This window comes from Sesamum indicum, linkage group LG3, assembly GCF_026168435.1.
Source record: "Sesamum indicum cultivar Baizhima isolate 11 linkage group LG3, ASM2616843v1, whole genome shotgun sequence".
Taxonomy (NCBI): domain Eukaryota; kingdom Viridiplantae; phylum Streptophyta; class Magnoliopsida; order Lamiales; family Pedaliaceae; genus Sesamum; species Sesamum indicum.
Genome location: NC_142659.1, coordinates 8,481,266 through 8,553,354, shown reverse-complemented (window position 1 = coordinate 8,553,354; position 72,089 = coordinate 8,481,266). Strand labels below are relative to the sequence as shown.

Below are 72,089 nucleotides of genomic sequence, written 5' to 3'. Positions count from 1 at the left end.
TAGTTACAAGATATATGTTTCACATGCCATATTTCATTCTTATGTTGATCGTGTTGGTGGATTGTGGGAAAATCTTTTCCTAAAGTATCAAACATAATCCATATTGGTCTAACTTGGATAACTCATTAATGCTTTTCGAAATAGCCTCTTTCACAACGAGCAGTTCTTCATATTTGAGCTTTTCTTTAATGTAAACACATCACTAAGAAAATGTCCAATCCTTTTCTTCTGTTCCCCCTGGTTGCTTGTTTTCTAGGAATATTTTAAATATGTTGGGTGTTTCCCAGTTATTCTCCGACCTTGAAACAAAAAATATTTTGAAGGAGGTTTCATATGATGAGACTGAAAACCATGTATAAATTTTAACTTTCTTGCAATTTTTTGGTTATTCGAATTTAGAGAAATAAGGAATCTCTCATACAAGCTCACTTTTTTCTCACCTTCATCCCTCCAAACATAGATGCAGATGAGCATGCACGTCGCACTTACTCCATGTATTCCTCCCTCCAAACCTAGATGCGGAATAGCAATTTTGACAAGCTCAGGTTCCTCCCTCCAGACCTAAATGCGGATGAGCATTCACGTCAAGCTCACTTCATGTCTTCCTCTCTCTTGACGTAGATGCGGATGCTCATTTATGTGAAAACTCACTTTATACATTCCTTCATCCGGACCTAGGTACAGATGAGCATGCACGTGCGTACTTCCTTCTAACCTTAAACTTTTAGTTATTTTTAATGAGGGTATATCTCTACTATATGTTGTCCTTGTTATTCTTCCAAATAGTTCCTTCTCACTCAAATTCTCTTCTATAGGTTCCCTTTGTAGAGTAATATCAATAGTTATTTATAATTTTAGACTTCATATAGTAGCTTTGCATTTGACTGAAAACCATATCTTTAGCTGTCTTGAATTTACTCTTATCCAATATCTCGTGCCTAGAAAATGAATCTTTATATTTTTACTTGAATTTTATACTTAAAAATAGCAATAAGAGGGCTAATATAGATGAGGCTCGTATTTGCCACATTGGAGCTTGCTATTGCAAGCACCCTATGCTGCAAATCTCTTACGATCAACAACCTATTTATATTGGACATTTGCGTTCTTGCTTGCTCTCGAACTTATCTTTTATTTTTGCCTACGTGTTTCTCCTTATTGACATAGTCAGTGATGTGCTACATATTGACTATTGTATAAGCTACCTAAAGATAGCGTAGTTAAATTACTTTCCTAGCACATATTATTTGTTTCATAAAAAAGTTTTGCCTATTGAAGTATTTGGATATCTGATGCAATTATTTGGTTAAAATTATAGAAAATATAAAACATGTACATTGTCTCTCCAAAAAAGCATGAATCATTGTGGAGTATAATGTTATATTATTCAATGATGTTGTTGGATTTTTTGGCCCATGCCGCCCCCGCACCCACTTGGATGGCAGCCCACTTGTTGCCTGGTCCATTACCCGACCCTTCTTCTACTTAACCCTAAATCACTACTTAACCCTATTCTTCACCTATTCAGCCGATGCCTCTTCCTCTTCCTCCTTTCTTTCTCTGGTTTTGTTCCTCTGAAGTTTCCAATGCTCTTGGAAATCTCTCATCATCTTACCTCTTTCTATCTCTGTTCTCTATGTTCTATCTATCTATATATTAGTCTTCTTTGATTATAAAGAGATAGAACAATAACAAAACTAAAACCCCTCTTCGTACAATACTTTGTGTTGAATATTTGTTGAGTGTGGAAGAAACTTCTTAGTGGAATTCTGAGTGATTCTAAACGAAGCCTAACTGGTCTCTTTGTGGGTCTTTGTGGATTTTTTGCAACCATGAGGGTTGCCGGCCGGTGGTGGCGCTTGGGCATTCAATTGCCGGATTTGACTCCTGAGCCAGTTACTTTACTACTTTTCGTATTACTATTTTTCTATTATTCTTTCTTTATTCATTGATCTAAAATTATTGTATAAGGGTTTTCAAATCCACCATTGTCTCTGTAGTTATTGTTTCATTTGAGTTCATCACTTAGTGGATAAATTTCCAACAGTTCTCATCATATTATCTTCCACGATTCTTTGAAATTCCTCGCTCTTTCTATTTCTCCCTCTCTTGCTCCTTGTTCCTCGTTATCTTAGTGTGATGCCTATATTTGTGTGCTTTATTGCTCTTCGAATTCTCTTTTATTTTCTCTCTTTGCATTTCTCCTCCTTGAAATGGTCCCTTTTATCACATAATCGATGTTGTGCCTCATATTGACTATTGTATACGTTAATTGCCTGAACAAATAATTAACTTTCCTAGCCCGTATTATTTGTTTCACTATTGAAGTATTTTGGTATTTGATGCTATTATTTGCTTAAAAATATACAAAATATAAAATTTGTACTTTGTCACCTCCGAGAAACAATGAATCATATAATAGTATAATATTATCGAGTGATCTCGTCATATTATCAGCCACGATTCTTTAAAATTTTTGCTCTTTCTCTTGCACCTGGTCTTAATTCCCATTATCTTGGTGTGCATGTGCGTGTGCATATCTGGACACTATTAGTTACTCAATGTACCCCATCTATTTCCGTTCAGTGACCACAAATAATGGTTCTAAGTCTAAAAGTATCCTTTTTCCCCATAATTTCCTTCTTGTTAAAGCAATGATGTGATGCTTCTAACTTCATCTAATATATTCTGACCTTTTTGGTTTATTGTTCTGCAGGTTATCCACTTTCACTCCTTAGATACAACTGTGAGTTCAATAGAAGACAGACTTTTAATTCTAGAGTGTAATTTCCTATGTTATGATTGGTAATATTGATCCACTTAACGCTGCAATTCAAACTCCACTAATGGTGAAGGTCAAAGCTTGACTCATACGATGAAGTTGATATAAAAGTACCGAACCAACTCGGAGTCGATGATCCATCCAAACTACGGCTTACATCACACAATATCTACTCTCAGCGACCAAAAGCTCAACCTATAAGATATCAAGGAGTAGAAAGCTTGTTAGAGATGCTGTTGCATTACGACCAAGTATGCATTCATACAACTCTAAGTCGGGGTTCATTTGATGAGGGTGTGAAAGTAACAAAGCATTACTTTCTTGTTCAGCTTTTTAGTATTCTGTACTTTAAAGTAGTGGATATATCTCTGCCAGAATTGCAATAGTTGAGAATCCTCAAACTAGCTTTCAGCTATGCGGCAAACTCTGAAGTGAGTATTCATTCATAATTGGACTTTATGCTCCTATACAAGTGCATACATATGCAAGACTTGCAAATTAATTATATATTTAACAAACATTATATATCTTATTTGTTTTCCATATATAGCTGGAAACTCACAGTATTAGGCTGCCAAAAGAAAGCATTGTTGGTGATGTGCTTGAGCATCTCAAGGAGAAGGTAATATAGCTGACAAGTTATTACCGGGAGTGTGCGTGTGTGTATTCCATAATGAGAAGGTAATATAGCTGGAAATTCTAAGATTTGTCGCATAACATATCGTTATATGATTTTTAAATGTTGCAATGTTTATGTTAAATAGGTGAAACTCTCTCGTTCAAATGCAGAGCTCAAGTTGCTGGAAGTATTCTCTCACAAGATCTATAAAGTCCTGAATTATTGCATCTTCTTTTTGTTTCATTCATTGGTTTCTTAATATTAATATCAAAATAATATTCTTCTAAACTTTTACTTAATAATCCAGCTTAAATAGTTAAATTCAATTTATTTTACGCTGAAAAATCTTGTATGGGTGACTACACACAAATAGCACGTGTCAGAGATATGCACTCTGACTTGGAAGTTGAGTCTCTGTACTTCCTAGGTTTCTGTATTTTGCCCATGTGGTCTTCACTTAGTAAATTGTATATTGTGTTTCCAAATGGATGTTAGAAATTCCTTATGTCTAGCCTTCTATGCTTATTTTTTTAAGTTGCTGAAACTCCAAGTTGCTACAGATATATCCTAATAGTGATAAGATCGCAGCAATAAATGACAATCGCTGGACTTTACGAGCAAAGGAGGTCTATTTCTATCTCTATACATATGTGTGTCTATGTATATAAATGCTTGCATTTTTCAGGAGATACACATAACAAAAATATCTTGCTAATTGCTTTCCATGTCAGTACTGTGTCATTGATAGGCTACGACACTTTTTCCTTTAAAATTGGCTCCCCATATGTTCATCTTTAATATCAACAAATTCTTCACTTTTATAATTTCTCATTGCAGATTCCAAAGGGAGAGAAATTTCTTGGCCTACGTAAATGTTTGATTCATGTGTGTCAATTCATGCATGAGGATGCTCAAAATCAGATGGTAATATTTTCCGTTCGTTACTTCATAGTTTTCCTCATATATTTGTACTCGTTCTACCTCTCTAATTCAACTGCAAGTGCATCTCTTTCTTAGTTCTTATATATTCATTTTGCATCTGACAGAGAATTAAAAATATTGGCGAGCCATTTTTATTGATGATCAATGATGGTAAAACTTTGTCTCGTATCAAGGTTTGTGTGCAGAACAAGTTGCAAGTAAGAGATGAGGAATTTTTCAAGGTATTACATTTTTGGTCCCATAAGTGGACATATTTTCAATTTTGGTCCTACACGTAAATGTGCGAATTGGCCTGAGTTGGGACCAAAATGTGAAACAGGTCTACTTATGGGACCAAAAATGTAATTTACCCTTATTTTTTATTGTATTGACTAACAGAAAGAGCTACTGTCATTATCAATTGGACGGAAATTTCTAAATGGTCCTCAAATTGAAAAAAAACAAAAACCACATATGGGATTAAATGTGCGAATTGACCTGAGTGTGGAACCAAAATTGAAAAGAGGTCCAGTTATGGGACCAAAAACATAATTTACCCTAATTGTTACAATCACTTTAAATGCAAATGATGGTATGATGCTTATGTGGTTAAGCATGCAACAACTTCTACTTTCTGCTTGAATCTTCTCGATTTTATGCAGTGGGGATTTGCTTTTGTGTCGCATAGTCGAGCAGAATATTTGGAGGACTCAGATACTTTCTCACACTCTGTGACAATATTTAAAACAGATGCGCTTAAATTTCATAATATGTTTTGACTCTATAGAGAAGCAGTATTTGTGTTTCTTGGGAGCAATGTCTTTGACTGGAACACATTAACAATACCCCTAGAAGGCCTCCTACAGCAAATCAGGTAATCCATACGTTGTTTTATTTTCATTTTTTTAATAAATTTGATTTTGTTGCTCAATGTTGATAATCTTGCGGAAAGTTTTGCAGAAAACCTACTATGTTTGGATTCATGTTTTCGGATTTTTCGAGACAAGATAAAACCATCATTGTTTGTTTTTTATTTTTACACCTTATCTGTGTGTTTTCTTATTTTTCAACTTTCTATATATATAATATACATATATATACACTTATCTATATAATATAAAAGTGACATGATTTGACAATAAACAGTGATTTTTGTCTCCTAAAAATATAATATTAAACATACAATATTTATATATAAAAAAATATATAAAAGAGAAATATGATTTGACAATGAACAGTAATCATTTCATTTGATGCTACATGTCCTTTTAGTTATCTACTGCACAAATAAGTTGATTGCTATATTATGAGCCCTGGCCCTTACATGCAAAAAGAAAACTTAATATGTCATGCTATAGAATGCAAGATGTACCTTATTTGCTCCAAAACCAAAAATAAGGCATGCAACATACTGAGTTTACGAATTCATGACATATATTTGTTTTATATCTGTAACTGTAGTGATATGTCTTTGTTTTCTATAAGAATAGTTCTAACTAAGATCTACAATGACCTCTTCTTTTCAGTATCGCGACTCATATAACAAGCCTTTGAGGATATACAATTAGGAGTGTGACCGCGAGTGGGGTCCTTACATAGCCAGATCTTGGAAAACCATAAGTAAAATATTTGTCAAAGTTGAGAGTGTAATATACATATTTGTGCATATATTGGAGAGCTTCTCTTGTTGTAGGGTTTCATGTCGATTCACATGTAATCCAAAATTTGCCTGAGTGTGGGACCAAAATTGAAAACAGGTCCATTGGATCAAAATTGAAAACAAGTCTACTTATGGGACCAAAAATGTAATTTACACTTATTTTGATTGTATTGACTAATAGAGAGAGTAGTTGTCGTTATCCATTGGACGAAAATCCCTCAATGGTTCTCAAATTAAAAAAAAACCACATATAGAACTCAATATGCAAATTGACCAAAGTGTGGGACCGAAATTAGAACAGGTCCACTTATTGGACCGAAAATATAATTTACCCTCTTGCATTCCTTTAATTTCATCTTTAAATCGAGTTATTGCCGAATAAACTAATGACGTGACCAAAAACTAAGGACAACCAGTAGAGCAATTGAAGGTGTTTAGTATTCTCATTACTCTTCTCCTTGTGCTAAATCTTGTTGTTATGTTGCCCACTACCACCAGCTTCGATAAATCATAGTAACTTTTAAAAATTATGGTGCAGTAGAATTGTCTTATTTCTTATTTATTCTCATGAGGTTATTGTATTTTTTCGTTTTTGTCCTTGTTCTTGGGATTTCGAAATTGATCATATTTTAAGGTTAGTAGGACTAAAATTTTCTTATGTGCAAGAACATGTGAACGGACAAAGTAACAAATGAAAGTGGATAATTACCTTATACCCTGAGATTTAATGTCAATATAAATGTTCATTTAGCTTTTGTGATATATGTGTGTTTTTATTAAAATGTTAAGTCTGAGGAATTAGATTTATTGAAAGAGATATGTATAGTAGGGGGTTTTGTGTAAGGTTTTTTCTTTTTATTCTTGAGTGGGTGTTTATATAAATACGATTACAATATCAAAACACTTTTATTCATTTTCGGCCCATCTCCGAGATAAACCAAAACAGGCCACATGTTTTGGTGGATTTAATTCACCTGAACTGTGTGTATTTTATTTTTTATTTTGGGTTTTGCCTTGTTTCTGAACATCATATACAAAATTCAATTAAGTGCATTCTCGCGTATTTCTTCCTTCATCACTCCTCCCACCGTCCATCATCTTTCGCCGCCAGTTTTCAAACCGCCATTGCCCACATTCTGTGCAACAACCCGCTCTGCCAGAGATGGTGGGGGAACACGTTCAACCGAAAATATATTACCTTGAGCATCTTATCTTGTGCAGAAGCTGATTCTGGAGCTTCAAATCATAGTGATAAGCACCACAACTACAGCAAAAATTGATGGTAGAGATCAAGTAGTGGTGGTTGATTTGTTGGGTTTTCTTGTGGTTATGGTGGCAGTTTCACCCGTCTTCAACGTATTTCCGGTTACTGAGCGGTTTCTTAGCTCTCCTGCAGTCCAATTTGGGTTAGAAATCGGAGTTCTTCTCACTCTCTGCATTCTTTGATGGAACTCTCTAATCTAGCAAACAAACACAGAGAGAAATGTATTTGTTAAATTCTATAGTATGGTACAATTTATTGACTCTATTCTATTTAAATCTATACATATTTATAGATATGGTGTAATTAATTTAAATCCATTCTATTTATGAACATGCTACAATTAATTTTAATATATACTATTTATTAAAAATGAGGTCTTAAAATAACTAACGTTGGTTGTGTGTTTTTACTAATTCATAATAACTTTATAATCTTAAATTATGTAAATAAATTCATCAAATATATTACTGAAGTAGTCTATTTGAATTTAGTAATTCGAATAGAACATCAAAATAAATTCTTAGTCCGTTGCCAATGTGCATAAAATTATTTATTAAATATATATTTATTATTTATGAAATAAAACATAAATCGAGTATGATTTTTCATACAAAAAATATATATACAATATTATATATAGTTTCAATCCACCTACAAGTAAACCAATATATATACTTATAAGGGTAAATTATATTTTACCATATGAACTATGTCTAATTTTACACTTTGCCGCCGAAACTTATTTTTTGTGTCAACTTACCATCTCAACTTTGCGAAATTTGCACTTTGCCATATATGACGTCATTGTATTGATCTTTCTGTAGAAAAAATATTACAGACTGTTCATTTGTAAAAAATATGACATTACATAACCTTTAAGTATCACATGTGCATTTCATGTGATTTTGTTTTTTACAAAACAAATGGTTGAAAAATAGTTATAAATTACAATGTGCAAAATTTCATAAAGTTGAGTTGACAGAAAAAAAAGTTTATATGTCAAAGTGTAAAATAACCATAGTTCTGATATTAAAATGTAACTAAACCTAATTATAAATTCATATAAAAGAGACATGATTAAACAATAAACAGTAAATTTTTTCTTCCAAGAGACAAAACCAAACTTACCACACCTATTTTACACTATTTAAGTTATATTTAAATATAAGTCCAAACTTACATACTATTTCTGACACATACTTAATTGTCTTTATTTTTTTTTTCTCTCTCCCGAAACAAAACAAAACAAAACACTCTATATATATAACCGAACATAATGCACATATTTTGTAGCTCTACACACCTTTTTCCTACTGCTTCCCCGCCTCCTCTCGGCCATATCCTCTACTTACACCATAAATTCTACAGCGATGCCACTGCAATTATCATAATTTCCCACTTCTACAGGACAGTCTTGAAGAAGCCAAAACAAGAAAATTCCAAGAGAAATATGGTTCAAGATTCGCATCCACTTCTAGAAAGTTCCAACACAATGATTGGTCAGGAATTTATCTAGCATGCATAAAAGTTCCAATGTAAACATTATTCAAAAATCACATCCACCTCCAGATGCAGTGCCAGCTATCCACAGCACAATTTCTTATTGCAATCGTCAGGAGACGACCGGCGGCGGTGTTCCGCCATATTTTAAGGTATCCCACGTGAAGGAGTTGAAGAAGATTGCGAACTTAAAAATTACAGCACCGGCACAGTCTAAGTTGATTTCCAAAATCTTCACTTAATGTACAATTCTCATGTTTGATTTTTCGTTCCCTAATTTTTTAATATATTTATGAGGCATCTCTCTATTAACGTGTATATGTTAGATTGTTTTATTTGAAACTTATTATGTTCCATAATATTATTTATTGGCATAGTCAGTCATTTTATTTTTAAATAAGTCCTATATTTTGTTTTACATGTATTTCAGAATATTTGAGTATTTTAAGGTTAGCTTCAGCATGTACATTTAAATTAGTAACATTCTTGTTGTTCATTGCATGTATCTATACCTTTATATAATTAGTAAGCACCCTATTGGTGTCTTCAATTTATTGATATGTCAATTTTTTTTTTAAATATTTTACTAATTTTTCCTCTTTTCTCAACTTTCTATTTTCTATCTGTTCTTAACTTCCCATTTTCACTTGTGAACTTCTACATCTGTTTTTCTTCTCTCATTCTTCTCAGTATTATTTCTCATTTTGTTTCATATTTAATTAATCTAATTGATATATTTTTAATATAATCATTATTTTTTTAAAAATATTAAATTAATTGTTCATATATAGTGAGTGTGCCCCATATGCTCGTTTTAATGAATCTAGTAACCTGCTTTTTTGTATCAGTTTACGTCAATTTTCTATTCGGTGTTATGGTGTATGAAGAATTTGAAATACATACTGAACATCCTCCACAAGAAGCTGGTTGGGGTGAGCAGAAGTGCGGGTGCCTAGTTCTCTATTTGAAGTGTTGTTGTAGCAACAGATATCGGATTTTTCTTTTTGGTAGAAATTGCTTCTACAAATTGACCTAAACCCAGCAAAAGTAGATAAGCTTTGAAATAAGGACATTCACTGTCCAGTCTTTCATGCAATCGTTCTTTGAAGGTTATGTTTGCTCTTATTCTATTGCTTGAAACTGAGTGTTGAGTAATTAAAGAGTTGGGCTAATTTCGTTTCCATCTTGATCATAGTTGAAATTCAACTATGCTATGATGGAATGTTTTAGTCTCTCCTTTCTTGAAATACAAAATAGTGCATGCCCAAATTACAGTTTTAGTTCCATACGATAGGACTTCAACGCTTTTAATCCTCTATTTTATGGAATTTTTTAAAATGCTTATAAAATTTGAAAAACCCAACAAATTTAGTCATATGCTTTACGAAATTTTCAAAATGGTCCAAAAATTGACAAAACATGACACATTTATTCCCATAAATCTCATAAACTAGAAACTAAATGTATCGAATTTTTCCTATTTTGAGACTATTTTTGAAAGTTCCGTAAAGCAGTGGACTGAATATGCCTAACCTTTTGAAATTTGGGATCATTTTGATATTTATTTAAAGTAGAGGACTAAAAGTATTGAATTTTCTATGTTATGTAACTAAAAATACAATTTTGCCAACAGTGTATATATAGAAAAAAAATGCATATGTATGTGTGCTTGATTGGATTGCCTCAATATACATAAGGTGTTTGCAAGAGGTTAAAATATATTTTTAATAGTATATTGCTGAAAATCTGTTCAAAAAATGCTTTAGAAAATTTGATTTTGAACTATTTAAAAAAATTAAGTTCATTTGCGTCCGAATGTATAAATAGCGATCCCTTCCAACTTCTGCAATGTATTTGAAAAAAATATAAGCGTAGAGTTATTTATCCAAAAAATACAATTTCAACCGGGTTTTTTTTCTTCACTTTTAAATTTTGCTTCAAATACTTTCAACTTTGAACAGCTTAACTTACAACCTTTTTACAACTATTATTCCCACCAAAACGGTAGAAGCTATATACTTGCTTTTGGGAAACAATTCAAGCAAATCTCTTGTGATATCGCAAATGAGTAAATTACCCCCTTATGAAAAAATAAATAGCGATTTACCTTCTTATATTTTTTAAAATACAACAATTTACCCCCTATTATTTTAAAATCAAACAATTTACCTCCTTGTATAAGGAGGTGAATTGCTCCATTTTAAGAAATACAGGAGGATTAATTACTATATTTTTTTCATAGGGGATAATATGCTCATTTTTAATATCGCAGGGGGTAAATTGCTATACACCCCTTGCTTTTGAACTATAAGTAATGTTTCTTTAACTGAGTACCATATTTCTTTAAATGCATGTCCAACCAGCCTAATTTAGCATTAAAAGATCTCAAATTGAACACTCTAAAAGAAATATTTTGTGTTTCCTTCAAGTGTTTTTGTTGATTCGTCAAATGTTTACTATGTGAATTAATTTGTTACATCAAGAAGAAACATGAAAATTTCTAGTTTATTATAAAAACATAAACGTTCTTTTATTTTTTTTTTATGTCACTAAAGTGTATACTAATATTACTTATTATGTACATAAATTAATTAATTGTGTCATATAAATTTAAAATTTTGATGTTTGATATATTACTTTGAGTTAATAAAATTACTCTGAGATCAAATTACCTAAATTTTATTATCCAGTAATATGGATTGGCATACTTGTAATCCATTCTGATAATAATTGGATTCTACGTAATGCTTTTCAGTGAATAAAATAAGTATTCTCTATTGGCATTTCATTTATTATGTTCATTACATATATGTTTGCATTTCTTTTGAGTGTCAAATTCATTTTGACCCCCTGTGATATATGAAAATATAAAAAACCCCCTATAAAAATTTTAATATAAAAAACCACCCCTGTGTTATGAATAAATTATCACACTGCCCCCTGGTCAATGATTTTCGTCCCATGGATTTTATAAAATTTTGCACATTTAGTCTTTTTTCACCTCTAATTGGGTGCTAATCCCTAGCCGTGAAAAATGGTATCAGAGCCTAGGTTTATTACATTTTGATATTCTTTATCCACTAATGGAGGAGGCTCTTCAAGAGAAAATGAAACCGAAAGAAAGTTCGAGTTATTCTGAAAATAGGGAATATTTCTAGATTCTGGAAATACAAAGAAGAGAATTTCTCATGGAAATTCTTGACAAGAGTGACAACGGTCCCAAGAGGATTGATCTAAAACTTCTCACACTGGAAGAAGAACAAGAATGGCTGAGAAATTTTGAGGTTCGATAAGTACTACTAGGGAATGCAGTAAGACGTTTACACTCTACTGAAGTCCATGGTAGAATCCCAGCCAAGAGAAGCAGAATGGGTAAATTCCTACATAATTTCAGTTCTAAAAATTATGACTGATTGGAAGGAACTCGAGCCGGATACATCGAAAATCTCCCAAGATCTGAGGGAGATACAATAGACAGTTCAAGACTATAGACATATGTTAATCCATATACCTATGAAAATAGAATTTTTGAGCCAAAAGGTTGAGGAGATCCTTAAGGTCCTTGCCGATCTACCTAAGGATCTTACAGACTTGAAAGCAGAAATTACAGATCTAAAAATAAATCAAGGGCAGAGCCCTAAGACATCCAGATCCAGACAAGAGCGAATTCGGGACGCCCTTGGAACAGTACCTCTTCTACACCAGAAGGGAAAGGCCACGGGGGTTCCGAAGCCAAAGACGAGAGAAGATCTGATCATCACATCTATCAGATCTATAAAATAATGGAGGTAACGAAGCAGATCTTTCAGATTTACAAGAATTGACGGAATCCTTTTCCCAACTCGAGATCGTGGATTTAGTCAATATCCAAACAAATGAGATCACTCCAGCACTACTACTGCCGGACGGAAGTACATGTTCTAATGATCCTCCCAGGATCAACCGATGAGAGAAAGTGCAGATTTCCACACTAATGCCACTCCAACATTTGTGGGAACCAGATTAAAGGAAAATCTAGGGAGAAATCCGAGAAGTGTGCCGAAGACTACACCATGGGCAAGAACCATGCTCAAGCCCTTACATCCATATGGCGCTATACTGAACCTGGATATTATCGATTTCTGAAATACCAAGGAATTGATAGACGAATGGGTTGCAGCAATTAAGATAGCAGCAACTACCCTACAGCTCGACAAATAAAACTTCATAAAGCTTGCGGAGTTGAGCTTGGAGGAATCTGTGAAGATCGGATGGGATAATAACCAAGAAGCCAGCATCCACGCCGGAGATTCGAAAGGCGCGATACGAGACCGGCTAGGAAGGCTTATCAAGATGCACTTCATCGGAGATGGATACTTCAAAGGAAGTAGAGCAGAAAAGGATAGAGAATATGCACAAGCTCTCTTCAGCCTTGAACATAGGAGTATTTGCGCAGTAGATGAATACATCTATTAGTTTTGTAAGTATTTCTTCCAGAGTGGAGTAGCAACGGAAGTAGCAGCTCCAATGTTCTTCGCAAAGATATGAAGTCCATGGAGGAAAATGCTGATTCACTTATACAAAGTATCTCAAGGACAACTAGATTCAGTGGCGTGAAAAATGTCTTTTCTTAAAGACAAACCGAAGGATTGGTGTTATCAAGCATCCATCTAGAAGAATATGAAAAGACTGAGAGGTAAAATCCAAATAACTCCTATCCGTTGTGAAATAATAATTTTGCGACTATTATAGGAGAATCAAGCAAGCCGAGGAAAAGAAAGAAGCGAAATAGTGACTCCTACCCCAAGAGTTCCAAAAGAAGTCCAAAGCCAGAACATACAAATCTGGACAGAGAACAGGACTAACAAGGGCTTCATCCCAAGGATCTAGACGAACAGATGCAAGATCCACCGGAAGAACCCCTACAAGAAGAGCTTTCAGACGGGCCCATACCCGAACCAATGAAATTTTCAAATACTGCAATTGCTGGACTTGCGGAGCAAAAGGACATATATCTCTTGACTACTCGCAGAAATGTGGAATTGAGAAAATTTGAAGCCGCATATGATATCCTGGATGCAGTTTACTATGACGAATTGGTACCCATCTACCAATTCGAAGATCTTCCTTCAGATGAAAGCGTCTATGAGGAGGAAATAGAGACTGATTCGGATGAATCTTCAACAAGTCAGAATCATGGAAGATCAGCTACAAACTTCCGAAAGCCTATTAGGATTCTTTTCCCGGATGACGGTGTCAAACAAAACCATGGAAAGAATCATGCGACAGGATTCCAACCTCAGCCCATACAATGAATTTAGGATTGGAGGCATTGGGAAAGTCCTGAACCAGATAGGACTAAACCAAAGGAAGCATCACATAATCTGCAAAGTAAGTTCAGGTGAGTTCGCTATACCTATGGAACTTACTACTAATGTGATGGAAATACAATTAACTCCTAAAGAAGAAATTCTTGAAGAATTAAGTATGCTTAGAGAAGAACTAGATGTTACTATCAAGTGGATCCACATAGAAAATATTGAAGTAGTAATAAAAGCAACTTTTAAGGAAGGAATGGATTCAAAAATGCATTTATCGATAATGGATAGAATAATCATTAACTTAAGAGATGGTTGTCTTGGAACAATGATAGGTAATTTGTATGCAGGAAAATTGATGTTTGATATTCATCCTAGGATTGCATACATCTTAGCAAACTAAGATTTCAATAGAGTCTTAACCCTTCATCAAGATTTTAATAGAAAAGATCTAATGAAAGAAGGTAACAGACCATATTCTATAACTTATAGAATAGCTTATGCCCTTTCCAATACTCATCATTCAGATTTGTTCCTTAGGAAGTAGTATATTGAGATTCCTAAAATTTTCAAGGAATTAGCCAAGATAATGACACCAAATCCTATTAGGATACCTAAAATAGGTGGTGTCGATATTATCAAAAAAGATCACCCAGTTTTAGATCGAACATTAAACTCTAGAACTGAGTTTAGTAGTCAGTTGTCCTTTTCGGAAGATAGGATTACAGGCTACAGAGGTAAGGAGAAAGAATTATTAAAAGTTTTAACTGCTCAAGAGATTAGGGTAGATAACGTAAAACTTAGATGCCCTAAAGGATGGAAAGAAATACAAGTTATATTTGACATCACTAAGAAAGAAATTTTTTTCCCCTGTGATGACTTATATCATTTGCAGCAACTTATTGTTGGAAAATATGAAGGCATGCTAGAAATAGCAGGCCATGAAATTTTAGCCACAGGTGTTGCAGGACGAGAAAATGGGAGTATGACTTTGGGGTTAAGTTTCCTCGAATATCATAAACCATGGGGAAGAAAAGGTAACGGAATGGAATTCAGTCTTGATGGTGTTACCATAAGGATTAAATGACGAGTCCCTTTTCTATATACATATCTGTAGGTATGTTGTATGATCAATATAAGACAAAGTATTTTGCAGCTTATATTGATTCAGGATCAGGAATTTGCACGGCAAAATCTAAAGCAAGGAAAATCTTACCCGTTATTGCAGGAAGTGATTTTTCACAAAAAATCCTAATACTCAATAAAGGAATACGAAAAGCCAAGATTATGATCGGAGGAGCATTCGAATCACCCTGGTTTAGGATAAAAACACCTCTTATTTACTTTCATGATACAGGTGCTGATATCTTGCTAGGTAATAATTTTATTCAAATATTTCCAAGATATATGCAAGATAACCAGAGGAATCTGCTAATCTTTACTACTAACTGTGGTAATGAGATACAGGTGTTGCAAAGAGAAAAGGCACTTAACAGGATAATGCCAATAAATTGTTGCAGCAAACGTGGTGATTTTGATGCCAGATTAACTCATCCACAAATGCTGGATAAGAAGAAATTTGGTAAGGTCCTTTTGTCTTTCAGGCAGCAGGGACTCATAGACAATGATAACTTCTATAAGGAATCCGACAAGAAAATTCTCAACCTTAAAGAAGCAGTACTGAAATAAAATCGCTAGACATCCGCGAAGAAAACAGGCTTTCTTTTGAGAATGTTAAGAGGCTCATCTAGAGGAACTTCAGTGAAAATCCTCTGGCTTGGTGGGATAGGAATAAGATCGAAGCTACTCTGAAAGTTAAAGATGAATGCAAATACGAGTATGTTCAATACAACCTATCCAGATGAACATGGAGGATAAGAAGGGTATGCAGATAATAATCAAAGAGCATATCAGTCTTGGACTCATTGAACTTGGAGTGTCTACCTACAGTAGCTCTGGATTTCTAGTGAGAAACCATGGTGAGATTAAGAGAGGTAAACCCAGGTTGGTTATTAACTATCAAGGCATTAATAAGATATTCGAGTTTGATAGTTATTACATTCGTAGTAGAGAACACTTAATTTATTGCATTAAAGGGGCAAAAGTGTTTTCTAAATTCGATTGCAAATCTGGTTTTTATCAGATTAAGATGGAGAATGAATCAAAGAGATTTACTGCATTCTCCACACTACAGGGACAATATATCTGGAATGTGCTTCTAATGGGTTTAGCTAATGCACCCCATATATTTTAAAGAAAAATGGATAATCTTTTTAATGATTATTTTGAGTTCATGTTTGTTTATATTGACGACATACTAATTGCATCCAAAAATATGAAAGAACATATTAAACATCTTGAAATATTTTTCGATTCATGTCAAAAAGAAGGTTTAGTACTTTCTGAAAAAAAAAGCCACTATAGCTGTCAATAAAATTGAATTTTTAGGAATTCTTATTGATGAAACAAGGATTGAGTTACAGGAGCATAATGTGTAGAAAATCCATAATTTTCCAGACGTGCTCAAAAACAAGAAGCATTTGCAAAGCTTCTTGGGAGTTGTTAATTTTGCAGGTATCTTCATTAAGGATATTGCAAGATACAGAAAGGATTTTCGACCACTTTTGAATGAAACAGAGAGTTCAAAGTGGAAATGGAAAGAAATCCACACAAAAGTGGTTTGTGAGCTGAAACAGGTTTGCAGTAACCTGCCAAAGCTTGCAATACCGCAGGACGAGGATGAACTGGTAGTCTATAAGACACCAATGATTACAGATGGGCAGCAGTGCTCATGGGGGTTTCCCCAACGAGTCAAGTCCTCTACACCATGAGGCTAAACAATTGTCTCCTCCAACGGAGGAATAATATCTATATAATATTTTTTATATTTCTTCAATAAAGTAAGGCTCTGTTTTACTTGTTTGTCCAAGATTCTATTAAGTGCGTACATTGGAGTCATTTTACTCCCTAAGCTAGGAAATGAAATAGGTGTGCTGTTTTGTTACTAAAGGAGCCAAGTACCTATGAATCATCTACTACGGTAGTCTGAGGGGAAAAAGTCCATAAAATCGAGGACTTGGAATACCCGGAAGCAAGGTGGTCAATCTAAGGTATGAATTCATGGGGTCTTAATTTATTTCGGAAGAATGTTGGGCCAAGTTTTTAGCATTAGCGGTTGATTATTTGAGATAAGCAAGAAGATATGAATAACAAACCAAATACTGCTGAAATTCTGGAAAACTTTTGGGACCATAGGTCTACTTTCATAGTCTTAGAGGTTTGGCCAGTATGACTCGAATTTTGGCTCCGATAGTGCAGGAGTAGTCCTCAAACTTGTGGAATCACGGCAGTCACGTGCATAGGATGACTATATCTTGGGTCTGTGCGATAGGTGACTATGTCACAGACACGATCATCAGACGCGATCATCATAAGTCTTAACCAGTGCAGTTGGAGTATGTAGCGAGGACGGCGAATTCTAAGAAAAGGATCTGTCCTTTGTTAGTATATGACAGAGATATCGTCTATGCACTTGGAGATGTGTTCACGCTCTATAAACCTGTGGCCACACTCATTGGTCGAATAGTAAAAAGGGTTCCTATGTTGAGCAATTTCGCTCAACACGATCTCAAGTATTAAGTATAAACACATAGTCAAGAATGGGAGCATACATCTAATTCCATGTCCTAGACTAATGATGGGAGAGGGTAGACAGAAGGACCACACCCATGTGGACTCGAGAGTATAGAAGTTACACATGGATATTCGCCTAATCTCTAATGCCATGGACTGTTGCTAGACGGCCACCCATGGTGACGGGCTTTCTTGATCAATGGTTGATCGAGAATTATTAATTAAATTATATGTAATTAATAATAGTGTTTGACACTAGCCAAGCTTAGCTGAAAGATGAACCTAAAGAGTTACACACAAATCACCGAGAAGGAACGAGGAATTAATTAAGAATTAATTCAATAACTAATTGGATTACTTACAAATAAGAGAGATCCATTAGATGTAGCCAAAGAATAAATTAATAGGATTCATTTATATTAGGCTTGCCCTTATTATTTAATAAGTTAGACTTTTTAATTAATAAAGGCTTATTGGGCTTATGTATTTAATTGGGTTGAATATATGATGAACTTAATTAGGTAGATTTTAATTAAATTGGATTTAAATAAAATTAGTTGGGCCTTGTATTTTTATCTTAATAAAATCGGACTAATAATTATCACTTTTGGAAACTGCTATGTTAGCCATTCTTTATTTGGAATAAAAAATATAATACCTTTTGGATTGTAGAATGAACCTTGACACATTTTGGTACATTCATACAAGGTATATATATTAGTTATTTTGAATAACTAATAAGCTAACACAACACAAAGATTAATTTCCTACCCTAGATCTCCAAATCGGCCCCTCCCTTCTTCTACACACTTGGTGTGATCTTTTCTCCCTTATTCTTTTCTAGCAAATTGAATTAGGGAATCTCATATTCCGGTGTGGTGTGGAGCTTTAGAAGATAATGAAACTTGGAGTGTCACTGAACTCCCTAAAGGAAAAAGGGCCGTAGGCAGCAAGTGGATTTACAAATTGAAACTGAAATCTGATGGTAGTACACAGAGGTATAAGGCAAGACTTGTTGCCAAGTGGTACAATCAAATTGAAGGAGTACATTACATGGACATTTTCTCTCTAGTAGCAAAGGCTGTCACTATTAGTATCTTATTGGCAGTTGCTTGTAAACAGCATTGGTTTTTGCATCAGTTAGATATTAACAATGCTTTTTTGCATGCTTATATAGAGGAGGAAATTTATATGCATCCTCCTCAGGGATACAAGGTTCCTAAGGGACATCTATGCAAGCTTAAGAGGTCCTGTTATGGCCTCAAATAGGCACCCAGGGAATGGAACCTGGAATTCACTAAAAGTTGATCACTGTTTGTTTACTATAACTACAGAAATTGGATTTTTTTGTCTACTTGTATACGTGGATGGTGTTCGTCTTGCAGGGCCATGTGAGAAAACAATTACACAGTTTAAAACTAAATTACATAACCTGTTCACTATTAAGAATTTGGGAAAAGCCAGATTCTTCCTTGGTCTTGAAATTTGCAGGTCTGAAACAGGGATGATCATTACACAAAGTAAGTATGTCAAGGACATCCTAACTGATACAGGTATGACACAATCCAAAGCCACTAACACAACACTTCCAGTTGAACTGGACTCAAGAGCAGGATCAAGAGAACAACTTCAAAAACCGAAACCTGCAGAAGACTGTTGGTTAGTGTTGTATCTGGGCTTTACAAGACCAGATATATGTCATGCTACTCAACAGTTAAGTCAATATATGCAACAACCTTGCAAGGATCATTGGGATGCAGCATTGCATTTAGTGAGATACTTGAAGGGGACAGTCAACAGAGGTTTGCATTTCAACTCTACAGACAGTTTTGACTTGGAAGCCTTCTGTGATTCAGATTGGGCCACCTGCAAAGAGACTAGAAGATCACTAACAGGTACTGCATATTCTTGGGAAGAAGCTTAGTGTCTTGGAAAACAAAGAAGCATACGACAGTGTCAAGATCCTCAGCAAAAGTTGAGTATAGAAGCATGGCTTCAACTACTTGTGAATTGGTGTGGATTCACAGTCTCCTTAAGGACCTAAGGATCAATATCCCTACACCTATTCCATTTTGTTGTGATAATCAAGCCGCTCTCTATATAACGACAAATCCAGTCTTCCATGAGAGAACAAAACATATAGAAATTGATTTCCATTTGGTGTGTGACAAATACAAGGAAGGATTCATTAATACTAAACACAGTGCTTCCAAAGATGAACGAGCAGACATCTTTACCAAGATACTGCTAGGTCCAAAACTTATGTTATTAGTCTCCAAGTTGAACCTCATCAACGTTCAAACAAATTCAACTTGAGGAGGGAGTGTAAAAGTAGCAGATTGATCATTGTTGTTGCTGTAACAAGTTCATCAGTTTGAACAGGGAAGAAGAGGGAACTCGTAATCGATGGCAATAGGAACGCGTCTTCATTATTCAAAATGCGAGTTTATTAGTTCTGGTTTTGCTCTTTTATCGCGTTTATATAAACGTTGAGTTATTTTCTTATTTCACGCTTCTTTTAGTGAAGAACGACTTTGTTGACGGTTGTAAGAGGAAGGCTATTAAAGACACCTTAGCCTTTGTCTTCGTAACAGCAGAAATAACAGAAATACAAATTTCTTGCTTCAGATAAAGAGAAACAGCTCTGCTCCTCTGTTTACAAGTTTTGATTCAAGAAACTCTCTTATTACTATGTGCTTCCGCTCTGAAAATTTGCAATTTATTAATAATTATGCGAATTACAATTTACTATGACATTTTAAATCGATATTGTTAATGTTCTTCATTAACTTCTCAAAATGTAAAATATAGCATATTTTTAATTTGATTTCTTAATTTATTAAGTTATTTGTAATGTTAAATTATTATTTTTTGAACATTTTTAGGAACTTCGATAGCCAAAATCCTTGTATTATTCAAAAATTGTAATTTAATATCCTAAATTACCATCTTTGAAATTGGATTTCCTTATAATGCAATCCCCCTAAATTACTTAAAGGCATATATATAAATATATATATATATATATAAACCAAGCATTATATTTATGAAATCACCATACACACATATATATCCCAATATTTACACAAACACACACATTATCTCCGAAAGACGAGACTAAGGTAAGAAATTTAATTTTAATTTATTGATTAATATATATTATTATATTATTTTATTAATTAATACATTTATTAAATGAAATTCATACTATTCGATTTAATTATTCATACATTTATTAGCCAACTATACAAATTTCAGTGTATTTCATAAAGGAGACGAGGACTCCTTTTATATTATATTGGACAGAGATAAGAGGGGAAGTTTTGGGTGGCTTTACAAAAGCCATTGGCTTGGCTTTGGAAAGCCACCATAATTCCCGGTGGCTAAAAGGAGAAGAGATAGCCATTAGAGATATCAGTGAGTGAAAGAGAGAGAGCAGATGGCAGAAGATAGAAGAAGAGAGGGAGAGAAATGATAGATTTAGGTTAGGGTTGGGTATAAAAATGAGGTAACCTGGGTCGGGTTAGAGTAGTGGGTCGGACCGGGTCAAAGGGCCTCCATGTGGGATTTGTTTCGGTTGATTGGGCAACCGAGTGGGTTTGGGTTTTGGGCCACAAAATTCCAACATACCCCACCTTGGGCCAAATATCCAAGGGGTAGGTCCGGAGTTTAATTTTGGATCTGGTCATTTCGTCATCGCCATAAAATACTCTGTTGATGTACCTACAGACAGAAAAATTTTGAAAAAGGAATTTGGTTAGTTAGAAAATATACTGAGAATCTTTAAACACTTACTGAATTTTCTTATGGGCAAAGACTTAGTGCCCATATCTGCAGGATTCTCGTCAGAACTGATCTTTTCCAGTTTTATCACATCCTTTCCCATGATGTCTGGAATGAAATGGTACCTAACGTCTATATGCTTCGTTCTATCATGAAAAACGGGGTTCTTGCATAATTGAATGGAGGATTGGTTATCAGAATTACCACAAGTTTTTCTTTTGAAAAATCAATATCTTTTATAAAACCATCTAGCCATATGGCTTCTTTGAAAGCTTCAGTGGTAGCAACGTTCAGTTGTATATAACGCAACAATTTGTTGGAGTTGAGATTTTCAACTAATGCATGAGCCACAAAGAGTAAACACATAAGATGTGGTGGATTTACGACTATCTCTATTGTTTGCATAATTGGAGTCGACGTAACCAACAAGTTGAGTGTGTTCAGAATATTTAGAGAAAGTAATGCCAATATTATTAAAGCAACGCAAATATCTAAGCAACCATTTCAAAGCTTCTCAGTGAGGGGGACCGGGGTTAGACATCAGGTCTTGTGCATACCATAAGAAGCATAATAGACCCAATCACATTTGAATAAGGAACCTTTTCTATCTTTTGTTTATCATTTTTCATTTTAGGACATTGATCTTTACATAACTGAAAGTGAGCAGACAAGGGCACAGAAGTGGGTTTTGCATTTTCCATGGAAAACTTTTTAAGAATAGAGAAAATATACGATTTTTTGATTTAGAAGAATGGAAGAGTTTTTCCTATCCCTAAAAATATATATTCCAAGAATTTGTTTGGCATTGCCAAGATCTTTCATTTCATAAGCTTTGCATAAATCCTTTTGTAAAACTTTTATATGTTGTGAATTAGAACTAGCAATCAACATGTCATCAACATATAATACAAGAAAAATAGGAGAGTTATCCACATTCTTGAAATAAAGACAATGAGCATAATGACTCCTTATGAAATTTAAGGACTGCATAAATAAGTCGAATTTTTTGTTCCATTGTCGAGAAGATTGTTTCAGTCCATAAAAGGATTTTTTCAATAAACACACATAGTCAGGTTTAGACATATTAGTAACACCAATGGGTTGACACAGATAAATGTTCTCATCCAAATCACGATGACAAAATGCAGTTTTAACATCCATTTGCTTCAATTCCCAGTCGTAGTGTGCAGTGAGAGCAAGTATGATGCGAACAGTAGTGTACTTAACAACTGGAGAGAAAATTTTATTGTAGTTTATGCCTTCTTTTTGTGTGAATCCCTTAGCCACTAATCTTGCCTTAAATTTTATAGGATTTTCCTATTTTATCTTGAAAATCCACTTGCAATCAACGATTGAGGCATTTTTTGGCTTAGGAAATAGGACCCAAGTTTTGTTATCTTTAGGGATTTCATTTTCTCTTTCATAGCACTTAGCCATTTTTCAGATTGCATAGCCTCATTAACACTATAGTGTTCAACTAATTCAGTATTAAGGCTTGTGTGAAAATCCCTAAGCTTAGAAGGTATCCTAGTTTGTCTTCTATTCCTATCTCTGCCAAGTTGGTAGTTTTCTAAGGGATTTGTTGTTTCTATATTTTCAATATTTTCTGCTTTTTGTTCCACTAATTCCTCCGCTTCTTCGTTATCCTCTAGATCTACTTTGTTCAAGGTGGATTCTATGGGCCGAGTCTTTTCTAAACAAGGCATCTCATTCTCATTAAATGTAACGTCTCTGCTAATTAGGACTTTGAACCCCGGTTGACTCCTACCCACAACCTATAACCTTTTACCCCTTCAGGATAAACAATTAAAACACATTTTAGGGAACTAGGTTCAAGTTTATCAGAGTTTTGGTGAACAAAAATAGAACATCCAAACACACGTAATGAAGATAAATTAGGTAATTTTTCATTCCACAAAGATACAGGAGTTTACCAGATAATTTGTTTTATGTCTTTTTATCCCAAACTTATCACACATATTAGAAAGTTTTGGTTGTAGAACTCAAGACCATTATCGGTTCTAAGGGATTTCAACTTCTTACCAGTTTGGTTTTCAACAAGGATTTTCCACTTTTCAAACTTTTCAAAAACTTCTGACTTATGCTTTATTAAGAAAACAAACACTTTACCAAAAAAGTTATCAATGATTGATAGAAAATAATGATTTCCACCATGAGTAGGCACATTTGATGGAGCCCAAACATCAGCATGAACATAATCTAAAATACATGTAGATATAGATGGATTTGGGGATGGGGATGCAGGAAATTGTACTCTGTGATGCTTACCCATAACACATTCGTCACAAAATTCCAATTTATCAATCTTGTCATTCAATATCCCATCTTTATTTAAAAACTCAAGTCCTTTTAGACTAATATGTCCAAGCCTTTTATGCCATAAAGTAGTTTTATCACATTTAGAGACAGAGGCAGCAATATTATCATACATAACAGTGCACATGTAAAGGTTTCATTTTCGTTTAGCTTTAAAAACAATCAAAGAGCCTTTCATAATTTTCATAATGCCCTTACCCCACCTTCCTTCTAACCTTTCTTCTTCCACACCTTGCTTCTAACCTTTCTTCTTCCAATACAGCACATGAAATCAAGTTATGGCTTAAATCAGGAACATATCTTACGTTTTTCAGGGTTAACCGATAACCTTCATTAAAACAATGTGAAATGTCACCAAGACCTTTGATTTCACATTTTTTCTCATTAGCCATAGATACATAACCAGAATGTTCATTTCTAAAATTTGAAAAAATTTCTTTAAAAGGACTCATGTGAAAGGTACACCCAGAATCAATCAACCATTCATGCTTATTAAAGGAATGCACAGAGTTTGCTTCAGAAACAATAAAGACTTCACCATTGGATTCATCAGAAACATTATTGGCTTTTTCTTTTTCTTCATAGTATCTATCTCTATTTTCACATCTAGGTTTTCTGCAATCTTTTATATAGTGACCTTTTATACCGCAATTATAACAACGTCTCTCTTTTGTTTTATCCTCTTTATAAGTGTTCTCCCTAGGTCTAGATTTGCTTATGCTTTTTTTACTCCTACTTCTGCTTCTGCTGTTATATCCAGAGTTTAAATTTCTAAACTTAGTCCTTCCTCTGACAGAATTAACCTCATGTTGGTTTTGGTTAGGTTTATAGCCTTAAGGTCCATTTCCTTACTCTTTAATCCATTAACAACAGTTTCAATGTTAACACTATCCTTACCGTATTTAATAGCAGCTTTCACATCAGAGTATGTTTCAAGTATAGCATTAAGCAAAAAAATGGGAGAATACTCATCAATATTTTTATCACCTGTGAGTTTAATGTCCTGGATCAGTTTAGTAAAATCATCAAGGTTTTCATCAATGTTTTTAGACAAATCTAGTTTATACCTAAAAACTTTTTCTAACAAAAACAACTTACTAGGTAGAGAGGTTTCGGTATAAAGCTCTTCCAGTTTATACCATAAATCTTTTGAAGAATGTTGTTTACCAACTTTTCATAAAACAGTGTGAGACAAGTTTAGAATAACAGAGGAATAGGCAAATTCACCATTTTCTTGTTTCTTTTCTTCTGAAATATTTTCCAAATATTTGCCATCAATGGCTTTAAAGACGTTTTGTTGAATAAGGATTCCTTTCAACTTTTCTTGCCTATATAGAAAAATCACTTTAGGATAACCGACCATAGTGGTTTAAAAGAAAAACTTTCGGGTTTCAAGAAAAAATTAAAAAAAACTGATTTTAAGGTTTTTAATCACAAAATGAGTGCTTCAGAAAGTCCACAAAATATCACACAGATTTAAAAAACAGATTTACAGAAACAGATCAGGTTTTAGAAAATATCACACGATCAAGAAATCAACAAGAACAATAGATAGATTATAAAGATATATCACAAAGATATTAACAGATTTCAGAATATCACGAAACATGAACAGATCAGGCAAAATGAGAACAGAGATAAAATACCAATCACACAGATTTATCGCAATAGAGTATAAGAATAAGAGATAATGAGTCCGAGGCTTATCCAGCCTTAGTCCCTTCCAAATACCCGACAACCTTAATGCTCCAGCCAAGAGGGATATAATGGGGATTATAACTGCGAGAAAAAGTTGCAGAAATAATAAATCAACAGATGATAACAGTGGTAAATTCCAGTACAAAAATTTCAGAGATAATAAGAGAGGAGAGGATTAAGGATTAGCACCACCAAGGTGCAGCATGGATCATAACGCAAGCTTTGATACCACTGTAATGTATAATCCCTCACTGATATCTCTTTCCACAAAGGACCTAATAAACTATTAAAGAGGATTTGGAGTACGAAATTCTTTATAAAATATAGACCAAGAATAAATTATTGATCTAATGAATATTAACAGGAAAAATAAAGAGCAAAACAAATAAAAGAACTTTGTTTGAAAATGGCTCAGGATAATGCCAGATCCAAATATATAGGGACACGGTCACAAAGATATCAAACCCAAAAATCAACCGAAACCACATAGCCCACGGTTGCACGTCAACTCACAACAGAGCCTCAAATCACAGAGATCACTTTAGTCACGCACTACTCACGTTCACTTAGAACTCAGGGATTAGGAGAAGAAAACAAATGTCACTGTATTTCACAAAGCAAACGAGGACTCCTTTTATAGTATATTGGACAGAGATAAGAGGGGAAGTTTTGGGTGGCTTTCCAAAAGCCATTGGCTTGGCTTTGGAAAGCCACCATAATCACCGGTGGCTAAAAGGAGAAGAGATAGCCATTAGAGATATCAGTGAGTGAAAGAGAGAGCAGACGGTGGAAGATAGAAGAAAAGAGGGAGAGAAATGATAGATTTTGCTTGGGGTTAGGTATAAATATGAGGTAACCTGGGTCAGGTCAGAGTAGTGGGTCGGACCAGGTTAAAGGTCCTCCAAGTGGGCTTTGTTTCGGTTGATTGAGCCACTGAGTGGGTATGGGTTTTGGGCCACAAAATTCCAACATACCGTTCAACTCCCCAGCTTAAGATGAACAAAATCCCTCAATCAATTTAATGTTTCGATCACCATAAAGACTAGGCTTTCACCTTTACCGCCGCAGCCTCTTCGCGTCGATTGGCCGCGATTCATACGTACGGCGGTCGCAGACCACAACAGTTCGACTTGCCTCTTCCTTGCTACTCTAACAAGACAAGTCCCAGCCATTTTCTTCAACGTGGTGCGGAGATCCAAGAATTTGGAGTTCACGGCCACCGTTCCGCGGACTGGATATTTTTTCGGCGAAAAAAGTCTCAAAATTGAGCAATTAAAATACATAGAGGACCAAATCCAAACGCTAACAAGTTAAAGGACTAAAATAGGATTTGACTATAATTAGAGGACCAAAATTGCATTTAATCTCATATATATATATATATATCCCAATATTTACACAAATACACACACTATCTCCGAAAGACGAGACTAAGGTAAGAAATTTAGTTTTAATTTATTGATTAATATATTATTTTATTAATTAATACATTTATTAAATGAAATTCATACTATTCGAATTAGTATTTAATCGAAAATTTTTATGACTTTAATTATTTATATATTAGTAAGTGATAAATTATCGTATTTGCTTGATTTATTAGATTTAATCATTGTTATAATTGATTTACTCAATTTCATCGGCTTTATTAACCAAATACTTAATTATGTGTGCTGAAATTTAATTAATAACTATAATGGTGAGCAATTGACGAAAATTAATAGAAATATTAGAAAGTTATATTTACGAAGAGGAACAAAAAATTTTGTCCTATAATTTTGGTCAGAATTTATTTTGATAAGAGATTCAAAAATCTAGACTCTTAGACCATTTTAGGAGAGCATTAGTTAAGAGATTCAAAATGAATGGATATGTATATATGGATTAAAATTGTTTTTCAAAAGTTGTGTAGAGGTGAAATTGTTCGAAATTAGCTAAATCACCAAAATTAAACAATTTTAAAAATTAACGAACTAAAATTAAAACGAGTAATTTTAAAGGACTAAAATTAATAACAGACAAACTTAAAATACTATACAAAATTTTTTTCCTTTAAGTAGTATTAGAAAATCTGATTTGAGAAATATTATATTTGTTATAAAAGAATATGTGATCTTTTTAGATAATTTAATAAATGGATGTAATAGAGAATGATAGTTATAAAAATATGAGGGACTTTGCAAAATAAACTGTCATGAGTTAATTGATAAATTAGTGTATACCTACAAAGCTAGAATGTCTAGTTATTCAGAAGAAAATGGAACGGATGTTTGAGTTCTAATATAAATAGAATATTAAAGATTGGTGGAAAATGTTGAATATTATTAAGTATAATTAGAATTTACAATATTCTCAATATATTGAATATATGTACTATAATTTATAATAAGACACGAATATAAAGTAGAAGGTTGACTAGCTTCTTTTAAGTTATCAAATAGGTCATTTCTTTTGGCATAGGATGTGAATTTTCGTCTTGAAAAGCCGCCAACATGAATGTGTTGGCTCCGACATTTTGTAAAGCATGAAAGCTGCTTGTTTTGTGATTTGTTTAACCATATTCCAAACATTGTGGATTTATGTATATGATGTGCTCTACTTTGGCAGAAGTCAAACTAGAAAACGTTTGTGGGAATTCTAGTTCTAAATATCAATGAAGTTGGCACTTATATTTATCCATTTTGTGTACTTAAATCTGTTGTTCTATTTGGTAAAAATTTCTACAAAAAGATAGCACTCCATCCATATAAAATAGACTGATAACTTATATATGCATCTTGAGTTGATCTTATTCCGCCATGCCGTTCGACCACGTGATGCTCTACAACAAGTCTCCAACAAGTCTCCACACTCATAAAACCACATAAACGAAACATATTGGTTCCTGCAACGTTAGAAGATTTTGCTGGTGTATATGTATATTTTATGAGCTTGGAATGGATACAAGAATCAACCTTAGTCTTCTTCAATACTGCTTGAATAACATAATTCCCAAACTGATTTCGAGCAAGTCCAAGAGGTGCTCGCCGACAGTCTAATATCTCCATAGCCACAGTGATAATCCCATCGTCCGAAGCTTCCATGCATTTATCTTTCTGAAGGCATCCTCCTTTTCTCACCGCCAATCCCATAAACTGATTTTGTAGGTGACGGTTTATTTTCTTTATAATGTCCATGTTTTTAAGGCCTATGAGTTTTGTACGACGTAGTTCATTGAAACAATTAGCCCCATCAAAAATTTAGCGTTATGAGTTAAAAATGACAAGAAATTAAAACTCCAATGCACTTGGTTGTTACCTGTGTGGATCGTACGAAAGATAATCTGATACGTCTTCTATCTTATTGATAAATTTAACTCTTTGATCTCCACGGATGAAGTTGAGGATTGTTATCTGAAATTTATATATATATATATAAATATAAATAATTGTGTCAAATATATAAATATTAGTGATATGTGTGTTGGGACACCCAGCCAAAAATGATATGGGTGCTTAGGATAGCCCAAGCACACAGATTAACCAGACAAGTCCAGATAGCACAAGGAGCCCAGGAAGAAGGAAGGTGAGACCTAAGACCTCCCATGGCCTAGACCATAATTAAGGCCCAATATGATTTTCGGCTTAAATATACATTTGGCAGCCCACACTCCAACAAGGCCCTAAGCTAACCTAAACATTAGCAGCAACCTTGAATCATATCAGCTCAAGGAGGACCAAGTGAGCAAGAAGGGACTCCCTTACAGGAAAGACTCCTGGCAGATGTGGTTTCTCCCTAGGTGAAGGAGACTCCTGCAAAACACATTCACTTGCAAATAAGGAGGGTTTATCCCTTATCCAACCAACCTACGCGAATTTCTTAGAACAAATTAGACCCACTTCAAAGGGAGCAAACCCCTAATAAACACAAGTTTAGTCCCTCCAGACGGGGGGCTGTTCTCTCACTCTCTAAGCAATTCTTCAAGTATTTTTCAATCACACTACTACTTGTTCTTGCATTCTTAATCAATCTCATTCACTATAGCTCAATTTCACTCGAATTTATTTATTATTTTGAATTTATTTTATCACAAATGAAATAATAACTTGGGCATTAGAGTGCTAACATCTTTTTTGCAGGTTCTCTCCTCAGAGCCCTTATACGGTTTGCCCCAAATTTCGAACGATAGTCCATATTTATGGGACCCGTGTTGTTTTCGCACGCATCATGTAGCATTAAAAGTAAGGCAAGATTACAAAATTAATATGGTAAATATGGGGGTGGCAAATTAATCTGGTAACTACTAAACTGGCAATTTTAGTCCTGTACATTGTAATTTAGTGGCAATCCTAGTCCTTCAGGCAAAAATTATCTAAAAATTAGCCGAACAAATTGGGGTTTAGGGTTTCGGTTGCCAAGTGGTCTTAACTTGAACACGTGGCATCATACGTTGCTGATGACTGGTAGTTTTGGTTGGAAGAACCAAAATTGCCACTAAATTAAAACATATAAGGCTAAAACTGCCATTAAATTAGAACATATAAGAGAAGTCAATTGATTGTGTCGTTGACAGAAATTGAATGGAGGGATACGTGCACCATGGGGAGGCGAACACAGGAGTATTGGTCTGCCTACGAGATGATCACTGGTGGAGGAGATATGACGAAAAAACTAGTTGTGGGTACGGCAAAAGAAGTGGTGGAATATAAATAGAGAGAACAGGACAGATTGTGGACGAAAATGGATGGGCCTAGGTGTAGCACCTTCTTCACTACAAGAGCTATATCTACCCTAAACGTCATAGTTATAGTAATCCCTGTGTTCATATATATACATTTGCACATAATCATCTAATCAATTTGTATACGTAATCCCAACACGTCATAATAGGTATTATCAACCCACAACATTGTATATATACATGTCAAACATCACAAGTAATCTCCATGCTTACGTTCCCTGTATACAACAAAATATGATCTGTACTCTAACTGACAACAAGGAGAAAGCAGCATACTGGCCCAACCTGCCTGAGTATAGCGCGTAGACCTAATCTTCAACAGTCAAACACCTCAATGTCTACTCCTCAAAGAAAATATCAACAGAGGAATGAGCCTACCACTCAATAAGTAAATAATCAGCCCTATATAATATGTATATCAAACACAGCCCAAACAGGACAAGTAGGCAACATCCATGGATTACAGTCCATTTAACTCCAATATAATCAATTGTAGTACACCACATAGCTATCTCACAATAAAATAATCAATTAAACTTCATTTTTCCTGATTTGCTTATCAGAAGGTGATATCGTGTTTTTCCCATCAACTCAATCTCACCGTTATATAAATTTAAGTGAATCCCCTTAACAGCCGGCTCATCAATCTCATTTCGCATCATAGCTCTTTCAATTCGCATCATAACTCTTTTCACATCACATCTTTTTCATATCGCATCAAAGCTCTTTTCATTTCATTTCTTTCTCATATCGCATCAAAGCTCTTTTCATTTCATTTCGCTTTATAGGCTTTTCAACACGTCAAGGGGTATTCACGCCACAATATAAATTCAATTTCCACCACTCCATCATTTTCACATATCACCATTCTTGTAAGCAACTAGTAACATAAACAGTATATCCATATATTCTCATTTTCAGACATCCACAACACATCAAACAACAAACATAATATTTCAACGCATTTCCTCATTCTACGTACACAATATCATCAATCAATCAAATCATTTCATCACTCATATATTTTCAGATAAATCAACGTCAGCATGAACTACAAATTTATATAACAGTAAAGCCACAAATAAAGGGGACATATATAGATAATACTAATTATTCACTTACCTCAACTTCACAACGTTTTTATCTACTCAATCGCTAATTGTCAATCCTTCCACCTTACCATCGTATCCTATAATGAGTTATACCACATGCAATTAATATATCAAAAATATCGTAATTTCTTTTAAATACAATATTAAATATTATTGCGTACAATTTCTAATAATTCTTTAATATTCTATTTCTATCGAAGTACAAATCTTCGTTTTCCTCTTTATTAACATACCATTTATTAAATATAATTTTTAAAATATTTCTATAAATTTTCTATCAATTTCTCGCTACTATACAATTTAATTAAACAATAATACATACAATTGCGTGTTTGGTTAATAATTCCAATGGAATTGTATAAATGGGCTATAATAATATTCAAATCTAATGAATTTAATAATCTAATTAACCAACGATATCATTTTTATATTAAATTTGATATTTAAACTCGTAAAATATTCCAGTTAAATAGTACATCGCTCAATATAAATAACATTTAATAAACGAGCTAATTAAATATTATAATTATATAAATTAATGAAAATTATAATTATAATTCGTACCTCTGTTCCTTTCTCTTTCTTCTTGCTGAAAGTGTGTGTATGTTTGTGTGTGTGTTGTGTGTTATGTACCAAGACAAAGAAAAATAAAGAGAATGAGAGAGTGAGGCGGTGGGAGGTGGCCCCCACTTCCCACTCTCAATTCTCTCACTCTCTTTTCTTTATATATATATATATATTATTATTTACTAAATATGTACATTATTTACTAAGCTATATATACATATAATAATATATGTATATATAATTTACTAATATTTATACATAATACTATTATTATATATTATTATTATTTGTTTTTATTAGACTTTTAGCAAAATACCCATCACGTCCCTCCTAAATTTTCTTAATTAATATAAGTTGTCCCCAAATATTATAACGAACTCCAATTGAATTCGTTTAAGTTTTATTATATTCCAATTATGACCCATAATTTAGTGGCTAATTATCTAAATTTCACGAAAATTTACCAATTAATCGTACAATTATGTATTATAATATTTGGGGCGTCACAATTCTCCCCTCCTAATTAAAATTTCGTCCTCGAAATTTAATTAACTTATCGGCTCAAGAAATAAATATGGGTATTTTTCTCTCATGTTCTCCTCAACTTCCCAAGTGACTTCCCTTGGAGAGTGATGACTCCACTTGACCTTCACCATTGGTATTTCTTTATTCCTCAATTTCTTTATACTCCTGTCCAAAATTTATGTTGGCTCTTCTACATATGTCAATCCCTCTGATATCTCTATCTCTAGCTCATGCAAAATATGACGAGGATCGGATCGGTATCGCCGTAGCATAGAAACGTGAAACACGTCATGTATCTGCGATAATTCTGTCGGTAATGCTAACCAATAGGCTAGTGGTCCAACTCCCTCCAGAATTTTATGTGGCCCAGTATATCTTGGACTCAACTTTCTCTGCTTCAAGAATCTCAAGATTCCTCTCAATGGTGATACTTTTAGAAAAACTTTTTCCCCCACCTGGTTTTCCATATCTCTCCGATGCTTATCAACATAACTTTTCTGCCGATTCTGTGCTGCCTTCAAACACTTTTTAACTGTTTTTATCTTGTCCACTGTTTCTTGCACTAACTCCGGCCTTTCAAGCTGTCTCAATCCCTCAATATCCCAACAGATCGGACTTCGGCATTTCTTCCATATGGAGCCATACCAATACTGGAATGAAAACTATTATTATAAGAAAATTCCATCAGTGGTAGATCATCATCCCAGTTTCGTCAGAATCAATTCCGTAGGCTCTCGTCATATCTTCTAATGTCTGAATCGTTTTTTCTGACTGTCCATCGGTCTAAGGGTGAAACGCTATACTAAAATGCAATTTTGTACCCAGCGCCGTTTGCAAGCTTCCCCAGAAATGAGAAGTAAATCGAGGATCTCTATCAGAAACTATAGAGGTATGAATACCATGTAATCTCACAATCTCTGAAACATATAATTCGGCGAGCTTATCCAAGGAATCATTTTGACGGATTGGCAGGAAATGTGCAGATTTAGTCAATCTGTCAACAATCACTCAAATAGCATCATGTCTTCTGAACGTACATGGTAACCCAATGACAAATTCCATAGTAATGTTTTCCCACTTCCATTCAGGTATAGTCAAAGGATGAAGTTTACCAGCTGGTGCTTGGTGTTCTGCTTTTACCTGCTGACAAATTAAACATTTCGCTACAAACTCTACCGCATTTTTCTTCATTGTTGGCCACCAGTAATAAGGTCTCAAATCCCGATACATATTGGTACTACCAGGATACATAGCATACAGTGCGTAGTGCGCGTCGTGCATAATTTCCATTCTCAACTCCTCTACGTTCGGCACGCATATACGTTTTCCATTGAACAATGTACCATCTTTTTGGATTATAAATTGATCGCTCTTTCCTTTTTGCACCTTAGCTTTCATCCTCAGTAAATATGGATCTCTAGCTTGTGCATCTTTAATTTTATCCTTGCGGGAGGGCTTCACTTGTATCGTAGCCAGTAGAATATCACCACCAATGCTAAAGTGTACATCCATAGCTCTGAGAGCAGTCAAATACTCTATGTTATAGCAGATCATACCCGCAAGTTGGTCCATCGTCTTTCTACTCCAAGCATCTGCTACAATGTTCGCCTTTCCAGGATGATAGTCAATGGTACAGTCATAATCCTTCAAAAGCTCCATCCACCTTCTTTGTCTCAAATTCAACTCTTTTTGTGTTTGGATATACTTTAGACTTTTGGGATCTGTAAATATTTGAAACGTCTCCCCGTATAAGTAATGCCTCCAGATCTTCAATGCATGTACTATGGCTGCTAACTCCAGATCAAGGGTCGAATAGTTTATGTCATGTGGCCTCAACTGCCTCGAAGCATAAGCTATAACTCTCCCATGTTGCATCAAAACACACCCAAGTCCTTGTCATGAAGCGTCAGTAAATACCACATATCCTCCATTCTCAGACGGCAAAGCAAGGATAGGTGCTGAAGTGAGTCTCTTCTTCAACTCCTCAAAACTCTAAGCACATTTGTCATTCCAATTAAATGGTGCATTCTTCTTCAACAAGTTCGTCAGAGGTTTTGTGATTATAGAGAAGTCCTTTACAAATCTTCTATAATAACCAGCCAATCCCAGAAAACTCCGGATCTCCGACACATTTTTAGGTGGTACCCATTCTAAAATAGCCTTAACTTTTGCTGGATCAGGTTGTACCCCTTCTTTAGAAACAACGTGCCCCAAAAAAGCAATTTTTTCCATCCAAAACTCACATTTGGTGAATTTACCGTACAACTGTTTTTCTCTAAGGATCTGTAAAATTGTCCGTAAATGTTGTTCATGTTCCTCGGGACTACTCGAATATATCAAAATATCATCAATAAACACAATCACAAATTGATCAAGGAATGGTTGTAACGTCTTGTTCATTAGATCCATGAAAGCTGCAGGGGCATTCGTCAATCCAAATGGCATAATGACAAATTCATAGTGACCATACCTGGTCCTGAAAGCTGTCTTTGGGATCGAATTTTCCTCAATCTGTAGTTACCAATATCCTGACCTCAAATCAATTTTAGAGAAAACAGTGGCACCCTTTAGCTGATCAAGCAGATCGTCAATCCATGGCAGAAGATACTTGTTCTTGATTGTGATTCGGTTCAGCTGTCTATAATCGACACATAATCTGATACTTTCATCCTTTTTCTTTACAAATAATACTGGTGCTCCCCATGGTGAAATACTAAGTTGGATGAACCCTTTATCCAATAGGTCTTCGAACTGCTTCTTTAATTCTTTCAATTCTGATGGAGCCATTCTATGCGGTGCAATTGAAATAGGTGCCGCCCTATGAATAGTATCTATTTCAAAGTCTACTTCTCGATGAGGTGGTAGTCTAGGTAATTCATCAGGAAAAACATCAGGAAATTCCCTTACCACTGGAACGTCTAATACACCCGGACTAACTTTCATGGTATCGTGCACACTGGCTAAATACGCCTCACACCCTTCTTTAATTAGATTAAAGGCGGTCACAGCAGAAATTAAGCATTTGGGTATCACTCTTCTTTCCCCCACTATAACTGTCTTCATCTGCCCATTAATTTCATCCATCACCTCTTTTGCTTGACAATCCACTAAAGAATGATTACTAGCTAACCAGTCCATCTCCAAAATGATATCAAACTCCCTAAGGTCTATGACAACCAGATTTGCATATAAAGTAACACCCTCCACCACCATTGGACAAGATCTCACCACTGTATTCGCTAATACAAACCCACCAGCAGGCATATAAATCATGTCCAAATGGTTCTATTTTAGCATGTACATGAGATGCAAAATTACGTGATATAAATGAACAAGTAGATCTTGGATCAATCAATACATGTGCACTACAATCGCAAATAGAGAAGGAGCCAGTGATAACCTCGGGTGCCGTAGGCATACACCCTAGCTTGTGGTTGAAACTGACTACTTTGTCCTGTTGACGTCATGGAAAGATTCCCGCTACCTCGACCACCTCTACCTCGTCCTCTGCTCGTACCTGCCCGTTGTGAGTTTTACCCCACACTGCTAAACTCTGAAGTCTGAGATCCTCTGGAATTATCCCTCCATGTAGGACAATCCCTTATCAGGTGTCCTGGTTGATGGCAACAATAACATACAATTGGTTAAGCTCCCCAACATTCACTAATATGTCTCCTACCGCAATTAGCACAAGAGGGAATAGATCTTCCACTGAACGATCTGGCTGGACCTGGTCTTGCTCCAGATCTAACCAAAGTAGGCCCGCCTCTACTCAAAAATACTAAAGAAGACTTGCTAGTTTGACCTACTCCTCTGCCTCTAAACCAACCTCTCTGCGGACGAGAGCCCCTAAAAGAAAATGCACCACTTTGTCCCACTGTAGGATTCAGGTTACCTGTTAATTTCTTTCGTTTAGCTTCAGTTGAACTCCTTTCAATGGATGTCTCTTCTGCCCTCAGTGCCGCTTCTAGCAGCACACCATAACTTGGAGATTTGATTGCTATTTTCTCCCGAATCTCAAGTCTCAACCCCCTTTCAAATCTGTCTCTTCTCAATTCATTGGTGCTCACTTCTTCTGGGCCATATTGTGACAATCTCACAAATTGTAGTTCATATTCAGCAACAGATAACTCATTCTGCTTTAGTTCCAAGAATTCAACTATTTCACGGTTTCTGTAGACTGGTGGAGTATATTTGTCAGCAAATTCTTTCAAAAAGTCATTCCACATCAAAGTGGGTGGTCGGTTCCTGCTCCCTGGGACTGTTTCCCACCAATCTAAGGCATCTTTCTCCAGTAAGGACACTGCATACCTCAACTTTTGCTTAGAAGTACACTCGATTTTGTCCAACACCCTTTCCGTGTTTCTCAGCCATTCCTCTGCTTCAGCAGGATCAGTTGTACTGGCAAATACCTTTGCCCCCTGTCTCCTCATTATTTCGTAATTCTTGTAAATAACTACATCCTGTGACTGTGATGGTGGCCGTGGAGCCATCCTCTGCATTATTTTTAGGTACTGTTGCATAAAGAGATTTATTTTTGGTTGTGGAACATTTCTATTTTGGGATTCTAACCCCTGATGTTCTGATCCTGAATCATGACCCTGCACAGACTCTAATGACTCAGTTGGGCCAGCAGTATTTTTCTTTGACTCTTCCATCCTATATGAAATGCACACATGTGAGTAGTTTTCTAGTATATACATATTACGTATAATATTATATTTCATCTACTATCCCTAGGGAATCTAATCCCTGCTCTGATACCACCTAATGTAGCAGCCCCTTCGTTCAAGAGCTATATCTACCCTAAACGTCATAGTTATAGTAATCCCTGTGTTCATATATATACATTTGCACATGATCATCTAATCAATTTCCATACGTAATCCCAACACGTCGTAATAGGTATTATCAACTCACGACATTATATATATACATATCAAACACCACAAGCAATCTCCATGCTTACATTCCCTGTATACAACAAAATATGATCTGTACTCTAACTGACAACGAGGAGAAAACAGCATACTGGCCCGACCTGCCTGAGTATAGCACGTAGACCTAATCTTCAACAGTCAAGCACCTCAAAGTCTACTTCTGAAAGAAAATATCAATAGAGGGATGAGCCTGCCACTCAGTAAGTAAATAATCAGCCCTATCTATATATGTATCTCAAACACAGACCAAACAGGACAAGTAGGCAACATGCATGGATTACAGTCAATTTAACTCCAACATAATCAATTGTAGTACACCACATAGCTATGTCACAATAAAATAATCAATTAAACTTTCTTTTTCCTGGTTTGCTTACCAGAAAGTGATATCGTGTTTTTCCCGTCAACTCAATCTCACCATTATATAAATTTAAGTGAATCCCCTTGACAGTCGGTTCACCAATCTCATTTCGCATCATAGCTCTTTCAATTCGCATCGTAGCTCTTTTATTTCACATCATAGCTCTTTTCACATCACATCTTTTTCATATCGCATCAAAACTCTTTTCATTTTATTTCTTTCTCATATCACATCAAAACTCTTTTCATTTTATTTCGCCTTATAGGCTTTTTAACACGTCAAGTGGTATTCACGTCACAATATAAATTCAATTTCCACCACTCCTTCATTTTCACATATCACCATTCTTGTAAGCAACTAGTAACGTAAAACAGTATATCCATATATTCTCATTTTCAGACATCCACAACACATCAAACAACAAACATAATATTTCAACGCATTTCCTCATTCTATGTACATAATATCGTCAATCAATCAAATCATTTCATCACTCATATACTTCAAGATAAATCAACGTCAGCATGAACCACAAATTTATATAATAGTAAAGCCACAAATAAAGGGGACATATATAGATAATACTAATTATTTACTTACCTCAACTTCACAACGTTTTTATCTACTCAATCGCTAATTGTCAATCCTTCCACCTTACCACCGTATCCTATAATGAGTTATACCACATACAATTAATATATCGAGAATATCGTAATTTCTTTTAAATACAATATTAAATATTATTGCGTACAATTTCTAATAATTCTTTAATATTCCATTTCTATCGAAGTACAAATCTTCGTTTTTCTCTTTATTAACATACCATTTATTAAATATAATTTTCGGAATATTTTTATGAATTTTCTATCAATTTCTCGCTACTATACAATTTAATTAAACAATAATATATACAATTGCGTGTTTGGTTAATAATTCTGATGGAATTGTATAAATTGGCTATAACAATATTCAAATCTAATAAATTTAATAATCTAATTAACCGACGATATTATTTTTATATTAAATTTGATATTTAATTCCACACTATTTTAAATAATCAAACTCGTAAAATATTCCGATTAAATAGTACATCGCTCAATACAAATAACATTTAATAAACGAGCTAATTAAATACTATAATTATATAAATTAATGAAAATTATAATTATAAGTCGTACCTCTGTTCCTCTCTCTTTCTTCTTGCTGAAAGAGTGTGTGTGTTGTGTGTTATGTACCAAGACAAAGAAAAATAAAGAGAATGAGAGAGTGAGGCGGTGGGAGGTGGCCCCCACTTCCCACTCTCAATTCTCTCGCTCTCTTTTCTTTTTATATATATATATATATTATTATTTACTAAATAAGTACATTATTTACTAAGATATATATACATATACATTATATGCATATCTAATTTACTAATAGTTATACATGATACTATTATTATATATTATTATTATTTTTTTTCATTAGACTTTTAGCAAAATACACATCACGTCCCTCCTAAATTTTCTTAATTAATATAAGTTGTCCCCAAATATTATAACGAACTCCAAATGAATTTGTTTAAGTTTTATTATATTTCAATTATGACCCATAACTTAGTGGCTAATTAACTAAATTTTATGAAAATTAATTAATCGTACAATTATGTATTATAATATTTGGGGCGTCACACTAGGTGCAATCAACTTGCCGGAGGATGGGTAGTTGATTGGTGATGGTATCGAACAGTGGGTAAATCAAACGGCGGCGAATTTTGATGAGAAAGAAAATATATCTAGATTTTAGGACAAGACTATAATTAGCAACTGGGGGCACATTCGAACTCTAACTAAAAAGCATGCAGTAGGGTTAGAATCATTGTTAGACAACTTGTTTAGTGATCGTGCGAGTGGCTAAAGACTTGTCGCAAAAACAATTCTGGCGACCGACTGTGATATGGTGGTATTTGTGTTAGTTGACCATTCTTTGCCACGTTATGTCCATTTGTCGCCAAAACCCTAAGCCCTAATTTGATTTGATAATTTTCGATCACTTTTGACCGGAAGGACCAAAATTGCTATAAATTTCAATCATAAAGGACCAATATTGACATTCTTGCAGTTACTAGACAAATTTTGCCACCCCCAATACTTACCGGACTAATTTTACAATTTTGCGTTAAAAATAATACATTATTGTCTAAAATATATAGATATATTTTTCTTCTAACACATCTATTAATTTCGTAAAGGTTTATAAATAATTCAAAACTTACTATATGTAAAAATAAATTTATAAAATAAATAATTATATAAAATATATAAATTTTAGGATTAAAAAGTAATACATTATTTTTTAAAATACATAATATATATTGTTTGCTAACATATTTATTAATTTAATACAGATTTATAAATATTTTTAAGCATACAATAAGAAATAATAAATTTATAAAATAAGAATAATAATATAAATAGTATATAAATATTAGCAATAAAAACTATCAAAGTACAAAAATATATTTTTTCTGCTAGAATCTCGATATTTTTAGGTATAACTTTTTAACAAAAAAAATAATACAACATATTAGTGGTCTATAAATATTTAATATATTGTAACATTATTATCAATTTATATTGAAATACATCTACATATATCGGTTTTATATATAGAATGGTTGAGCTTACAAAATACAAGTTGGTTGTTGGCTTATAGATAAGTGGTAAAGAGATTAAATTTTAATTAAATTGACTAGGGTTCGAACCTATGAGCAACAAAAGTTTCCAATAATTAAGTGCATGCCACATCATCAATTTCATTACCTGTGTAGAAATCCCAAAGGATACGTCGCAAACTCCCGCAAAAATTATCGGAAAATTGAGTAAGAACCCTAAATCCAACTAAATTTACTACTTGTTGTAAATTAATGGTAAAAAATTAATAATGACAATACTTAGTGGACCAAAATCAATCGAGGACAAAATTAAAGGACCAAAATTTTGGTTTCCTTTTATATATTATTTTGAAGCTATTCATTTTAAATTTTGTTGTACCCTAGTAAATTAATATTTTTTAATTTTTTTAATAAATTAATTAAGTAGAAATATTATTTGCTTATACATTGATTTTTTTTTAGTTGGATACACTTTATAATTGTCCAAGTAGTTTAGAGGTATTACAACTCTTAAATAGTCTTCTTTTGATAGATAATTTTATTCTTTTACAACTAATATTGATTTATTGTTAGAAAGATTAGTCGTACAAGGATATGATTGTCTTTTCACAATGAAAACAAACACATGACATATTCAAACTTTTATTTAGAGTATAGATATAGATAGATTTGTTATTAATACATTTGGCTAAATTGCATTTTGTTGTTGGGCACATTAGGGGTGGCATTATCATAACACTCAATTTCAAAGGTGGCAATTTTGGACATTAATTAAGATTTAACTGTTATATAATTTATGAGTCCCCCAAATTAACGAAAACTGATGATGTGGAATGTTTTAGGGTTTCAAGGTTGGGGCTTTTGCTAATTAAACTCCAAAAAATTTAAATTCTTACCACATAAGAGGTTTAAGTGGATAAAACCCCGATATAGGAGGGTGACATGGATAAAATCTCCCAACAATTCTATAAGGGCTCTTTCCAATGGATAAACCCCACGAGATAAGAGGGTTACATGGATAAAATCCGCCAACAATTCGGTAAAGGATGGCCACATCATAATGGTATTCGGAGGATTCCATGCTCTTAAGCCTCCTGTGTATAGGATTTAATTTTTTTGGGACTTAGTCAACAAATTTAGCCAAATTCTAAAACTATAAAGAATGCCACATCATCATTTTCAATGATTTTGGAAGACTTTGATAGCCAAAGTCCTCAAATTTTTCAAAATTAAAATTTAATATTCTAAATGGCCATCTTCAAAATTGATGTGCTTATACAACAATTTTTCTAAATTACTTAAAGGTATATATATATATATATATATATATATATATAAAAGGGGAAAAATGCAAAGACTCCCTGTGATAATAGGAATGTTCAAAAAACCTTATATGAAAATTAAAGTATCAAATAGCGGCCCATGATATAAAATTTTGTTAAAAAATCCCTCCGTAAAAAATTTTGAGTCACACGCGCTTTGACTGCGATATTTCTATCAAAGTACATTTTTTTTGACATTTTTTCCCTTCTCTCATATTTAATATATAATATTATATATATTTATTAATAATAAAATATTATCTTTATAAAAAGTTTTTAAAATATTATTTTTATAATAATAATTTAATTAAAATATTATATATTTTAATTAACAATAAAATATTATTTTATTATTTAATAAAATAATAATTAAATATTATTTAAATTAAATTATAAAAAAGTTTGCAGTGGCGGCGGTGGAGGAAGAGGGCTCCGAGCCCACCTCACCCCTGGGCGATGGTCGTCGCCCTTTTATCGCCCAAGAAGGGCGGTGGGAGAGAGAAGCGGGGGTTGGAGGTGAGAGGGGGGGGGGGGGGGAAGAAGAGGGTGGGGGAAGAATGGGGAAGACGACGGGGTGGCAGGTGGGGGGGAAGGCGGGAGGGTGTGGGGGTAGGGGTGGGGTTTATAATTATTATTTTAATTTATTTTATAAATTATAATTATATATATTATAAATATATTTTAATAGTATGAAATCATATATATTATAAATTAAAATGAGGCAATATTGCAGTTTTCATCTTATATGTATAGGGGTATGACAAATTTGGTCCTCTAACTTTTACGGTGGCAATTTTGGTCCTGTATCTTTCAAATGTTCGCAATTTTGGTCCTTCAGCCCATTTTAGGACCATTTTTCCCTTCTAGCGAAAAATTAACCCTAGCCCCTTTCATGCTCCAAGTTTGGCCCAACATGCTTCTAAAATAATTTAAGCCCACATGAATTCATACTTGTTTTTCGACCGCCTTGTTCCCGGGTATTCCAAGTCCTCGATTTTATGAATTTTTTCCAACCACACTACCGCAACAGATGGTTCACAGGTACTTCGCTTATTCAGCAATAAACAACACAATCTTATTTCGTTTCCTACCTTAGGGCGTGATAGGGACTCTAATATGGGGACTTAATAGAATTTTGGATAAACAAGTTGAATAGAAGCCTAACTTTTTATTGAAGAAATATAGAAAATATTACATAGATATTATTCCTCCATTGGAGAAGACAACTCTTTAGCCTCTCATATGATAGAGTACTTGACTTGTTGGGGAAACTCCCATATACTGAGAGATTAAAATACTACAAAAGCTTGAGAAATTCAGAATTCTAATATTTTGAAGAGTAGGAGAAGTTTTCTGATAATCTCCTTCTGCTTCGTTGCATCTTTTTTTATAGGTGTCCGCTAACTTCAAATTCAGACTCCAAACTTGTTTTCTGATGAGTTCATTGCATTTGTCATAATGGCTTGTCAGCCATGTGACTTCCAGCTGGCTTTCTTGCTTTGTTGACTATTGGCCCTTGTCGTTTTCTACTGACAGTTCTATCCTTGCTTTTTTTACATTTTCTAATTTTTACTTCTCTTTGTAAAAAATTTTTCTTTTCCCTTGTCCTGGTTTGGTTCGGATTTATTTTGTGTGACTCGAATTTATGTTCTGAACAGGGGCTTCTCTTATTTTTCACAGAATGAGCATATATGGTTATGCCATTTTTCAACATGTAACATGTTGCACTTCTTCATCCTTGTTGCTTCGGTTACCGACAACTTATTATTCCCTGATTAACATCCGCTTCTTTTCAAATGAGCTTTCTGCGAACTCGGTGCTTTTTTCTGTCATGGAATTTAATAGGAACGATCCATTAACTTTGTTTAAGAAAATCTTGAACGGATACTTGACTTTGTCCATCTGGTAGAGATACTATCTTCACTAATGGTTGATACTAGGGGAGCTTCTCCTGAGGCAACTTTAATTTTATTGAAAGTCATCATATCTGGTCTCTGCAACTTCATGAAACGAAATACTAGATGAGACCCTTTTCTCGCTGTTTCTGGAGCAACTGATCGAATTTTATCTCCAGAACATCGCGTCTTTTTAGGTGGGGGTTTTTTTCCATGAATCAAAGGCCGCCCCACTAATCCATTCCACAAGTTTTGAGATTTTCGGAAAACTTGGTGACATAGTATGAACTGAAGCAAGAGCTCCAAAATCATGCCATTCTTGAACATCTTTTAGTTTTGACCCTTCTAACATCCAGACCCCATTATATTTTTTCCGAAATTTTCAATAATGGTCTTGCCTGGGTTTACTCTGAGAAAAATTAATTTTTGCAACATACGCTGGTAGTCCTACCAAGCAGAAGAAGATATCAACTTGTTAGTACTAACCTTAGAAGTGCCCTTCATCGGCCTAAGGTTAATCTCTCCCTCTTTAACCCCTGAGGTGTTGGGTTGACTTGAATCAACAAGAGTTTGCACTTCTTGTTACTGAATTGTTGCCGTTGCACTAGAGACTGGTGATGGCCTTATGCAATCGGTACTTGAATCTGACGCTACAGGTCTAGATCCTTGTACTCTAAAGGTATGTTTTGGGTCATGCTCCCTCAACTTGTGAGTCATCCTCGAAGGTGATGCCTTCTGAATCGATTCTCGTAAATCATTCCATAGCAATGTGGATGATAATAAGTAATTTCTTATTGCGACCTGGACAGTGTCTAGATCAGCCTTTTGGATTTGTCCGGCAACATGGGTATTAATCTCTAGCTGTCTGAACTTTCTATCAAGCTCCTCAAGGTTTTTTTCCCAGGTGCATAAGTCTCAACATGATGGAGTTTGGTTCAGATGCCTCCATCTCTCGTCAGGAAATCTGCAAGAATATTTTCATGATATTTTATAACGACAATATTATAACAATAATATTAGCATTCAGCTTGCCATCTATAATACAAGGTTTCTCTATTTTCGACTCTAGTTTATTTTTTAAGAAAGACTTCAGATTTGTATTATTAACTTTTAAAGTAAATTCTTTAGCAAGTAAAAATAAAGGCCATTTCATAAAAGCCTTCCAAATCGCAAAGAATTCTTTCTTGTTGATGTGTTAAACTTTGGCTTGTTGTTCTGAGAACAACCCTTCTGTATATCTACAAGGTTTTTTCCTGTAGTTGTTTTTTTCATGAGCACTGTTGCCCATCTATAATCATTGGCGTCTGTGTAGACTACCAATTCATCCCCGTCTTGTGGTATAGCAAGTTTTGGTAGGTTACTGCAAACCTATTTTAGCTCACAAACCCTTTTTGTGTGGATTTTCTTCCCATTTCCACTTTGAACTCTCTGTTTCTTTCAAAAGTAGTAGGAAATTCTTTCTGTATCTTGCAAGATCCTTAATGAAGATTCCTACAAAATTAACAACTCCAAAGAAGCTCTGCAAATGCTTCTTGTCTTTGAGCAAATCTAGAAAATTGCGGATTTTCTCCACACTATGGTCCTGTAACTCAATTCCTGTTTCGTCATTAAGAATCCATAAAAATTCAATCTTATTGACAGTAATAGTAGCTTTCTTTAAAAAAGTACTGAACCTTCTCTATATCAAGCATCAAAAAATATCTCAAGATGTTTAATATGTTCTTTCATGTTTTTTGATGCAATCAATATATCGTCAATATAGACAAATACGAATTCGAAGTAATCTTTATAATGATTATCTATTTTTCTTTGAAATATCTGGGTTGCGTTAGCTAAACCCATTGGAAGCGCATTCCAGATATATTGTCCCTGCGTTGTGGAGAATGCAGTAAATTTCTTTTATTCAATCTCCATCTTAATCTGATACAAATCAGATTTGCAATCGAATTTAGAAAACACTTTTGCTCCTTTAATGCAATCAATTAAGGGTCCTCTACTACGAATGTAATAACCATCAAACTCTAATATCTTATTAATGCCTTGATAGTTAATTACTAATCTGGGCTTACCTCTCTTAATCTCACTATGGTTTCTTACCGGAAATCCAGGGCTGCTGTAGGTAGAGATTCCAAGCTCGATGAGTCCAAGGCCGATATGCTCTTTGATAATTATCTGCATATGTTTTTTGTCTTCCATGTTCATCTGGTTAGGTTTGTATTGAACGTACTCGTGCTTGCATTCTTCCTTGAGCTTTAGAGTAGCTTCGATCTTGTTCCTATCCCACCATGCCAGAGGATTTTCACTGAAGTTCATTTAGATGAGCCTCTTGACATTCTTAAGGGAAAGCCTACTTTCCTTGCTGATATCTAGCGATTTCATTTCCAGTAGTGCTCCTTTAAGGTTCATAATTTCCTCCTCGGATTCCTTATGTATTGTTGCCTGAAAGACAAAAGAAGTATACCAAATTTCCTCTTATCCTGTATTTTTGGATGAGTTAATCTAGCATCAAAATCACCATGTTTGCTGCGAAAATTTATTGACTTTATCTTGTTAAATGCATTTTCTCTTTGCAAGATTAACAGTTAGTGGTAAAGATTAACAGATTCTTTTGATTATCCTGCATATATCTCGCAAATATTTGGACAAGATTTTTACCTAGCAAGATATCGGCACCTGTATCATGAAAGTAAATAGGAGGTGTTTTTATCCTTAACTAGGGCGATCTGAATGCTCCTTCGACCGTGATCTTGACTTCTCGTATTTCCTTATTAAGTATCAGGATTTTTTGTGAAAAATCCCTTCTTGCAATAATGGGTAAGGTTTTCCTTGCTTCTTTAGGGAAAACTCCAGGCTTTGCCGTGAAAATTCCTGATCCTGAATCAATATAGGCTGAGAAATATTATTTCTTATATAGATCATACGACATACCAGCATATATGTCTATAAAAAAGGGACTTGTCATTCAATCTTTATGGTGACACCATCAAGACTGAATTCCATTCCGTTACCTTTTGTTCCCCATGGTTTATGGTCTTCTAGGAAACTTAACCCCAAAGTCATACACCCATTTTCTCGTCCCGCAACACCTGCAACTAGAATTTCATGGCCTGCTATTTTGTAACATGCCTTCATATTTTCCAACAAAAGGTTGCTGTAAATGAGAAGGGAAAAAATTTTCTTTCTTAGTGATGTCAAATATTACTTGTATTTCTTTCCATCCTTCAGGGTATCTAAATTTTACGTTATCTACCCTAACCTCTTAACGAGTTAAAGCCTTTATTAACTCTTTCTCCTTTCCATTGTAGCCTGTAATCCTATCTTCCGAAAAGGACATCAGACTACTAAACTCAATTCTAGAGCTAAGTGTTCTATCTAGAATTGGATGATCTTTTATGATGATATCAACACCACCTATTCTAGATATCCTGATAGGATCTGGTGTCATTACCTTGGCGAAATCCTTGAAAATTCTAGGAATCTTAATATACTCTTTCCTAAGAAATAAATATGAATGATGCGTATTGGAAAGGACATAATGCAATTCTATATGTTATAGAATACAGTCTATTCCTTTTTTCATTAGATCTTTTCTTTTAAAATCTTGATGAAGGGTTAAGACTCAACTGAAATCTTGGTTTGCAAGGTTGTATGCAATCCTAGGATGAATGTCAAACATTAATTTTCCTGCATACAAATTACCTATCATTGTTCAAAGACAATCATCCCTTAGGTTATTAATTCTTCTATCCATTATAGATAAATGTATTTCTGAATCAATTTCTTCTTTAGAAGTTGCTTTTATTACTACTTCAATAGTTCCTATGTGGATGTATTTCATAGTAAAAGCTACTTCTTCTCTAAGCTTACTTAATTCTTCAAGAATCTCTTCTTTAGGAATTAATTGCATCTCCATCACATTACCAATAAGTTCCATAGGTATAGCAAACTCACTTGAACTTACTTTGTAAATTATGTGAAACTTTCTTTGGTTCAGTCCTATTTGGTTCAGGACTTTCCCAATTCCTTCAATTCTAAATCCATCATATGGGCTGAGGTTGAAATCTTATCTCATTATTCTTTCCATAGTTTGTTGAACACCGTCATTCTGGAAAAGAATCCTGATAGGCTTTAGGAAGTTTGAAGCCTATCTCCTTCGTTGTAATTATTATGACTGGTTGAAGATCCAACCGAATCAGTTTCTATCTCTTCTTCATAGACGCTTTCGTCTGACAGAAGATCTTCTAATTGGTAAATGAGTACCAAATCTCCATAGTAGACTGCATCCAAGATGTCATCCATGGCTTCAAATATTCGTCATACACCACGTTTCTGCGGGCAATCGGGGGATATATGTCATTTTGCTCCGCAGGACCAACAATTGCAATCTTTGAAACTTTCATTGACTCGGGTATGGGCTCGTCCGAAAGTTCTTTTTGTAGGGGTTCTTTCGGTGGATCTTGCATCTGTTCGTCTAGATCCTTAGGATGAAGCCTTTGTTGGTGTTATTCTCTGTCCATATTTGTATGTTCTAGCTTTGGACTTGGACCACCATGTTCTCCGCTGGGAAAAGGATCTTCTGGAACTCCTGCAGTAGGAGTCACTACTTTGCTTCCTCCTTCTCCTTGGCTCACTTGATTCTCCTATAATAGTTGCTAAATCATTGTTCACAATAGAGAGGAGTTTGTTTGATTTACCTCTCAGTCTTTTCATGTTCTTCTGGATGAATGCTTGATAACACCAATCCTTCAGTTTGTCTTTAAGGAAAGATAGTATTCGCGCCACTGAATCTAGTTGTCCTTCAGGTACTTTGTATGATCAACATTTCCCTCCATAGACTGCATATCTTTGCGAAGTATATTGGAGCTGCTACTTCTGTTGCTACTCCACTCTGGAAAAAATACTTGCGGAACTAATAGATATGTTTATCTACTGCGTAGATACTTCTTAATTCAAGGTTGAAGTGAACCTGTACATATTCTCTAGCTTTTTCTGCTCTACTTCCTTCGAAGTATCCATATCCGATAAAGTAGAAGGTTGACCAGCTTCTTTTAAGTTATCAAATAGGTCATTTCTTTTGGCATAGGATGTGAATTTTCGTCTTGAATAGCCGTCAACATGAATGTGTTGGCGTTCATGTTGGCGCCGACATTTTGTAAAGTAAGAGAGCTGCTTGTTTTATGATTTGTTTAACCAAATTACAAACATTGTGGATTTATGTACATGATGTGCTCTACTTTGGCAGAAGTCAAACTAGAAAACTTGTGGACAAGAACTTTTGTGGGAATTCTAGTTCTAAATATCAATGAAGTTGGTATTTATATTTAGCAATTTTGTGTACATAAATATGTTGTTCTATTTGGTAAAAATTTGTACAAAAAGATAACACTCCATCCATATAAAATAGACTGATCACTTATATATACATCTTGAGTTGATCTTATTCCGCCCTGTAGTTCCACCAAGTGATGCTCAACAACAAGGCTCCAACCGTCTCATAATTGCATTATAAAGATTATTGAAACCACGCTCCTAAAACCACATAAACTAAACATATTAGTTCCTGCAACGGTCAAAAGTTTTTTTATGTTTATTCGTAATATAGAGATGATTTTTTATATTAAAAATTTCATAGGGGGATTTTTTATATTTTTGTATATCACAGGGGGTCAAAATGGATTTAATCCTGTATAAAAGTTAAGTATTTTACTTAAGAAATCACTATGCACACAGAAGCACACATACGTATCCCATTAGTTACACAAACACACTCCCTCGGAAAGATAAGACTGAGGTACGGAATTTGATATTAATTTATTAATTAATCTATACAATTATATTATTTGGTTAGTACATTTATTAAATATACTTTATACTATCTGATTTAATGTTTAATTAGAAAGTTTAAAAATTTTATTTGTAAATTAGTAAGTGAATAAATATCATGAGAAAATTATTTTTTCGTCCTTCAATTTTTACCCTCTATTAGATTTTGTTTTGTAAGTATGTTCATTAACTAATTAGTCCTGTAAGTTTATGAATTTCTTTATTGGACATAATGTTTGCTGCAACTCATGTTTTTCCCTTCATGAACCAAGGGAAAACATCGTTGGAGTCATATGGAATTTCTGGAGAATTAGTTCGGTTCTATATATATGCTACAAAAATTTGTTGTTTTTTCGTACAAAGTTGTGTATCTCATCCATATTTTCCTCGGCAGCTGAAGGATTTTCCAAAGGTTTAGCGCAACCCATTTTGAGGAAAGATCATACTAGATGAATACAAAATGGAGTATTTATAGTCGAATCACATATTTCAACATAAAAAGAGTATTCATGTTGAATCAAACGATCATTATTATTGAAAACAAAAGAATTATCAACTTTATTAACAGAGCGATACACACACTGTCATTGTTCTACGAAAACATAACATTTGTTCCATTTACACAAAATAGATTGATTGACAGTTGAGTTGATCTTATCACTCATCAGCTTCGACAAAACTTGTAAGTTATTGCAATAGAAGACTTAGGTGGTGTATATATCTAGAAACTTCGATACAAAGAATCAACCTTAGTCTTCTTTAATGCTGCTTGAATCACATAATTTCCAAACTGAGCAAGTCAAAAAGCTGCTCTCGGGAAGTTTACTATCTCTGCAGCCACTCTGATAATCCCATTGTTCGAAGCTTCTATGCATTTGTCTATCACAAGGCTTCCTTCTTTTCTCACCACCAGTTGTATAAATTAATTTTGCAGGGAATCCATTATTTTATTTGTAATGTCCCCATTTCTGAGGCTTAGGACATTTTGTACAACGTAGTTCCTAAAAATAATTAGCCCCATCAGATATATATCATTCATTATGATTTAAAAATGAAAAATCCCAGGAAACTAAATCTACAATATGCACTTAATTATTACCTGAATGGATCATACAAAAGAAAGTCCGATACATCAGCTATGTGATTGAGAAGCTTAACTCTTTGATCTCCACCGATGTGGGCTATGCAGTCATTCAATGATGTGCATCCAACTTTGTGTACGGCCAAATCTTGGAAATGCAATATTGCTTTTTGATAAAGCACCTGTGACCTTGCTCGAATTTTGCGTCCTCAAGGGTTGACCTCTCGGTTAAATGCTAATTCCACCAAGATCGAGTATTGGGTTCTTGTGAATGAAATACGAACGTGCAGCTCGTCGAGTGTGTCCCGAGCAACGACCCGCCAACGCTCAAGTTAGTGGTGATCGAGGTAAAAATGTGCGATTAGAAGAAAATAGGTCAAAAAAGTAATGTTTCAGCTACCTCGAAATACGGCATCTTGGGTTATTTATAGGACCCATGTGGATACTGTTATACGGGCCACATATCAGCATCCTATTATCAATCACCTTGATCGGATGGCTCTCATGCCAGCATCGTCGTATCGAGTCCGGATCTAGGTCGGGGGTTATCTAACCCGTTTCTAAGAGTGCGCGGGTCTAATCTGACGCAATGACTGAATTACCCTTCATTAAGTGTATTTTTGTATTCCGCATAAAAAGTGGGTTTCACCCATCATTACTCCCCCACTTATTCAAAGTTCAATTTATTGCTCTTTGAAGAAGTAGAACAGTTGCATCCGCTGATCATGTCAGAGCCACCTCCACGTGTTTTCATCTTGGCCCCCCGTAGGCGGCACGCCTTTCCAAGTCATGCTCCATATAAATACTCAAGTTATTCAAGTTTCAGTCTTACCTACTCTTAAGCGTTCGACCTGGCTGTCAAGAGCTTGATCTCGACCAACAGTTTCTCGAGCCATATCGTTCTCAAGATACGATGTCTTCCAACTTTAGCTCAAATTTCGGTTCGAGTTCTACCTCTGGCTCGGGTTCTTCGGCAACTTCCCCAAGGTTTGATGACCCCAATATACCTGTAGTTGCACCTAGTTCTCCCATAGAAGACAAGAAACCCTCTAAATCTAAGATATCCCAAAAAATCAAAACATATCTCGTGTGATCCTGTTGGTCCTTCGACCTTTGAAAATTTTCAGAATAGAATGAAAAAAATTCTTGGGAGGCAATAGTTAGTGTTGTCAAACTTCCTGCCCATAAGATAAGAGAATGATACTTCATACCCCACGATTACGAGATTATAGTTCCTAGGTCTTTCGACCGAATGCATCGACCTCCATTGGGTTTTTGTGCTTTTTCCCTTTAGCATTTCGACGCGGGTCTGCGACTTCCTTTAGCTCCTCCGGTAGCCTCCATTCTTCACCAATTACTCCTTAGTCCTATGCAATTGTCTCCTAACTCTTTTATCCCCATAATCTTTTCGTCATATTAATGAAGGTTTTACGCCTCGCACCCAGTTTTGACAATTTCTGATCGCGGTATGCATTTACTAACTTCTAAAAGATCGAGAGATAGAGGTTTCTATCATTTATCTACTAAGAAAGACTGTAGATACCTTGAAACCTTGAAATCTAATCTTGGGCCTTGGCGAAAGAAATATATTTTTATTCCTCCTTCCCCTGGTCAAGTATGGCCTTTTTGTTTAGAGTGGAGTACGTACAAACCTGTACCAAAACTGAGTGGAGGGGGGCTGGAAGGCGACCAAATTAATAGCCATACCGCCTATCGGTACGATCCGATGAGACTTCTAATAGAAGAGGTGCTATGGCTCGCTCATCTTTCTTCAGCACCCCTCCACGTCAAGGATTCCTTAGGTGATCTTCCTACCCTTCTGAGTAGCATATTCCATTCTCATCTTACTCGTAACTTTGTTCACATTTTACTCTTTCTTGCAAACGAAATAGTTATGAATTCAAGGAGCACATTGCGAATTCAAGCCTTGTAGAATAAACCTGAGGCTTAGCGGGTCGCTCCCCCTACAAATACGTCAACGACCCCATCACCTGCTCGTGGATCACACTCAATGAGCCCCAGCCATCCCGAGCCCACTGTAGTTGATAGTGAAGAGACCCTCCCTTCACCCATTCCTAACGAGCAGAACTCTCCCTCAAGGGCATCCGAGGATTTCGGACCTGAGGAAGAGTTTGGCGCAGATGGAGCCAACTAAGCTGATGAAGGAACTAGTTCAGAACAGCGCAAGAGGGACCATCATAAGCATAAGGGTAAAAGTCACAAACACCGATCCGGATCATCCAAGTCTTCAAAATCATCAAAGTCATCCAAATCGAGTAAGAGAAGTAAATCTCGATCCGCGAGCAGGATGGCCAAAGAAGTTGTTGACCAAGCCGAAGAGCAAGTAAATTTCCAGATGCTTCAAGAAGTTACTGCCTGGTGGAAAGAGGCTCGAAAAGAATTGAAGAGCAAACATCATCTCAAATTTGAGCTGAAGGGCGAACGTTTTGTACCGAGCTGGAATATATCATCGAGAAGTTGTATGTTGTACGGGGAACCTGGACAAGACTCCTAGGAACTATTTAGCAATTGCATCCTCCCCCGCGATCAGGCTTCTCTATTAATGAACCTGCATACTCGGCTAGAAGAGCATGGTGCTCAATCTTTAATGCAGGTGATTGAAATCTCCCCCCTTGATTTTCGTTAATTTCAATTTTACATTCTCATCTCGTATTTCGATCTTGTAGACTGTTTCTTTCTACCACAACATGGCTCTAAAGTGCATAGGTTATCGTCGGAATCATTTGATCGCGGAGAAGAAGGTGTGGGACATGCTAGCTCAATCTGCTAAAAGAGAAAAAGCGCGAGAAGGCTCTGGTCGCAAAGGTGCAAGACCTCAAAAATCAACTTTCAGCCTATGCTGCCGAATCTTCCAAGGCCAAGGAGGACGCGTTTGTTGAAGGCAAAAAGGAAGGCTTTGTAGCTGATCGCGAGTCAGCCATGTTGAAGGTTAGAAGGAAGGCTTCCGAGCTGGTCACTCTGAAGACGTAGAAGAACGAAAGGCTGGTTGCATTACTTTAAAGGAACACCAGAAACTACTCTCCAGCTCACATTTACCGACAGCTCGCGACTTCGTGAAGTCGTCCTCTTTTGAAGTTGTCGTTGAGATAAAAGTCGTCGAGTTCTTCAACAAAGGCTTCTCAACATGCAAGGCGCAACTCAATACTCTTTGGGGGTTCGCTAAAAATTTCGATCAAGAGCTCTTGAAACCCATGCTATACGGAAAATTGCAGCCCTACCCTGGCGAGACTGCTCCTGGAGATGATGAGTTCTCGACCTTGTTGGACGAAATTGAGCCTTTAAAGTAGGGACCAATAAATTCTTTCATGTTTTTTGCGAGGTTGATCCCATAAGGCTTGATTAGAACTTGTTTTTTGAGATTTAAACTTCTCCTTTTGCCGTCACTGAACTCTATTTTTGTAGTGTATTTCTTCGTTTGATGTGAATCTATACTGTGATGTAATCTCCAATGAAATAGAAAAATGCATCACTTTCAGGTCGCAAGAGATGACGCCTCCTTTTCAGATGACATTAAAAGAAATATGTCTTTTTCAGATCGCATGATATGGTGCATCTTTTCGAGATTGCAGACAAAGTGCGTCTTTTTCAGATCGCATGATATGGTGCATCTTTTTCAGATTGCATAAATTGGATCCTTGTTCATTAGAATTAAAGTAAAAGTTGAAGCAAGATCGAGGTCGTCTCTGGAACTAAATGATCGGCCTTTCTCAGGCACAAAATTATCCTTTCGTGAATCTTACATACAAACATGGCCTTTTTCAGGCTCAAAAGAAACAATCTTTTTTAGATCCCATATACAAGTTGATACCTTTTTCAGGCACAAAAGAAATGATCTTTTTCAAATCCCATGTACAAGTTGATGCCCTTTTTCAAGCACAAAAGAAATGATCCTTTTCAGATCCTATGTACAAGTTGACGGCTTTTTTCAAGCACCAGGGATATCATCGTGCATCAGGCGTAGAATTTCTTCAAGTTTTGAACATTCCATGGTCGCGGTAAGTTCTGTTCATGCGATTCTTGCAGCTTGTAGGTTCCTTTCTTTTGATCTCGACCACTTTATATGGTCCTTCACATGATGGATCAAGTGTTCCGACATGACGAGACGCTTCAACCTTCTTGGGCACTAAATCACCTACCTGTAACTGCCTCGGTCTCACTTTTCGATCATTATTTCTCATCATCATCCCCTTGTGATGTAAGATTCTCGCGTATGCTGTCTCTCTCTTCTCTTCAATTGTAGTCAGATCGAAGCTTCTTTCGCTTTGATTGGATTTCGGGTCGTACATCATGATCCGTTGAGACTCCTCCCCTGTTTTGGTAGGAATAATGGCGTCAGTTCCATAAACCAAACAAAATGGGGTCTCACCTGTTGCAGTTCGCGGGGTGGTGTGATAGGCCTAGAGAACTCTTGGTAAATCTTCGACCCACGATCCTTTAGCTTCGAGCCGCGTCTTCAAGTATTGCAAGATGGTCCTGTTAGTGACTTCTGTTTGCCCATTTGCTTGTGGATTGGCCACGGCTATGAAATGCTGCTTGATCTTCAACTTCTTACACCATTCTGTGATCTTTTTTCCTTAGAACTGAGTACCGTTATCTGAGATCAATATTCGTGATATTCCGAACCTGCAAATAATGTTATTCCATATAAAGTTGATCGTCTCTTTCTCCATAATCTTGGCCACAGCTTCAGCTTCTACCCACTTCGAAAAATATTCCACTGCTACAATGATGAATTTTTTCTGAGCTTGAGCTGGGGGAAATGGTCCCTCTTCGAGATACTTTACGATCTTGTCCTTCCAAGGCTTGGATTCAGATAACACTTCAACATTTAGCCCCTCTGTAATCGTCGTCTTCTCTCGTACTATCGCTGTGAATTTGCAATCCTTTATGCCTGACATCGCTGCTCCAAATTTAGACAGTACATTTTCCTTATCATTTTCAGTGCATGGGACTTATTGAATTGCGCAACTATCAAACTTATCCATCCACGTTTTTGTGATCTCCCTGTATCAGGTCATTGTTCTATCTCGCGTCTCGTACGTTCCTTCCATCTGCAGTGCGACCAGTTGTGAGTGTGTAAAGACTTCCAATTTTCTAGCTCCTGCTTCATGCGCTAACTGCAATCCTAAAATCAGGGCCTCATACTCGGCTTCATTATTGGTGACAGGGAAGGATAATCTTGCTGCCACTTTGATCTCAACCCCCTCAGGCCCCTAAATCCAAATTCCCGCCCCTCAATTGTTAGCATTGGAGGAGCCATCCACATGCAGCATCCACTTATGATTCTGTTATCCATCTAATTCGATCATGAAGTCTGCCAAAATCTGTACCTTTTGCGCGGCTCTTATCTGGTAATCAATTTCGTACTCCTCTAATTCTACGACCCATTTTATCAATTTTCCTGATGCCTCAAGTAGTGACATTACATGCTTCAACGGATGATTCGTAAGCACAATTATTCTATGGGACTGAAAATAAGGGAACCGTTTTCTCGCTTTCACGACCAATGCTAGTGCCAATTTTTCCATTTCAAAGTACCTCATCTCGACCCCCTGCAGCTTTTTGCTAACATAATCGATAGGATTCTGGTTTCCTTCCTCTTCGCATACCAATACTGAACTGACCGCACTCTTCGAGACGGCCAAATATAAGAAGAGAACTTCGCCCTCTTTGGGGTTGGCCAACAATGGGGGCTTCGTCAGATAATTTTTGAGATCCTGCAAAGCTCTTTCACATTTTTCGTTGCACTCAAAGTTTTTAGTCTTCCTCAATACTTTAAAAAATAGCATATTTCTATCAGCAAATCTAGAAATAAAGCAGTTTAAGGATGCGATCTTACTTGTCAGTTTCGGCAACTCCTTGACCATGGTCGGCGATCGCAAGTTCATGATGGCCTCAATCATTTCTGGGTTACTTCGATTCCGCGTTCACTAACCATATATCTCAGAAATTTTCTGCCTCTTACTCGAGATGTGCATTTATCTGGGTTCAACTTCATACCGTAGGATCTCATTGTTGTGAATGCCTGCTTAAGATGTTCGAGGTGACTGTCCGATCTCTTGCTCTTCACCAGCATATCGTCCGTGTAGATTTTCATCGTTTTGTCTATGAGGTCGTGGGACATCTTGTTTATCAATCACTGATAATCAGCCCCTGCATTTTTCAAACTAAAGGGTATCACATTATAACAGTAAATGCCACCATCAGAAATAGAAGAAGTTTTATCGCGAACTTCTTTTGCCATGTGGATCTGGTGGTACCCCTGATAAGCGTCCATCATCGAAAATATTTCATATCCAGCCGTAGAGTCGACCATTATGTAAATCCTGGATAAAGGATAAGGGTCCTTAGGGCATGCTTCATTATATCCGTAAAATCCGTGCACATACACCATTTTTCCAATGCTTTTGGAACGACTACAACATTCGAGAGCCCATCTATGTATTAAATCTCGGATACATACCCTGACTTCAGCAGTTTGCTCACCTCCTGCTCAATAGTCCGATATTTTTTCCGTCACAAATGACCTCTTTTTCTACTGCATCAGTCGCACTGTCGGATCCACATTAAGCCTATGCACGATTAACTCCGGGTTGATACCTCTAAAATGCAAGGGACTCCAAGCAAACATATCCACATTCTCTCTCAAGAGTTCGATCATTGAAGTCTCCAATCCTCCCATACATGACCCTATTCGCGTGGTCCTACTAGGATCTCCTTCAACGAGCTCTACCAACTTGTACTCCTCATTGGGCTTCATATGATCAGCTTCATAAGGTCGAGACTCGGGACTCTCCTCAGCCTTCCTCTTCTTCCCCTCTGATCCCCGTTTCACTGTGAGATTGTAGCATTTCCTTGCTTCCTTTTTGTCGCATGACACTTCACCCACCCCATTTTCCGTCGGACACTTCATCTTCATGTGATATGTTGAAACGACTGCTTGAAAAGAATTCAACCCCGGTCTTCCCAATATCACATTATAAGTAAATGGGGTATCCACCACCAAGAATTTAACCATCAGAGTCCGACGTCGAGGCTCGACCCCTATGGAGACGGGCAATTCTATCATGCCCAATGATGCGACCTCGCTGCCCCCGAATCCCACAAGTGGGGTCCTTACAGGCTCAAGTTTAGCATTTCCAAGCCCCATCTTATCTATCACATCCGCTGAGCTCACGCTATCTACCAGTACTTTGTGCACAATGAAATTTGCTATATCCATCTTAATGACCATTGGATCGTTCGGCGATCCTACGTCCTGAGGCTTATCCTTACTGCTGAAGGAGATTTCCTCTTCCACCTTTACATTCAATACAAACTCACACCTCGTATTCGACCCTGTGGCCCTCTCATATCTCTTTCTTGCTCGTTAGGAATCACCTGCACTCGAGCCTCATGCTATTGTGTAAATTACCCCTTTAGTCGAAGCGTTATCCCTGTTTGTTGGTCCTTTCGCTGCCCTCGCGGAACCTGGATTGCGATCTGGGCTCCTCGATCTGCTCCTTCTCGGATCGTCTTTCCTCATCTTACAATCATTCAATAATCGATCTCTGAAATAACCCTGCCTTACTAACCTCTCAATTTCGTCTTTCAATTGAAAGCACTTCTCTGTGTTATGTCCCCTTTCTCGATGGAACCTGCAGAATTTGTTAGAGAACTTTTTCGACGGTGTATACTTGGTATTTTAGTGATTATTTTTTAAACAATAGGTTCAAATTAACCAGGGGGCGGTATGATTATTATACTTTTGTATATCACAGGGGGTCAAAATGAATTTAACCTTATATAAAAGCTAAATATTTTATTTAAGAAATCACCATACACGCAAGGACACATACATATCCCTTAACTTACACAAACACACTCTCAGAAAGATAAGACTGAAGTATGAAATTTGATTTTAATTTATTAAATAATCTACACAATTATATTATTTTGTTAGTACATTTATTAAATATACTTTATAATATCTGATTTAATGTTTAATTAGAAAGTTAATAAATTTGATTATTTGTTAATTAGTAAGTGAATAAATATCATGAGAAAATTATTTTTCTCATCCTTTAATTTTACCCTCTATTAGATTTAATTTTGTAAGTATGTTCATTATCTAATTAGTCCAGTAAATTTATGAATTTCTTTATTGTACATAATGTTTGTTGCAACTTATGTTTTCCCTTCATGAACCAAGGGAAAACATTGTTGGAGTCATATGAAATTTCTGGAGAATTAGTTCGGTTCTATTTATATGCTACAAATTTTTTTTATTTTTTTGTATAGAGTTGTGTATCTCATTCATATTTTCCTCGGCAATTGAAGGATTTTTCAGAGGTTTAGCGCAACCCATTTTGAGGAAAGATCATACTAGCTGAATACAGAATGGAGTATTTATAGTCGAATCACATACTTCAAGAATCGCATCAAAAAGAGTATTTTTATTCACAATGTTGAATGAAATGACCATTATTAAGAAAATACAGAAAAGAAAAAAAGAAAAAATGAAGACAATTATCAACAATATTAACAGAGTGATACACACACTCTCATTATTCTACGAAAACATAACATTTGTTCCATTTACAAAATATAGATTGATTGCAAGTTGAGTTGATCTTATCACTCATCAGCTTCCACAATACTCAACACATTCATTCCACCTGCAGTTCGACGAACTGCTCTGTGGTGAGGCTCCAAACGTCTCACAATAGCATCATAAAAGCTTTTGAAACCACGTAGCTAAAATCAGATAAATCAAACTTGTAAGTTATTGCAACAGAAGACTTAGGTGGTGTATATATCTAGAAACTTAGATACAAAGAATCAACCTTAGTCTTCTTTAATGCTGCTTGAATCACATAATTTCCAAACTGATTTCGAGCAAGTCGAAAGCTACTCCTGGACAGTTTATTATCTCTGCAGATACTCTGATAATCCCAATGTTCGAAGGTTCCATGCAGTGGTATAAATGGATTTTGCAGGCAATCCATTATTTTATTTGTAATGTCCCAGTTTCCAAGGCCTAGGATATTTTGTACAACGTAGTTCCTAAAAACAATTAGCCCCATCAAATATATATCATTCATTATGAATTAAAAATGAAAAATCCGAGGAAATTAAAACAACAATATGCACTTAATTATTACCCGAATGGATCATACGAAAGAAATCCGATTCATCAGCTATGTGATGGAGAAGTCCAACTCTTTGATCTCCACTGATGTGGGCGATGCAGTCGTTGAATGATGTGCATCCAACTTCGTGTACGGTCAAATCTTGGAAATGCAATATAACTTTTTCATAAAGCACCTGAAATATCAGAACAAGATCAAGTTATTCATACCATTTCAATTGCAGAACTAGGAATTAAAGGTAGTACAAAATGAAGAATCAGAGAGATGGAATACCTCATTAGGCTGGATTGGAAAGAGGAGTAGGCATTGCAGATGACATCCCTGGCAGTAGGATGAGTCATTATATCCATGAATCTGGTGGACAAAACTCTTGTCATAGCCATGGCATGAGGGACGACTTCTTCACCATTCTGATGAGTTCGACGATTGAACTAGCTCTGTCCAAACCATACATGATCATTAGTTTTTATGTTTAACTAATTAGCACATCCTACATAGCTACAATTAGTAAAAGAATGTTTGAATTATAATTACCCTTGTTGGTCGAATGCTGCATGTAGAAAGTATTTGCCCTGCGATAGGACCCTAACAATGAGCGAATCCAATTGTTGGCCTTCGCACACATCAACGAGCATGCAATAGATACAATACAACCGTCTATTCAACATCAGCATGAAAATCGAGTGTAGAAGTATAGACACCAAACTCTCCTTCTGCTCTCTATCATCCCTTTCCATAATTTCTTCCAAGTGGTTTACGTCAAGACATCTGGCTTGCAGGAAGGGCAGCCTCCCGCCTTGATAACTCGGGCGAATAGGAATCCTCGGACCGTACATAATTGGATATCGAAAGTTGTGTAGGATCATAGGCCTAAACCTTGGATCAACATATGGGACAGGCAGTAGCCTGCTTCTGAAGTGGTGGACCAAGTGATTACATCTATGTTGATGATCCATGAGATTCTAATGATTACTCACGTCCTTCTCTCCTAGAATAAAATTGCCAAACAATTGGATAAAAAATGGGGATCATCACGTCCTCTATAACGTTCTGTTTCTACTGTTTTCCAATACCGATTCCAGTATGAAACGGGCTTTGGAACAGTCTCCTGATATATCCCAAATCCCACTTTTTTTTTGTAATTTATGTTATTTAAATTGTTGCAACACTGTAAATATTGCAAATTTGGGCACAATTTCATGTGTCATAAATACACTCATATTCCCTATTAAAGTTAGGTTTAGTGGTTGTTGATGTTGAATTTTATTTTTTGTTCTGCTTTAAATACATCATCATATTCACACTTTATGTCATAAACACGGGCAAACAATGAAGGATTTTTACAAAGAAAAAAAACAGTATCTAACTGTATCTAGAATTGTGTAATGTAGAGCAATTTTGCTCAAAGTTTTAAGATGCGAGGAATAATTTGAATATATTTTGGAGATATTGGAGGTTGCTTTAATTTCTTCTTCTATTTATTAAATTGTAGTTTGTCGATATCCCCTAAGTAAATCATGAAAGAAACAATCCTGATAAAAAATAGAGGACCTTGCACTCATATTGCACATTTAATTTGAATTCAGAGAAAAAGATTTTATAAGTTAAATCTTATAAGTTTAGGAACAAAATTTAGCTTATAAGTTAAATTCTAATTCAAGCGAATGGATTTTATCAATGTAAAACATTCACAAATTTGGTATTTTTATCATTGGCTAATTATTAACTAAAGTAGAAATTTAAATTTGTGAAATATATATATGTTGTTTTTTGGATTTTTTCAATATATGACGACTCAAAAAAATTCTTTTTAGTGCAAAGTTCACCAAAGATGGAAGATTTACTTATATTGTAACTTATTGGATGGTATTTTAGTTCTGTAATTTTTATTCTGCACGAAATTAATTTATAAGAATAAAATTACAACTTAATTTGGTTTCATGCAAATCACGTACAATTTTAGATCAAATTAGCAGAAGAAAAACTAAAATTGCTAAATTATATGACCAAATTAAAAAAAATCAATTTGTACAAGATAAAAAATATCAACTCCTAAATTGCAAAACTAAGATTGTAATTTTCTCAATTAATTATGTGCATTCGTACGCAGCGATAATTGCATGCCCGTACTGAAGATTACGTACGTAATGGAAGAGCATATTAACTATATATAAATGTACAAACATATTAGTGATTCATATACTTCTAATAATTAATAGAACCTCTACAGGCGAGGGCTAATCGACAAGTACCTAAGAATGGTATACGAGGTCTTCTTCCGGTTAGGATTTCGCTCTCTGGTCAGCTTGTACCTAGTTCCTTCACAAAACTTGCAGTAGTCCAAATCAATGTCGTCCTTCTGATACAATATACTATCATTCTTACACGCATCAATTCTCAACAGGTAAGTCCAAATATCTTATCAACTTCTTCGTACTATAGTAATCCATGGAGAGAGTGTAATCGCGGGCCAATATATGAGCAGCCTTCTGGGATATTCTGTCATATATATGCTGTGAAATATGGTCCTTGATCTTAATATTCACCAACTCAACAACAATCTAATTGAGATTGGATGCAGCCGCTCCAGAACTGTTGATTGGCACCATGCACTACATTGTGAAATCGATCTGCCAGCCCAAGACATAATTATAACGGTCCCCACTATAATATAAACTAGGCATTTGCATTAGTAGGACACGACCTCGTACCGTCATCAGGCATAACATCCTAGTTATAATTAGATGACCAGAAGTCGGCCTGGTGGCCAAAAATCATAAGAGGAATGAAAGAAGATAGTGAAATTAAATGGAAAGAGGAACACATATATATATATATAGAAAAACATGGCACGGCCACTAGAACACATATTTAGCCGTTAAAAAGTAGCCATTATTTTACAATTTGAAATGGTCATTGCACCGGAATTAGGAATGATTTTTTGAACGTTAAATTATAACTGTTGTACTTTATTTGGAACTGTCTTAGGAATACAATATTAATAAAACAATAAAATCATTCCAACTTGCACTAGTTGTTGGGACGGTCATTGTAACACATTCCATTTTAAGTACAATTCATAATTATGAACGTTTTTTCGCTTAATTGCTTAGGTGCGGACTCAAAATCGTTCCAAATTGTACCTCATTATGGAATACATTTACTAATTGTCATTTTTTGGACATCAATTGTCTCACATATAGGAACGTTCAATGCAAGACTGAACCTAATTCTAATAATGTGTTCCAAACAGAGTTCCAACCATTTACCATTACTACATTCGAACTATTTTCGGAACAACTATTTATTTGTAACACATCTTCACGCGATTTGATAGTTTCAATAATATAATCCGTAAAAAATGGGGATCATGACGTCATCTATCAGGTTCTATTCCAATACCCATCCCAATATGAAACGGGCTTTGGAACGGTCTACTGATACATGCCAAATCCCGCCATTTTTTGTAGTGTATTTTATTTAAATTGTTGCAACACTGTAGATATTCCGACTTTGGACACAATTTCATATGTCATAAATATACTCATATTCCAATTAAAGTTGTGTTTAATTGTCGTCGATGTTGAATTTTATTTTTTCTTCTGCTTTAAAAATACATTCATTATATTCACTCTTTATGTATCTACAGACTCATACTCACACACTCACATACATGATAAATCACTCAACGATTGCTTACACACCCTCTTGTCTTTGTATCTTCCATTTTTTATCATCTGTTCGTATCTCCCCCCTTCCTTCACATACTCCAAAGAATTCTTTGCGCACACAAGAGAAGATTGAGCAGAGCTCAAATGAAGGGAGAAATGTAGATCTTTATTCAACGATTCAACTTCATTCACCTTTTCATTCTGTTTTATAGTTTTTTAGAAAATTTAACATATATTTAATTTCACCTTGTAGATGGAAACCATACTTGAGAGAGATAACTTTTACGGCTGTTGGAGAGTTAATGGTGTGCTCTTTCCGAAGCCACTTAATTTCAATTTTCCGGCACCACCTTCGCCTTCCCGTTAAATTCTTCATGGTAGATATTAAGTGGTAATTCCAGACAAGCTACAAATATATAATACTTAATTAATTTTGGGTTTTAAAAAAAAGGGAGAAAGGTCAATTTGGTCCTTTAAGTTTTCATACGATTAATTTTAGTCCTTTAAGTTGCGCATTTTCAATTTTATCGTGTAATTTTCAAAATGGCTTAAATCGGAACCACAGACGAATTTTTAGACAATTTTACCCTCAAACAATTTTTAAAGAGCTATTTTAGTCCATTTACACCAAAATTTTAATTTTTCACCCATGCTCGCCTAAATCGTATTAGAGCCTAGGTTTATTGAAGAAAATATATGATTATATTACATTTTGATATTATTTATCCACTAATGGAGGAGACTTTTGAGAAAATGGAATCGAACGAAAGTTCGAGTTACTGTGAAAACAGGGAATATTTCCAGATTCTAGAAATACAAAGAACAGAATTTCTCATGGAAATTCTTGACAAATGTGACAACGGTCCCAAGAGGATTGATCCAAAACTTCTCGCGCCGGAAGAAAAACATGAATGGCTGAGAAAATTTTGAGGTTCGACAAGTACTACCAAGAAATGTAGTCAGACGTCTACACTCCACTGAAGTCCATGGTAGAATCCCAGCCAGGAGAAACGGAACGGGTAAATTCCTACATAATTTCAGTTCAAAAAATTATGACTGATTGGAAAGAACTCGAGCCGGATACGTCAAAGATCTCCCAAGATCTGAGGGAGATACAAAAGACGGTTTAAGACTATGGACATAGGTTAATACATATACCTATGAAAATAGAATCTTTGAGCCAAAAGGTGGACGAGGTCCTTAATATCCTTCCCGATCTACACAAGGGTCTTACAGATCTGAAGGCAGAAATTACAAATCTGAAGAGAAACCAACGAGAGAGCCCTAAGACATCTAGATCCAGACAAGAGCGAATCAGGAATGCCCTTCGAATAGTACCTCTTCTACACCAGAAGGGGAAGGCCACAGAGATTCCAAAACCGAAGTTAAGAGAAGATCTGATTATTGCTTCTGTTAGATCTATAAAATAATGGAAGTAACAAGAGCGGATCTATCAGATCTACAAGAATTGGCGGAATCCTTTTCCCAACTCGGGATCGTGGATTTAGTCAATATCCAAACAAATGAGATCACTCCAGCACTACCACCGCCGGAGGGAAGTACATGCTCTAATGGTCCTCCACAGGATCAACTGATGAGAGAAAGTGCTGATTTCCACACTAATGTCACGCCAACGTTTGTGGTAACCAGGCTAAAAGAAAATCCAGGAAGAAATCCAAAAAGAGTGCCGGAGAATACACCTTGGGCGAGGACCATGCTCCAGCCCTTACATCCATATGGCGCTATACTGAACCTGGATATTATTGATTTTCGAAATACCGAGAAATTGATAGACGAATGGGTTGCGGCAATCAAGATAGCAACAACTACCCTAGAGCTCGACAAAGAAAACTTCATAAAACTTGTGGAGTTGAGCTTAGAGAGATCTATAAAGATCGGATGGGATAATACCCCAGAAGATACCAAAGCCAGTATCCTTGGCGGAGACTCAAAAGGTGCGATAGCAGACCGGCTAGGAAGACTTATCAAGATACAATTCATCGGAGATGGATATTTCGAAGGAAGTAGAGCAGAAAAGGCTAGAGAATATGCACAGGCTCTCTTCAGCCTTGAACTTAGAAGTATTTGCGCAGTATATGAATACATCTATTGGTTTCGCAAGTACTTTTTCCAGAGTGGAGTAGCAACGGAAGTAGCAGCTCCAATGTTCTTCGCAAAGATATGCAGTCCATGGACGAAAATGTTGATACAGTCATACAAAGTACTTGAAGGACAGCTAGATTCAGTGGCGCGAAGAATGTCTTTCCTTAAAGACAAACTGAAGGATTGGTGTTATCAAGCATTCATCCAGAAGACTATAAAAAGACTGAGAGGTAAAATCAAACGAACCCCTCTCTGTTGTGATAACAATGATTTTTCAACTATTATATGAGAATCAAGTGAGCCAAGGAAAAGGAGGAAGCAAAATAGTGACTCCTACCCTAGGAGTTTCAGAAGAACCTTTTCCCGATGGAGGTCATGGTGGTCCAAGTCCAAAGCCACAACATACAAATCTGGACAGAGAACAGGACCAACAAGGGTTTCATCCCAAGGATCTAGACGAACAGATGCAAGATCCACTGGAAGAACCCCTACAAGAAGAACTTTCAGACGGGCCCATACCCGAGCCAATGAAAGTTTCAAAGACTGCAATTGCTGGACTTGCGGAGCAAAAGGATATATATCTCCTGATTGCCCGCAGAAACGTGGTAGATTGAGAAAATTTGAAGCCACGGATGATATCCTAGATGCAGTTTACTATGGCGATTTGGTACCTATATACCAATTCGAAGATCTTCCTTCAGACGAAAGTGTCTACGAAGAGGAAATAGAGTCTAATTCGGATGGATCTTCAACCGAGTCAGAATAATTACAACGAGGGAGATAGCTTCAAACTTCTGAAAGCCTATCAGGATTCTTTTCCAGAATGACGGTGTCAAACAAAACCATGGAAAGAATCATGCGGCAAGATTCCAACCTCAACCCATACGATGGATTTAGGATTCGAGAAATAGGGAAAGTCCTAAACCAGATAGGACTGAACCAAAGAAAGCATCACATAATCTACAAAGTAAGTTCAGGTGAGTTTGCTATACCTATGGAACTTACTGGTAATGTGATGGAAATGCAGTTAATTCTTAAAGAAGAAATTCTTGAAGAATTGAGTAAACATAGAGAAGAAGTAGCTATTACTATGAAATGGATCCATATAGGGACTATTGAAGTAGTAATAAAAGCAACTTTTAAAGAAGGAATTGATTCAGAAATACATTTATCGATAATGGATAGAAGAATCAATAACTTAAGAGATGGTTGTCTTGGAACAATGATAGGAAATTTGTATGCAGGAAAATTGATGTTTGACATTCATCCTAGGATTGCATACAACCTAGCAGACCAAGATTTCAGTAGTGTCTTAACCCTTCATCAAAACTTTAAAAGAAAAGATCTAATGAAAGAAGGAAATAGACCTTATTCTATAACCTATAGAATTGCATATGCCCTTTCCAATACCCATCATTCAGATTTGTTTCTTAGGAAAGAGTATATTGAGATTCCTAGAATTTTCAAGGAATTCGCTAAGGTAATGACACCAGACCCTATCAGGATACCTAAAATAGGTGGTGTTGATATTATTATAAAAGATCACCCAGTTTTAGATCGGACACATAGCTCTAGGACTGAGTTTTTAGTTGGATGTCCTTTTCAGAAGATAGGATTATAGGCTACAAAGGAAACGAGAAAGAGTTATTAAAAGCTTTAACTCCTCAAGAGATTAGGATAGATAACTTAAAACTTAGATGACCTAAAGGATGGAAAGAAATACAAGTTATATTCGACATCACTAAGAAAGAGAATTATTTTCCTTGTGATGACTTATATCATTTGCAGCAACCAGTTGTTGGAAAATATGAGAGCATGTTAGAAATAGCAGGCCATGAAATTTTAGTTGTAGGTGTTGCAGGACGAAAAAATGGGAGTATGACTTTGGGGTTAAGTTTCCTCGAAGATCATAAACCATGGGGAAGAAAAGGTAACGGAATGGAATTCAGTCTTGATGGTGTTACCATAAGAATTGAATGACAAGTCCCTTTTCCATATACATATCTGTTGGTATGTTGTATGATCAATATAAGACAAAATATTTTGCAGCTTATATTGATTGAGGATTAGGAATTTGCACGGCAAAGCCTGGAGTTTTCCCTAAGGAAGCAAGGGAAACCTTACCCGTTATTGCAGGAAGGGATTTTTCACAAAAAATCCTGATACTCAATAAGGGAATACGAGAAGCCAAGATCATGATTGAAGGAGCATTTGGATCACCCTGGTTTAGGGTAAAAACACCTCCTATTTACTTTCATGATACAGGAGCCGATATCCTGCTAGGTAACAATTTTATTCAAACATTTGCAAGATATATGCAGGATAATCAAAGGAATCTGTTAATCTTTACTACTAATTGTGGTAGTGAGATATAGGTGTTGCAAAGGGAAAAGGCATTTAACAGGATAATGCCAATAAATTTTCGCAACAAACGTGGTGATTTTGATGTCGGATTAACTCATCCAAAAATGCAAGATAAGAGGAAATTTGGTAAGGTCCTTTTGTCTTTCAGGCAGTAGGGACTCATAGACAGCGATAGCTTCTATAAGAAATTCAAGGAGGAAATTCTGAACCTTAAAGAAGCACTACTGGAAATGAAATTGCTATATATTAGCGAAGATAACAAGCTTTCTCTTGAGAATGTCAAGAGGCTCATCCAGAGGAATTTCAATGAAAATACTCTAGCTTGGTGGGATAGGAACAAGATCGAAGCTACTCTGAAGGTCAAAGATAAATGCAAATATGAGTATGTTCGATACAAACCTATTCAGATGAACATGGAGGATAAGAAGGATATGCAGATGATAATCAAAGAGCATATCAGTCTTGGACTCATTGAACCCGGAGTCTCTACCTACAGTAGCCTTGGATTTCTGGTAAGAAACCATGGTGAAATAAAGAGAGGTAAACCTAGGTTGGTTATTAACTATCAAGGTATTAATAAGATATTAGAATTTGATGGTTATTACATTCCTAGTAGAGAACATTTAATTGATTGCATTAAAGGAGCAAAAGGGTTTTCTAAATTCGATTGCAAGTCTGGTTTTTATCAGATTAAAATAGAGAATGAATCAAAAAAATTTACTGCATTTTTCACACCACAGGGACAATATATCTGGAATGCTACCAATGGGTTTAGCTAACGCACCCCAGATATTCCAAAAAAAAATGGATAATCTTTTTAAAGATTACTTTGAATTCATGTTTGTCTATATTGACGACATATTGATTGCATCAAAAAATATGAAGGAACATATTAAACATCTTGAAATATTTTCTGATGCATGTTATAGGGAAGGATTAGTACTTTCTGAAAAGAAAGCTACTATTGCAGTCAATAAGATTGAATTTTTAGGAATCCGTATTGACGAAACAGAAATTGAGTTGCAGGACCATATTGTGAAGAAAATCCGCAATTTTCCAGATGTACTAGAAGACAAGAAGCAATTGCAAAGCTTCTTGGGAGTTGTTAATTTTGCAGGAATTTTCATTAAGGATCTTGCAAGATACAGAAAGGATTTCCGACCACTTCTAAAAGAAACGGAGAATTCAAAGTGGAAATGGGAAGAAATCCACACGAAAAAGGGTTCGTGAGCTGAAACAAGTTTGCAGTAACCTTCCAAAGCTTGCTATACCGCAAGATGGAGATGAATTGGTAGTCTCCACAGACGCCAATGACTACAGATGGGCGGCGGTGCTCATGAAGAAGACAACCACAGGGGAAGAACCCTGCAGATATACCGGAGGGTTGTTCTCAGAACAACAAGCTAAAGTTTGGCACATAAACGAGAAAGAATTCTTTGCGGTTTGGAAGGCTTTCAAGAAATGGCCTTTATTTTTACTTGCTAAAGAATTTACTTTAAAAGTTGATAATACTAATGTTAAGGCTTTCTTAAAAAATAAATTAGAATAAAAAATAGAGAAAGCTCGTATTATCAGATGGCAAGCTGGATGCCAATATTATTGCTATAATATTGTCGTTATAAAATCTCATGAAAACGTTTTTGCATATTTCCTAACGAGAGATGGAGGCATCTGAAGCAAACTCCATCATGTTGAGACTCAGGCGCCTTAGGGAAAACCTCGAGGAGCTTGACAGAAAGTTCGGACAGCTAGCGGTGAACGCCCAAGTTGCCGGACAAATTCAAAGAGCTGATCTAGACACTGTCCAGGTCGCAATACGGAGTTCTTTATTAGCATCCACTTCGCTATGGAATCTACCATCCGGATCAATTCCCCCTATTCAGCCCATAGAAAATTCAGAAATTGACCAAATAACTCGACATCAGGATGGATACGTAGGAATAAAATTTTGTAGACAAAATTCATTAAAAACAAATAGAACTTCCTTCTCTCATCCTATCTCCCCTTCTAGACACTCAACTTCAGAAATAATTAGACCTACCTCTTCAAAATTTCAAGGAATAAGAATAGATCAAAACCTTGCACAACCAATATATCAAGATTATGAGGAAACAAGATCCCCAATTCTGCACTATCACAAATTCTTACAATTACCAAAGAATTTTTAATAGATAAAGAATTTATTAAAAAAGACTTTCTTTCTGAACAAAATATTTTCAATAGAAAATGGTTCATGAGTAATTTCTCTGAACCCCAAAGAGCAAACATCATATCTGAATGGTATGAGTACATTTCACACACTAAAAAAAATATTCCTTTTTTCTCCTATTTATTTCAAACATATGGAGATGATAAATTAGCAATCATCCAAAAAAATCTCAAAAAATGAACAAAGCTTGATGAGTCAATAATCTCCAGCGAACATCCACCTTTAGAGGAATCCGGTATCTCCATAAAAGGCGAAATCATCAAATGTCTTCCAGTAAGTGAACCATCTACTAATGAGGTAAGCACTGTTCAGATTAAACAAAATAATTTTTCAAATTTAATCCTCCATTCCATAGGAAAACAATTAGATCGAATAGAAAACTAAATTGAAGAAACTTTAGAAAAGAAAGAGCCTTCATCATTTTGTCTAATAACGTTTAAAGATCAAACTCTTCACATCACTACTAATAATCTTCATTTTCAAATTTCTGATCATATACCAAAATTAAATTCAGAAAAATCTATTCTCTTAGGTATTCAAGAGGGATTAAGAGATATAGGTAAAGAAAAAGTCATTAATACAATAAAACAAAATCATGAAGATTCTGATAATGAGCAAAATTTTTCTGTTATCCCTGTCCAGCATTTATCACCTTATAAAAATTATTATAAACCAACTTCCCCTGATCTAAAAATAGAAGAAGTCCAAAACTTCAGGTCTTTTAATGGAAATTCAATATATGAATGGAACCTAGATACACTGTCTGAATATCAAATTCCTAGCTTATGTAAACAAATGGTTATGGTATCAAATATTTACAAAAAAGGGCAGGATTAACAGATGAAGATGCTGCCAAAAATCTTATATTAGGATTCAATAGTGAATTAAAAGGTTGGTGGGATAATACTATAACTGTTGATGCCAAAACTCAAATTCTTTCAAGTGTTAATGATAGGATCGCATATTGGGCTTATTTCATATAATATTTTGGCCTATTTTGTGACCAAATGCTCCTAATTAAATATTATTTTGCAGCATTAGTACAAATAAAATGGAAAATGAAGAAAAACACCAAAATGGAAATTCAGACAAGACTCCAACTCAATTTTTCGCAAGAGTTTGGAGCTGCTTGAACTACCTTTGATGAAGGAGGAGTTTAACTAGCATCATATTCTATTTCTATAAATCTTTTAGTTCAATTAGGAATCTACTTGTAATCCTAGTAGAATTAGGTATCTAGCTATTATATATAGGTGATGTAATTCACTTTAAGGGACAACTTTTGAACTCTTCTATTTCTCTAGTTTTAATAATATTTTCGTACTTTACTTTTCATGTGTTCTTCTATTAACATGTCAGGCTAAATTCCTTATTTTTTGGTTAAGGTATGGTGATTGCTTAATTCGTAATATATTGTGAGATCTAATCTGCTCCTTTTACACTTGTTAAATGAATATTCATGCTATTTTCTATGCTTTTATTACAAACGTCTGATTTATGAATGATTCGGCCGGTTATTTATTATCAAGAAGGTTTGCTTAGCTAATGGGACTTTATAAATTCGTGTATTTGTTTATTTAGTTCAATGCTTAGTAGCAACGTAGCATGATTAATTATGTCATATTAATTAGTTGTGTTATGGGGAATGTATGATCTAGTTTAAACGAATTATCCTCATAGGAATTTATTAATTAGAATTCGGCCTTCTAATTCTTAATGTTGTTAATAGATTAAATCTTGTGGACGTTTCCATGGTTGTCTATTAATTAGGGATCTAGTCAACGGTCATACCTTGGCTGATGAAATGGTAAGGAAAGGTAAGTTGTTAGGTTGTACCAACACTATAACTGATTTATTTATTTATACATGTGTTATTCTTGCATCAATGATCAATTCACAAGAATCAAGCATGATCTAACTTCAACCGAAGAATCTCACTCTCATATTTTCGTCAGGTAGTTTCAATTGTTTTCTAGTTTATTTAGTTTTAATTATTTCTTTTTATCATCAAATCTCCCCTCTTTTATTTTCTTTTTCTCAAAGAAATCAACTTAAAGCCAGTCTCTGTGGAATCGACCCTACTCTCACTTTCAC

At 35.3% G+C, this 72,089-nt stretch overlaps 1 protein-coding gene and 3 long non-coding RNA genes across 8 annotated transcripts; 1 reads left to right on the top strand and 3 right to left on the bottom strand.

Moving 5' to 3' along the window:
• Nucleotides 1-1,536: 1,536 nt before the first annotated feature.
• On the top strand, nt 1,537-7,439 carry LOC148788653 (uncharacterized). 5 transcript variants are annotated; one of them, XR_016064492.1, is made up of 6 exons: nt 1,537-1,895; nt 2,717-2,746; nt 2,856-3,213; nt 3,333-4,325; nt 4,448-5,196; nt 5,849-7,439. It is a non-coding gene; the product is annotated as an uncharacterized LOC148788653 (long non-coding RNA). The 5 variants fall into 5 exon arrangements; XR_016064494.1 differs by having other exon boundaries at nt 2,717-3,033; nt 3,112-3,213; XR_016064493.1 differs by having other exon boundaries at nt 2,717-3,213; nt 3,333-3,463; nt 3,547-4,325.
• A 22,892-nt stretch (nt 7,440-30,331) lies between these two features.
• Nucleotides 30,332-31,983, bottom strand: LOC148788652 (uncharacterized). Its single transcript, XR_016064956.1, has 2 exons — nt 31,891-31,983; nt 30,332-31,403 (listed from the first exon to the last, which is right to left on the bottom strand). It is a non-coding gene; the product is annotated as an uncharacterized LOC148788652 (long non-coding RNA).
• Nucleotides 31,984-34,935: 2,952 nt separating this feature from the next.
• Nucleotides 34,936-36,911, bottom strand: LOC148788651 (uncharacterized). The gene is made up of 2 exons (XM_088878076.1): nt 36,098-36,911; nt 34,936-35,657 (listed from the first exon to the last, which is right to left on the bottom strand). Exons 1-2 carry the CDS (start codon nt 36,909-36,911, stop codon nt 34,936-34,938), a joined length of 1,536 nt encoding a protein of 511 aa, XP_088734202.1.
• Nucleotides 36,912-37,167: 256 nt separating this feature from the next.
• Nucleotides 37,168-38,933, bottom strand: LOC148788650 (uncharacterized). The gene is made up of 3 exons (XR_016064949.1): nt 38,898-38,933; nt 38,320-38,386; nt 37,168-37,518 (listed from the first exon to the last, which is right to left on the bottom strand). It is a non-coding gene; the product is annotated as an uncharacterized LOC148788650 (long non-coding RNA).
• Between the last annotated feature and the right edge of the window lie 33,156 nt (nt 38,934-72,089).

Excerpts from the sequence above, each read along its gene's own strand:
- LOC148788651 (XM_088878076.1), bottom strand. The coding sequence starts at position 36,911 with ATGGCTCCACGGCCACCATCACAGTCACAGGATGTAGTTATTTACAAG. Across the intron at positions 35,658-36,097 it reads TCCCTCTTGTGCTAATTGCG|CGAATACAGTGGTGAGATCT; the intron begins GTAGGAGACATA and ends GGTTTGTATTAG.